The 66,782-nt window shown below is 33.7% G+C and overlaps 5 protein-coding genes across 6 annotated transcripts; 3 read left to right on the top strand and 2 right to left on the bottom strand.

Annotated features, from left to right (window-relative positions):
- The first annotated feature begins 11,273 nt into the window (after nt 1-11,273).
- Nucleotides 11,274-14,789, top strand: LOC129902058 (phospho-2-dehydro-3-deoxyheptonate aldolase 1, chloroplastic). The gene is made up of 5 exons (XM_055977082.1): nt 11,274-11,950; nt 12,386-12,663; nt 12,950-13,226; nt 13,319-13,564; nt 14,338-14,789. The coding sequence occupies exons 1-5, from the start codon at nt 11,384-11,386 to the stop codon at nt 14,593-14,595; spliced, it is 1,626 nt and encodes a 541-aa protein (XP_055833057.1). The 5' UTR covers nt 11,274-11,383; the 3' UTR covers nt 14,596-14,789.
- Nucleotides 14,790-17,929: 3,140 nt separating this feature from the next.
- On the top strand, nt 17,930-30,997 carry LOC129903179 (lysine-specific demethylase JMJ21). Of its 2 annotated transcripts, none has more exons than XM_055978682.1 (16): nt 17,930-18,180; nt 19,138-19,248; nt 19,352-19,407; nt 19,497-19,639; nt 20,982-21,179; nt 21,257-21,456; nt 22,537-22,636; nt 22,742-23,314; nt 24,929-25,051; nt 25,342-25,422; nt 25,508-25,836; nt 25,941-26,198; nt 28,090-28,156; nt 28,275-28,488; nt 29,327-29,489; nt 30,733-30,997. In XM_055978682.1, exons 1-16 carry the CDS (start codon nt 18,029-18,031, stop codon nt 30,869-30,871), a joined length of 2,907 nt encoding a protein of 968 aa, XP_055834657.1. In that variant the 5' UTR covers nt 17,930-18,028; the 3' UTR covers nt 30,872-30,997. The 2 variants fall into 2 exon arrangements, with proteins under 2 accessions (XP_055834657.1, XP_055834658.1); XM_055978683.1 differs by having other exon boundaries at nt 17,932-18,180; nt 25,944-26,198.
- Nucleotides 30,998-31,313: 316 nt separating this feature from the next.
- Nucleotides 31,314-35,057, bottom strand: LOC129903180 (serine/threonine-protein kinase SAPK2-like). Its single transcript, XM_055978684.1, has 9 exons — nt 34,666-35,057; nt 34,500-34,574; nt 33,749-33,850; nt 32,807-32,860; nt 32,631-32,723; nt 32,453-32,545; nt 32,259-32,363; nt 31,994-32,092; nt 31,314-31,810 (listed from the first exon to the last, which is right to left on the bottom strand). The coding sequence occupies exons 1-9, from the start codon at nt 34,786-34,788 to the stop codon at nt 31,544-31,546; spliced, it is 1,011 nt and encodes a 336-aa protein (XP_055834659.1). The 5' UTR covers nt 34,789-35,057; the 3' UTR covers nt 31,314-31,543.
- A 5,762-nt stretch (nt 35,058-40,819) lies between these two features.
- On the top strand, nt 40,820-42,801 carry LOC129902569 (14-3-3-like protein C). The gene is made up of 4 exons (XM_055977886.1): nt 40,820-41,473; nt 42,058-42,180; nt 42,331-42,447; nt 42,553-42,801. The coding sequence occupies exons 1-4, from the start codon at nt 40,988-40,990 to the stop codon at nt 42,604-42,606; spliced, it is 780 nt and encodes a 259-aa protein (XP_055833861.1). The 5' UTR covers nt 40,820-40,987; the 3' UTR covers nt 42,607-42,801.
- Nucleotides 42,802-58,920: 16,119 nt separating this feature from the next.
- Nucleotides 58,921-60,532, bottom strand: LOC129904231 (VQ motif-containing protein 9). Its single transcript, XM_055979771.1, has one exon. It carries the CDS (start codon nt 60,155-60,157, stop codon nt 59,177-59,179), a length of 981 nt encoding a protein of 326 aa, XP_055835746.1. The 5' UTR covers nt 60,158-60,532; the 3' UTR covers nt 58,921-59,176.
- Nucleotides 60,533-66,782: the final 6,250 nt, after the last annotated feature.

Here is a 66,782-nt window from a genome sequence, read left to right as displayed (position 1 = left end):
CCGGTGTCACTACCATTAAAGCTCATTCCCTTCGTTCTCGAGCTGTAGTCATTTTTTTTCTCCACGCCACTTTGTTTTTTACCAGATCTGTCGTCATCATATCCACACTTGTCATTTCCGTTCTTTCTCCAATTGTCTTCTTCCCCTTCTTTTTCAGGCCACCTTCTTCGTTCTCCTTCTTTCACCAGCCATCGCCCCACCACCAACATCACCTCATTTGTTCTCCAAATCTATCATCGTCAATATATTTCTTTCTCCTTAGCCTTTCAAACAATCAATCATAACTTTTAAATTTGTCACCTTAGTTTGTTCGTCGAAAGACACTGCCACTATACATTTCTTTCTCTTCTATATCTCTTCTGCTAAATCAACCCAAACATAAATTGAATTTAAATATAAGAACAAAACAAATCTAAAAAAAAGTAGGAAAAGCTAGGAGATTTAAGTTTTTTTTTTAAAAAAAAAACGAGGTGAAGAAGATGAAGTGGGGAACGCAGGTTGGAGGCGGCAATCATAGTTTAGGATTTTTTTTTATTATTTATTTATAATTATTTTCGGCCCCAAAGCCACATGTCATCTTGTAATTAGTTACTTTGCTATGTCATGGGAGTGTATTATACACTCTTTACATTTTTTATTGATTATCAAAATGTGTCTAATATGAACAATTTTTATATAGTTAAAAGTGTTTACTAGGTATAAGATTGGAATATGCGGACAACTTTAAGGGATGGTCTATGACTTAACCCTAAATTAAAATTTCATCGTCAAATATCTATTTAACATGAAATTTGATCAAATTTTAAAAATATGATCTTTAAATATTTACAAGTTTTCAAAAAACTAGTGCATTGAGAAAAATTTCACTTCCAATTATAAAATATCAAAAATTTCTCTAATAAAATGCATATTCAAACACAAAATTTCAACTTCAAACATTTATAGAGTTGTCCGTTTGCTCTTCTGGATTTGGTGTTACATTCTTGGCAACTTCTTTTGATATTTTTGTTTCTTTTCAATTTAAAACGTATTGCATCAATAAGTGCCTTCCATTTTTCTTCTTTCTTATCGAAGGTTGTTGGCACCATCATTATTTTAGTTGGTGGGTCTTTTTGTAGTTGCATTGTGTACCTAATTCCCCTCGTTTCTTTTATTTGATTCTTAGTGATCTCCATATCACGTGATCATGTTACTCTCCCAAGTCCTAACAATCGTACTTATAGGCGGCTAAGGGTAAAACAGCACAAACAACTATTTTAAGGCTTAGGTTTAATTTATATGACATAATTTAAATGAAAAAATTATTTAAATGCACAATTTATTTATTATATTTTTTAAAATTTTATTGAAAAAATTATAAAAATTCTTACTCTTTTCTATTCTCTGTTAATCACTGCAAGTGATATATCGATCGGATACATTACCTATACACCACTTTATATGATGTATCAAGATGTTAGATACATTACTTTACGTAATGTATGGGTCGGATACATTATTTACGTGATGTATTAGGATGTCAGATACATTACTTTACGTGATGTATCAGTCGGATACATTACTTTACGTGATGTATCAGGATGCCAGATACATTACTTTACGTGATGTATCGGTCGGATACATTACTTTACGTGATGTATCGGTCGGATACATTACTTTACGTGATGTATCGGTTGGATACATCATTTACGTGATAATCAGGACGTCGGATACATCACTTTACATAATGAATTGGTCGGATACACCACTTTACATGATGTATCAGGACGTACATGATGTATTCGGATTCCACTAAAAAGGAAGGAATCTCGGGTAATTTTTAAAAGAGTAGAAATAGAGTGTAATTAGGAAGAATCACTATGGAATTTAGATAAAATTTATAATTTAAATTGACATATGAACTTTAAGAAGGAAGCAAAAAAATCTAAAACTTGTGGATTAAAATATATCATAGCATTTATATATTTCTAAAAGTTTTAGAATTTGCGGTTTTATTATATATTATAATATTTGTGTGATTATGAAAATTTCTCACTAAATATAAAACAAAGGTAAAATTAATTATTTAGAAATTTAAAAATACGTTATTCTTTTTAAAATGAATTAAAAATAAAAGCATACAACAACAATAACATACCCAACGAGATCCCACAAGTGAGGTCTTGTTGGGAGGGTAGAATGTATCGAGACCTTACCACTACCTCGTGGAAGTATAACTTGTTTTTGAAAGACCCTCAGCTTAAATACAACTATTCTAGATATAAAGAAGAAAATATAGTACATCAGAAGAAAATAATGTAAAGTCTACCAGAAGAGAGCAACAACAACAATAATAGTGCAATAATTGAAACACAATTAACAACCTACTAGGATAGATTATTGAAAATAATGATAAATACTGATGGATATCAAAACAACTATAATAATACAATTAGTAAATTGACAAACACCAACCACTTTAAGCAAGATAACACTATATCAAATTCAATCTTTTTTTCTCACCTGATGTCTGGTACTTAGTACTTACACTGAACCTTCGTTCCTGATAGAAAATAACGACTCCTTCAGAAAAACAAACTTATTCAAGTTCTTTTTCCCAAAGAGTTCCACATTATGTGAAGAGCATTTCCTAGTAAAAACAATTCCGTACTCAAAAATCCAACTCATAGCTGAAAATGAAAGAATGTTTACCATTACCTCAGAACTATATATCACAACCCTTTTAATTGATAATTCAGTTCTTCATTCCATTGACTAGGAAAATAAAAGTGGACGGATATGTCATAGAATATACCAGGTCACAAAAGTTTTAAGACAATTTCCTTTTTCCACGGATCTCTTTATTTATTTAAGCACATAAATGTGGTTCAATTCATTTGCAATTCCTGATCTATAATTTTCACTACATGTCAAAAGGCTTTGCTTGTATTGACTTGTGTAGAGGGGCTTTTTTAACACCTTAACAAACAATATAATTCTCATTAGGGTAGCTCCCCCCAACCCCCACCCCACACACCTATTTCTAATAAATATGAGTAGTAATATTAGACTCTACAAATCATCTTTGTAATGTCACTATTTTATGGCGTTCTTGAGTAATGAAAAAATATATTATGCAAATTAAGTTTGAAAACGAGTTAAATTTAGAAATTTGACCAGTTTCTTTTAATATGAAGAAGGATAAGCTATCCCATTAGAAAGAGGACCAAAAAGTGGTAGGTAAAGTTGCCAAAATAAAAGGGATATTTTATTTATTACTATTAATAAAAAGGGAAGAGATATTATAAATAAAGAAAATGGGGTTGGTGGATTTAAGACTCGAGATCCTTTTGTTGTTAGTCAAGAGATTCATAAGTTGGTAAGCTTGATGAAGACATTGTGACATCAACAATTTACCAAAATAACTATGTACAACTCTAAGGAAAAAAAGCAAAACAAACAAAGAATAGTGACATCAACAATTGATCTCAAGAAAAATATTTTTTTTTCTTCAAAAATAAAGAGAGGTTAACGTATGAGGACGGTCAAAATTTTCGACTTCCTATGTCACTTTGGACATTAATATCTTAAGCATAAAATTTAAATATATATTTAGAATTTAAAGGAAAACTATTATAGAATTACAATTTCTTTTAATTAAAAATATCTTACTATAAAAAAGGATTTAGGCAAAGCAAATAATTTAAATAGTGTGACATAAAGTAGAACACTTTGGTGAAAACTAATTCAAAAAAGAAACATGAACAAAAAAGGTGTTGGATTAATTTTGTTTCTTCTTCTTTAGTATAATAAATACCCCGTCAACAAGAAGGAAGAAAAAAGTAAAAAAGAAGAGGAAATATATATAGTACTTAAAAAGGTGTGTAAAATAGAGTTGGCAAATCTAAATTTATATTTATATTGCGTTAGTTAGTGCTTATTCACCTACTAAACTCACAAGTGGCTCTTATGCTTTCTTTTTTAGTAAATTAAACCATAAGCTGCCACTGAAATGTTGATTACTTCTCTTAGCTAAACACATATTAAGGGACGACAACACCCCCACCCCCCTTTAATACAAAGGGTCGGGCACACAAGGTATATATATATATATATATATATATACACACGTACACACACAAACCACACACAAAGGGCAAAGTAGGATAACAACGTGGTTCATCTTAAATTCATTCGATCAAAATACCCATTCTCTCACAAGCTTCCCCCGCCTCCCTTCTGTCTTATGTACTAGAAAGTAGTTAAGTCACAATATTTAATAATTTAAAATATTTCAAAAAATTATAATCAAAGAAAATAGTTTTTGATCTTCAAACAGTAGTAACTAAAACACATAAATTATATGAAAAGAAACATAAATATTTAAATTCGTTTGACTTTTTCATATTTTTAATTTTTTCATGTTTTAAATAGTTTTATTGAAAATTCTAACTCTTGATAGCGTATGCTTTGAATTGGGTTGAGTTGGTGAGCATGGGTAGGTTGGCTCCTTAATTTCCATTTTTTTTCGTCGTTTTCACCCTTTCTTGTTTTTAGCTTCGGTCAAAATTAATTAACGATTTCAAAATTTCAAAAAGACGGCAATTATTGTAGACTTGTAATGCATGCTCTTTTTTTTTTTTTTCTAGTGGTAAATGGTAATTCGAGTTTTAGTGCCCTTGGATAGAAGTTTCATGTTTTTTGTTCTAATAATGCAATTTACCTTCTCGTTTCCTTCCGCTCAGACGTGACTACAGGGTGTAGTAACTAAACTTAATTAGACCCCTTATTTTTTAGAAAACCACTTTCTATCAATTATAGGTTATATTTATTTATTTTTAGTTAATTATCATTAAAAGAAAATAGTTAACTAATTGATCAGAAAGGTCCCTAAACCTATGTTTAGTACCTTGATAGAAAAAATGACTCCTGATTGGTTTGTCTACCATACTCATAAGTCATATATACATTTAACCTTGAACCTTGCTGTCTAGAATTTTTAGCATACTTCTACACTTTTATATTTGTTTTTTGTTTTTTCAAGAGAGTCTTTAACTACATTTCTCTGGAACGCAAAAGTTATCATATATGAATTTGCTATTTTTGTTTCTCCGGGTACCAAATATCTCAAGGAGTATATTGAAGCACCAAACAAATATTCTTAAATCAACTTATTAATTTCTTAAATCATGTTCAATTATTTAAATGTTTAGTATTGTTTTCATCTAAAACTTACTTGTTTAGATATTTACTACTTAATATATATTTTCTTTTTAACAATCTATTAGAATATAAAATATGTCAACTAAAAAATAAAAAGCTTGTTGTTAAATACTAAGAAAAAGAAAAGAATTGAATTTTTGATACAATCGTAAAAAAAAAGCTCTTGACCAACTTAGTGAGACATCCAAAATAGATTCACAAAAAATAGACTATATATATGTATGTAAAAAAGGTAAAAAAAAAATTTGTGATGAAAAAAAAATAGTCAAATGCCCCCTAATCTATTATCGAATTTTTAACTACACACTTATATTTTACGGGGGTCTTATTATCCCCCTGATTTTTTTAAAAACAGAATATATACCACCCTAAAACTAGACAACCACATTCTTAACATGTAGTGATGTACACTCGCTGCCTATCATTTTTTATATTTATTTTTCTCTCTTTGTCTAATTATCTGACCTCTTTTTATGCTTCTATTGAGTCGATGGTCTCTCGAAAACAGCGTCCTACATTGGTAGGAGTAAGGTCTGCGTACACTTTACCCTCTCCAAACCCCACATTGTGGGATTTCACTGGGTTGTTGTTGTTGTCGTCTTTGTCCAATTTTTCATTAATTACAAAGAGATATTTATTCTTACTTTATTTCTTTTTCTCTCTCTTTTGTTTTTTCATTCCCTTCTTCATTTTTATTTTTTCATCACTTTAAACCATCCTTCAAGGTGGAGGAGATGGTTATTACTTTAATAAACGCGTTAAGATGCTTGAAGGATGGTATAAAGTGATGAAAAAAAAATGAAGACGGGAATGAAAAAACAAAAGAGAGAGAAAAAGAAATAAAGTAAGAATAAATATCTCTTTGTAATTAATGAAAAATTGGACAAAGACAACAACAAGAACAACCCAGTGAAATCCCACAACATGGGGTCTGAGGAAGGTAAAGTGTACGCAAACTTTACTCCTATCAAGGTAGGACGACTGTTTTCGAAAGACCCTCGGCTCAAAAAAAGCATAAAAAGAGGTCAGATAATACTAAAAAATTCAAAGCGATTTGGAAAGCAAATAATGGAAGCTTTACAGATAAAATAGAGTAATCAAAGTACAGAAAGTAATAAATAATAACAGAAATCAGAGCACAAGAAATCATAATGTGCTAATGCGCCGACTAATAAGGAAGAATAACGAGACTTGTACTAGCCTTCTACCTTAATGTGGGTTCTCCACACTCTTCTATCTAAGGTCATATCCTCAGTAAGCTGTAACTGTGCCACGTCCTGTCTAATCACCTATCCCCAATATTTCTTCGGCCTACCTCTACCTCTTCTGAAACCATCCACAACCAACCTCTCACACCTCTGCACTAGGGCATCTGTGTGTCTCATCCTCACATGCCCAAACCATCCCAGTCGCATTTCCCGTATCTTATCTTCCACCGAGGCCACTCTCATCTTGTCCCGAATAACCTCATTTCTAATCCTATCGGTCCTGGTGTGCACATACATCCATCTTAACGTTCTCATCTCGGCAACTTTCATCTTTTGAACGTGAGAGATCTTAACTGGCCAACACTCTGCCCCATACAACATAGCCGGTCTAACCACCACTTTGTAGAACTTGCCCTTAAGTTGTGGTGGCACCTTCTTGTCACATAACACTTCGGAAGCGAGCCTCCATTTCATCCACCCTACCCCAATAGATGTGTGACATCATCATCAATCTCCCTGCTACCTTGCATGATAGACCCAAGATACTTGAAACTACTTTTTTTTGGATGACCTGGGCATCGAGCCTAACTTCCACGCCTGAGGTGTCTCACTGAACTTGCACTCTAAGTACTATGTCTTGGTCCTACTCAGCTTAAACTCTTTAGACTCCACAGTATGTCTCCAATCCTCCAGCTTATCGTTAACTCTGCTACGAGTCTTATCGATCAGGACTATGTCGTCCGCGAAAAGCATACACCATGGCACCTTACCTTGAATTTGTCACGTCAATCCATCCATCATCAAGGCAAATAAAAATGGACTAAGAGTTGATCCTTGATGCAACCCCATCACAACTAGGAAGTGCTCTAAGTCCACTTCTACTGTCCTTATCCTGGTTTTGGATCCCTCATACATGTCCTTGATCACCTTAATATACGCCACAGGTACACCTTTAGCCTCCAAACATCTCCATAGTATCTCTCTTGGGACTTTATCGTAAGCCTTTTCTAGGTCGATGAATATCATATGCAAGTCATTCTTCCTCTCCCTATACTGTTCTATCAGTCTCCTCATAAGATGAATGACTTCTGTAGTTGAACGTCTCGGCATAAATCCGAACTGATTCTCTGAGATAGATATGCCTCTTCTCACCCTCATCTCCACCACTCTTTACCACACTTTCATAATACGACTTAGTAGCTTGATACCTCTATAGTTGTTGCAACTCTGGATATCCCTTTTATTTTTGTATAAAGGGATCATTACGCTCGACCTTCATTCGTCAGGCATCGTTACCGTCGTAAAGATGACATTAAATAACCTAGTCAGCCACTCTAGACCTACCGAGCTCGTGCTCTTTCAAAATTCCTCAAGAATCTCATCAGGTCCGATCACTCTTCCCCAGCACATCCTCCGAACAACACTCTTAACCTCCTCAACCTCAATATTCCTACAAGACCCAAAATCGTTACGCCTTCCTGTATGTTCCAAATCTCCCAATACAAAGTCTCTGTCCCCTTCTTCATTCAAGAGTTTATGGAAGTATGACTGTCATCTCTATTTAATGCGAGTCTCATCTACCAATACTTTTCCATGCTCATCCTTAATGCACCTTACTTGATCCACATCGCGTGCCCTTCTCCCCCGCGCCCTTGCTAGCCTGAACAATTTTCTATCCCCGTCTTTTTCTTCTAGTTCAGCATAAAGGCTTTCAAAAGCTACCGTTTTTGCCGTCGAAACTGTCGACTTTGCCTCATTCCTCGCTATTTTATAAAGTTCCCTATTCGTCCACTTCTCCACCTCATCCTTGCTTTTTATCAACTTCGCATACGTCATCTTCTTTGCTTCCACCTTCCCTTACACTTCTACATTCTACCACCATTCCCCTCGATGCCAACTACAACTACCTGTCAAGACTCCTAACACTTCCCTTGCTACAACCCTAATACAACTAGCCGTCCTATCCCACATAATGGTCGCATCCCCACTACTATCCCAGGCCCCCATATCCTTCAATTTCTCTTTCATCTCTAGAGCACTAGCCGTGGTCAAACTCCTCCATCTAATCCTAGGTTGTTCCTCCCCGATCCTCCCCCATCATATGTAAATAAAATTTATAATTCATATAATTACTTTTAAAATCATTTATATCTCATATAACAATTATTCTCTCCAATATAAAATTTATTTTTACTTCATATCAATTCTTAGTTTACCATTTATATTCACCAAATGCATTATTTTTGATCAAATTTATTACTACTTCATTCAAACCAATGTTTAATAATAAAAAAATTACATTATTATATTGAGTGGAGAAGACTAATCACTTTAGTCTTTGACATTAATTACAAAAATATTTTTTTTAGCTACTAACAACTTGAACACTACAACTTATGTACAATTTTATCTTTTTATTGAATTAATTAAGATTTAATCAATAAATGTTGTATTTTTTTAGAATAGCTTTGTGATAATGTATAATCGATTTTATAAATTTTTGCTTATTTGGTAAGATTCTATAAACAATTAGGACAATTTTGATAGTTTTACAACTTATGAGGTTTTTATGTTTATGAGAAAACATACAATATAAAAAATCCAAATCGCATGTCTAAACAAAACTTCAACTTTAACTTCATCTCGTAATTTCATATCGCATGATCAAACGGACCCTTACTCTCCTGTTGAAGCAATTGCGTAATTTCTGCACCCATTAATTTTGTACCATCCAACATTTCAAGTTCAAAATTTTCCTTAGGTTTTTTCTATCAAAATTTTCTTTCCGAGAATATTCGCCTTATTGATTCTTCTCTTAGATTTTTTTTATCTTGGACACTGCAATTTATGCAAAGTACTCCAATTGTTGATACCCCGAGGAAGGCACCAGATCAACTTCTAATTGCAGCGATTGTAGGGCTTTTTTTAAATTTTATTTTTGAATCATCTTTGCTTGGTTTGAGAAATGCTCGTCAGAATCACCTAGTTATCTTTTTGAGTCATCCCAGGATCCTTAACAACTTGCACTTGACTCCCTTTTTTCCCTAAACATCTGCTTCTTACTCAAGAAACTGGTGGAATGTCTTTTCTTTTGCTGCAATATTTACAGTCCTATTTCTCCTCAAACTAGATTGGACTGCATCATTGTACCTTCATACCTTTGACTCAATATCTTGTCTTAAAGTTTCCCTAAGCTGCTTTATCAAAGCAACCTTTTGCTGATTTGGTACATTTTTTTGTCATGTTTTAAATTTTAATGCAGGTATTTTTTTTAAAATCATAGAGTATTATTTATTGGGATGAAATATAGACGAGTGAACAGAATCAAAGAAAGAGGAAAGACAGTTATAGAGAAATCGACTAGAAATAGTAGAAGATTTTTGATCAGAAAAAGACAGTCTCTTTTAAGAAAGGCAACCCAATTTTATTTTTTTTCAATATTTTTTCTAGGGGGGTCTAGAGTATAAAAGGTGGAGAAGAAGGAGATCGAACCTCAAATCGATTTGAACACGTAAATAATTATTATCATATAATTGATATGAAATTTTGTAAATAGCTACGTGAGTGCTTCTCAAGAAGGCAAGAAGAAAATACTCACCTATTAGTACGATGGTATTTTCTTTTGTTAAGTTTGATTTTATTTTAAATGATAATTAGACTTTTAAGTAGGTGTACTTAGACGGGGATTTTAATTAAAAGAGATTTTTGAGTTATCTATTTGAGGATATAGGACACAAGTTTTAAAAATTGGGTAAAAGGGACTCTAGTATAATTAGTGATTAATGAGTTATGCTAATTTAAAAAAGAATATTTTTATACACCCCAAAGTTTTGTTATTTACAAATAGGTCCAACATATAAGAGGGTTGTAAAAAACACCTAAACAACTTAGGGTTGTTTAAATATCTTCTGGTTGTTTGAACTAAACAACTTTTGATTGTTTAAACAACTTCTGGTTGTTTGAACTAAACAACTTAGGGTTGTTTAAATATCTTCTGATTGTTTGAACTAAACAACTTTTGGTTGTTTAAATATTTTTTGGTTGTTTAAATAACTTTTGTTGTTTGAACTAAACAATTTAGGGTTGTTTAAATATCTTCTGGTTGTTTGAACTAAACAACTTTTGGTTGTTTAAATATCTTCTTGGTTGCTTGAACAACTCATGTTTATATAAACATTTACAACATATCCTCTCTTCTGTTCTCATCTCTTTTCATCAATTTTTTAATATAGTTTTCACAATCAAATCGAAGTGAAGAAAAAAATGAGAATGAAACATCCAAAGAAGAAGAAGATGGAAACACAAAAAGTTTAAACATAAAGGGAAAAACAGAGAAGGAAAAAAGTAAAGAAGTTAATGAAGAAGAAGATGAAAGAAAAAAAAAAGAGCGTTAAAAAAATGAAGAAAAGAGAAGAGAGGAGAAGAGGGAAATGAAGAACAGAAGAGAGAAGAGAAGAGGGGAATGAAGAACAGAAGAGAGAAGAGAAGAGGGAAATAGAGAAAAGTTTAAAAAGTGGAGTAAATGAATGAAAATTAGGGTTTTATTAAAAGTTTTTGATTTTTTAATTTTTACCCTAAACTTTTAAATATTCTAATTCAACCCCATCTCTTCATAATTAACATCTAATTAAAAATTTATAATAAAAAAAATTAAAAAAAAATACAAATCCCCTATCTTTCATTTAACTCTCAAAGGTCTCTTTTACCTTATTTTCCCTACTTAGACTTTCTACCAGTTTAAATAGAGTAAAGTGTGTTACCTAAAATACCCTTTACCTAACAATTGTCCACTTGTGCCATTCTCTCCTTCCTCCCTCCAACCACTTCCCCATACACAAAAACCTCCTTATAAAACCCCATTCCATTTCTCCCTCTTCTTCAGGTACCCATCCAGTCATCCCTCACTCTCAATAAAAGGTGCCCAAAAAAGAAAATTACACTCCATAAACATTCACATTTGTGTTTGTCACAAAATGTCAATGGCTCTTTCAAGTTCTACCACTACCAACTCTCTTCTCCCCAACAAATCTTTGGTTCAAAATCAACCCCTTTTATCTTCTCCTCTAAAGAATGCATCTTTCCCCAACAACTCAACCAAAGCCGTTAGATTTGTTCAGCCCATCTCAGCCGTTCATTCCTCTGATTCTTCCAAAAACCCCATTGTTTCCGACAAGCCCTCCAAGTCTTCTCCACCGGCGGCCACCGCCACGTCGGCTCCGGCTGTGACGAAAACTGAATGGGCGGTGGATAGCTGGAAAACCAAGAAGGCCCTTCAGCTACCTGAATACCCAAATCAAGAGGAGCTTAGATCTGTTCTCAAGACGATCGATGAGTTCCCTCCCATCGTGTTTGCTGGTGAGGCTAGGAGCCTTGAAGAACGCATTGGTGAGGCTGCTATGGGAAGGGCGTTTTTGCTACAAGGAGGAGATTGTGCCGAGAGTTTCAAGGAATTCAATGCCAATAATATTAGGGATACTTTCAGAATCCTTCTTCAAATGGGTGCTGTTCTCATGTTTGGCGGTCAGATGCCTGTCATCAAGGTTAAATTTTTTCTTCTCTTCTACCATTTTTGGCTTTTGTATGTCTGTGTGTTTTAATTGTATACCCTATTTAAAATTTTCTATTAGATTCTTGCTTGTTTGTTGATTTTTAGTATTATTGTGCTTGGTATTGTACCTATTCCTGTAAGCTTTAACTTTAGATGTACTTTTTAGGCTATTGGATTGTTACTTAAATTAAGTAGGATTGCTGACATGAATATATATGGTAAGTAGCCTTTTACAATTTTACCGCATATGGATCGAATTTAAAAGCCTGCTGGAAAGGAATCTAATCTTGCATTCTTGGCATCAACTGTTATTATCGTACACTGTTTATAGAATTTACTTATTTTTAGATTTCCATGTTTTAAAGACTATCCATGTTCAAGTATATGCCTGTATTAAGCAAGATCCTTCCTTGGGAATTTGGTATAGGTTGGAAGAATGGCTGGGCAATTTGCAAAGCCGAGATCAGATTCGTTTGAGGAGAAGGATGGTGTAAAGCTGCCAAGTTACAGGGGAGACAACGTGAATGGAGATGCATTTGATGTCAAATCCAGGACTCCTGACCCTCAGAGGCTGATCAGGGCTTATTGCCAATCTGCAGCTACTTTGAATCTATTGAGGGCTTTCGCTACTGGAGGATATGCTGCCATGCAGAGGGTCACACAGTGGAACTTGGATTTCACAGAACATAGTGAGCAGGGTGATAGGTATGCTCCAACTTGTATTACTTTTATTATGCACTCTAAATGTATTTGTCTAGGGAATCACAGATTTTTTCCTATCATTTACAAAATACACCATAAATGCAAAGAAATTTATTATGTGACATATTTTGTAGATTCTAAAGAGCTTAGTACCATAATGGCTATAAAAGGTGCTCTTTTGTGCATGATATTCAGGACTAGCTAATAAGTGATCTCCATTTACTATATAAGATAGTTCTCGTTGAGTGGTTAGTTTTGTGGGTTACTAATGCAACTTTTGACATGGTAGGTACCGTGAACTAGCTAATAGAGTGGATGAGGCCCTTGGTTTCATGTCAGCAGCTGGACTTACAATGGACCACCCTATTATGAAGACCACCGAGTTCTGGACATCTCATGAGTGCTTACTTTTGCCCTATGAGCAGTCACTAACACGGTTGGATTCAACTTCTGGCCTTTACTATGATTGCTCTGCCCATATGCTTTGGGTTGGAGAGAGAACCAGGCAGTTGGATGGAGCCCATGTTGAGTTCTTGAGAGGCATTGCCAACCCTCTTGGTATTAAGGTGACCGCAGTGCTGTACTATAAACCTTTTGTAATTTCTCTTTTTTCTGTTTTTGAATGTTGAATTTGGGTGCTTACGAAACTGTGTTGCAGGTGAGTGACAAGATGGACCCAAATGCGTTGGTCAAGCTCATTGAGATTTTGAACCCTCAAAACAAAGCTGGGAGGATTACAATAATTACCAGAATGGGAGCAGAAAACATGAGGGTTAAGCTTCCTCATCTTATCAGGGCAGTCCGAAGAGCAGGACAAATTGTCACTTGGGTATCTGATCCTATGCACGGAAATACCATCAAAGCTCCTTGCGGCCTAAAAACTCGACCTTTTGATTCCATCAGGGTAAGTATTCGTGCCAGTTTCAGAAATACCTTAATTTGTTATATCCTAATATCAATTTTCGTAAGTTCAACATGATAAGCATAATTAACAAAGTGACTCATACTGCATAGTTCATCTACACTGATCAATAATTGCACCCAATAAAGCGGTGCCCTTCATAATTCATTTAAAGGGTCACACAGAAAATCAAAGTATAAGTTCTAGTATGTTATATTCATTTCACTTGGGGGTTGCTCAATGGGTCCATTCCCTTGAACTACTCTCATCATTTGATAAGTTGAATGATATGGATCTTCCAACCATAGATGGAATGCTAGACTAGGACTAAAAGCTAACAACAACAACATAACCTTTGTAATTCCACATGTGGGGTCTAGACTAAAAATTTTGTAATTCCACATGTGGGTCTAGACTAAAAATTAGGAGTCATTTAATAAGGTTTTTTCATTGTGATACAAAATGGACCAGTGGACCGTCAATGATGAGAACATGGGTAGCTGATAGGAAGTAGTGTAGTTGTTTCTTGGCAAGATCATGACCAAGAAAAGTGAGCATGGTGGGTTGGTAGGAATGGATAATGTATGCAACTACTTTAGTAGGTTTGGTAGTTGTGTGTCTCTTTCGTGCCCCAATTTTTCTTTTAAATGAAAAGCTCTTTCATTGCTATGTCCCCACAAAAAATTGATTGGAAGTTTGAGGTCCGATGTTACAGTGTTGAATACGGTACATCATAAAACAAAGCACATATCTCACATGAGTCTTTCTTGCAACAGGCTGAAGTAAGAGCATTCTTTGATGTTCATGAGCAAGAAGGAAGCCACCCAGGAGGAGTTCACCTGGAGATGACAGGCCAAAACGTCACAGAATGCATTGGTGGATCAAGAACTGTGACCTTTGATGATCTGAGCTCACGTTACCACACCCACTGTGATCCCAGGCTCAACGCATCTCAATCCCTTGAGCTCTCATTCATTATCGCAGAACGTTTGAGGAAAAGGAGGCTCGGATCACAAAGCCTGTTAGGTCAATAGATATTTGGACATGTTCAAATGCTACCTTTTTTTAAATTTACTTCTTTACTTATATTATGAATGGTTGTATGAAAAAATATATTTTCTTAAATCCAATTTGGAGGATGTGTTATGTTTGCCGTACGTGCATACTGAAATTGTTTTAATGTAACGAGTTTGGTGAGACTAAGCAATAAAGCAAGGGAGTTACTCTATATATGTTTTAAATTTATTTTTATTTGACAGCAATATGTTCAAAGGCAACGAGATGTTTCTGTCATAATTATCCAGTTTTTCTAAGTGACATTTTTTCTATTTTTGTTGGTAGGTTTGGTAGATCAAATAAGAATATGCCTTTCAAGTATATTGGATTCGGCCACCTACCACTTTATCAAACATGTTTTATATTGATATACTAATATATAGTAGGTATTAACCTATTTTCTATGTTAAACCGTAGATTTTTTCCACATATTCCTTACATGTTTACCATCTTTGCAACATTCCTGTAAGTTATTTGGAATAATAATGTTTATTACAATTATATGCGAACACGTTGAGGAGTTAATGCTACTATTAGAATACCTATTCAATTCGACATTAACGCAAAAAGTTCATTAATTTAAGCGTAAGATCTCTTATATCAAATACAAAACAATATTAGGAAAATTTTAGTTTCAACACAAACAAAAGTACTACTGCTAAGGTTGTCTTTTTCTTTATTTTCCGAGTATAATCAGACATTAGTATTTAGACAATTTTTAGGGAAAAGGAAAAAGAAATCTTACAAATATCAAGTGGTCATTGTCAAAAACACTATGTTCGTCTTTTCCCATTTCCACTCAATAGTATACTTTATCTTTTTCTCCTCCTCAAAGATTTAAGATACAAAATGATCAAGGAATGGTTTTATCGGACCCAATTTTACTGTTTCCTATATATGTAATTTTTTCCCTGTTTATTTTTACTTGTTCGGTATTTAAAAAATAGATTTTTATTATTTTTAATATATCAAGAAAAATAATTATATATATTTTTTTATTCTCAACATTAATAATTTATTTTTTAAATTATTTCTAAAGACCGAAAATTATATATTAATTACTATAACTATTATGATAGAATATTTATATTAATCATTATTTTTTAAGAAGCGTACAAAATTCAACATAGATAGACAAGTAAAAATTAACGGAAGAAATACAAAACAACATTTATAAGCGGATACACAAACACATCCCCGAATCTCTATATATTTAAGCATTAAAAACACATGAGACACCTACACCCCCACACATGGAATAAATATCTATGCGTACCATCTAGAGGTACAACAATAATGTCACATGGTTTTCTCAACAAATTAAATTTTGAAAAATTCAAATTATTTATTTTCTTAATATTTGAGAAAATAACTTATTATGTAATATATGTTTAAAGTGATTTCAAATAGAAGGGTAATACTCAAGGGCGGACCTAGAGGTAACTCAAGGGGTTCGCTTGAAACCTTTTGGCAAGAACTTATATTGTATATATAAGGTATTTTAATTTTTTTTTATGTCTATATATTAATTTTGAACCTCTTGAATAGAAGAGTAGAGGTTGGCTTAGTTATTGAGGAGTTCAAAACTAACATTAAGGTTTCAAATTCAAATCTTAAGTACTATATTTTTTTTCCGAAAATCCTTAATGAAAATTCTAGATCCGCCACTAATAATATTGAATCACCTTTTAACTTATTGTAAATAAATATGTCAAATGTTATACATTGTTTAAGGAGTAATTTCCCTAAATAGTCACCCAATGTTTGAAAAATTGTCTAGAAATATCACTTTTGTTTCTTTTAGGACTATTCATATTTTCTCCAAAATATACTTGAAACAATAAAGACATCCTTTTCTCTCCTAATGAGATGACATGTCACGTTATTCATTTTTTAACAATTTTTTTAATTCTTTTAAACCATTCATATTTATAACTAAATCAAAATTTATTATTATTCTGTATTGTTAAAAAAAGAACTTTTATTGTTATTAAAATGTCATATCATATTTTTAACTTCATTTACTTTTAATAATTTTACTTTTATTTATTTATTATATTAAAAATAAAGTTGCATCTGTATTTATCTATTTTATCATATCAACAGAATGATAAAAATGATTTTTATTTTTTCTTTTAGTATTAAAAAGGAATAAAATTCTTTTTTATTATTCTCTTGATATAATAAAATAGATAAATACAAATGCAACTTTATTTTTAATATAATAAATAAATAAAAGTAAATTTATTAAAAGTATGATATCACATTTTGATAACAATAAAATTCTTTTTTTTAATAATATGGAAAAGTAATAAATTTTTATTAGTTATAAAATATGAATGATTTAAAATAGTTAAAAACTATTGTTTAAAAAGGGAATAATGTGACATGTCATCATATTAGAAGAGAGAAAAATATTTTTATTATTTTAAATATATTTTGCGAAAAAAATAAAAGTAATATTTTTATGTAATTTTTCAAACATGGAGTGACTGTTCAGAGAAATTACTCATTGTAAGATGCATAAGTTAAAAGAGAAGAAGATATACTTAAGTTGGTGTCTTGGTGACATGAATATCTATAAGAATTTAATTAATTATATACATTGACAAATTATAATGTAAGAAACTTTTACATTACCAAATATATTTTAATTTTTTTGTCCTTAATTATAAATAATAACATATTGTCAATGCATTGAATTCGTAATTGTTATTTCATTTGGTCAAATTTTGTCCAAAAGCTTTATGCGTTGGAATTCAGCAGCATCAGAAACTAGAGACAACTAATTAGGCAATTTATTTTTACTTTTATAAGGCATATCAAGTAAGATTTTAGTAAATATTTCAAAAATATAATGCTCAAAAGTAAAAATAAAATAAAATTGTTTTTATTATTTTTCAAGTGAAAAAAATTTCCTTGAGCTTATTGTTAATATTTTTCAAGAAGATAAAAAATACTTCAGTCTCAATTTATATAATTCACTTTCTCTTTTAATTAATTAAAAAAAAGACAAAATTTTAAATTTAATAATAAATTAACTTTAAAATATTAATTTTATTATCAATAAATTAATTTATAATCATACAAACATTTATAACTTATTCAAATTATAAATTTTAACATTTTCTTTCTTTTTTTACGTGTCAAATCAAATTCTATCAGAGAGGCCAATTAAATTCGTGATAATTGAATAACACAACAATTTTGGTGTAATGTGACACGTTTTTGCCACGCCTAAGAAATCGAGAAAAGGGATAAAAATAGTAAAAAAGGAAAAAGGAATAATCTAACGCGCTCGGTGTGTTGCTTAAGTTTTACGCGGCAGATTTAACAAACTATTGTATTGAATTCTTGAAATCTTCTTCTCAATTTAAACATTTGAAGAAAAAGAATAATCCCCAATTGCAAATGCGACCAGTCTCATCGCCGATGGAAGTTGGACAATTTGATCGGAGGCCGGCGGCTCTCGGAGACCTCCGCATTCTTCCCGACGAAATTCTGTGCTCCATACTCACTTATCTCACTCCTCGCGATGTTGCTCGCCTTTCCTGTGTTAGCAGGTTCTTTCAATTATCCAACTGATTTTACTGTCAAAAAATTAGTCTTGTGTATACAGCGTAGCGCAATAACTTTTGGATTGGAGCTGAAGTTCTGCTAATTATATGTAGATAGGGATGAGTGTTCAATTTTGAATTTATTCAAGCTTTAATTCATTCGATTGCATGATTTGTTGCTTCTTCTAAAGTATCGATTTGCGTTTAATTTTATCTGATTCTTGTGAATTAGTGGAATGTAGATCTTGTGTGCGCCTGATGCATTTCTCTTTCTCATACAAAATCAGTTCAGTAGAGAATTTTGGTTATAGCATTAGGGACTTTCTTAATTTAACTAATAGATGAAAAAATGACAGGTATTTTTTCCTTGTTCTTACATAGATGTGTTCAATTTTTGTTTGATTTCTATGAATTAGTAGAATATGCATCTCGTGTTGTTTTAGGGCAGCTTAGGCTTCTCGATGTTTCTGTGTACGCGTATTTCTTTTTCTAGCACAAAATCAGTTCAATAGGGATTGTTGGTAACAAACAGTGGGAGATTTTCAAACTATAATTAATAGATGTTAAATGTCTGATTATGCCGTTTCTTTCTTCTCGTTTTCAGTTATTATTGGTCTATGAACTGATAGATGCAGATAGTTTTCTTATTTCTTGTTGTGTGATCAAATTACCGTGGATTTACTTGTAAGCATGTTTGTCGAAATATGATTTAATACTTAGAATACCTGCTTATCAAAGTTGCGGGTGATAATGACAAAGTCAATACTTCTAATGGCTGTGCCACTTATACCTGTTAATCACTCTTAGTGTCAGTAGGCCAAGCTTATCAATTGGATATGATTTCCTGAGATACAGCTCCTTATCCAAAGTGCTGTCAGTGTCTTCCATTTTTCTGAGTAAGCTTAAGGAAAAACTCAGTGCCACTTTTTCCCGTACCTTCTTTAAATACTTACTGTTTTGCAGTGTGATGTATATATTATGCAACGAGGAGCCCCTATGGATGAGCTTATGCATTGATATTACTGATCGTCAGCTTCAGTATAAAGGCTCCTGGAAAAGAACAGCCCTGGATCAGTATGGTTATACATAGTATTTTCTTCTGCAATGTAGTTACCCTTCATTGACTAGATTCAAGTTGTTTGACAGTCAGTTCATTGTATTTTCCCCATTGATGTAGATTGAATGTGACTTTCGAAAATAATGAATCCTGCCAGAAACCGCTACACTTCAATGGTAATATATGTTGCTATTGGTTTGTTGAATATTCTTCAACTCCGCAATGCTACTGTACATAATATGCTAATGGGAGCTCAACTTTGCAGGATTCAACTCTTTATTCCTTTATCGTAGATTATACCGGTGCTATACATCATTGAATGGATTTTATTACGATACCGGAAATGTGGAAAGAGCAAAGAACCTTTCTATAGAAGAGTTTCGTGATAAGTATGATGGACAGAAACCGGTATGGTGTTTGCAACTTATAAATGCTTTAACGCACATGGAATGGTTGTTAGATTATTGATGATTTGTTAGATTGTCTTTGTATTCGCTATCTTTTACACAATAACAACATACCCAGTGAAATTCCACTAGTGGAGTCTGGGGAGAGTAGGATGTACGTAGACCTTACCACTACCTCATGGAGATAGAGAGGCTGTTTCCGAAAGACCCTCGGCTCAAAAGTCACAGTCCCAAGTAAGAGAGAAAAACAATATATATAGCATAATGTCAATAAAACGAAAAGCGATGCAAATTTTACAAGACAAGAACATTAACAATATCAAAGTAATGTGATAAACAAAGGCACTAACAATACAACTATAAGGCACACCTAGACCTACGACCACCCTAAACCGACACACGGCAAGACACCATTCTATTCCTACTAGCCTTCTATCCTAATCCACGACCGCCACTCCTTTCTATCTAAGGTCATGTCCTCGGTGATATGGAGTATTCACTGTCTTTTATTTAATAAAATCTGTGATAAAATTATGTTTTAGTGTGCATCATTTCAAGTGATTTTACCTCCTTCCCTTTGAACATACTGCCTTTCTCAAATCATGTCATATATTCTCTTCTCTAAGTTGCCCCACAATTGTGTCTACTTTGCTTAAAGGGACACCTTTACTCTATTATCTTTAGCTCTGATTGAATCTCTTAGTATCAGAAATCAATGTAGTAACCACTTGAAAACTGACTAAAATGGTCAAGTTCTGGCAAAGTTAGTTTTATCTCACTTTTGGACCCATTGCTACTTAACTACTTTAACATTTCAAGTACTCCTTAATAGTTGTTCCCAAGTCAAAGCAGGAGACTTGAATAGATGAAGTTAGAATCTACTGTCTTGTAATTATTAGTTTACATGTGTACCAGAAAACAAATCACTTACTGATTCTTGCTTATCAAAAGAAAATTATATAGTGATTCTTGCTGCTGCTTCTTGTTGTTTTTCCTCTTCTTCTTTATTTTTGCTGTTTTTCCCTTCCTTTTCTTTCTTATATACATTGAGTTCATCAACTTATCCCGAGGATTCATATAGCTATATGCCAACTAGTTTAGGATTGAGGGTTAGTTGATTGATTGATATACACTGGATCTTTCTCTTTAAGTCTACTTGATTGCATTTCTATCATTTGACCAATGTTGTTCGTGTGTCATTCTTGAAAAAGGGGCAAAAGAAATTGGCTTAATTTGTCTGAACCTTTTTTATGTACTGATAGCTCATGTGCATGGTTTTCCTTATAGACAGTCATATGAATATGTTATGATCTTCACCAAGCTTATTGCTTACACTATAACAGGTTTTAATTGGTGGATTGGCCGACACTTGGCCTGCAAGGACTACATGGACAACAGAGGAGCTTTTAAAAAATTATGGAGATACAGCATTTAAATTATCTCAAAGAAGTCGTCACAAAATTAGGATGAAACTGAAGAACTATGTGTCATATATGAAAGTTCAGCATGACGAGGATCCTCTTTACATTTTTGATGAGAAGGTTCCTTTACAATCCTGCTGTTCTCTCTGTACAGTCTCCGACAACAGACTGTTCTAACTTGAATTACTTTTTCTCAGTTTGGGGAAGCTGCCCCAGAGTTGTTGAAGGAGTACAATGTTCCAAATATGTTCAAAGAGGACTTCTTTGATGTGCTGGACATGGATCAGCGGCCTCCCTTCAGATGGCTCATTGTGGGACCAGAGAGGTCTGGTGCCTCTTGGCATGTTGATCCATCCCTAACTAGTGCTTGGAATACACTTCTATGTGGCCGTAAAAGGTATGTTACGAGAACCAGTCTATCACTTGCCAGTCATCTTGTCTCAGGATCTTGCTGAATGCTTCACTTTAGGCATGCTTTGTTTGATAATTTGACCAATCAAACTCGTACTCATTACTGCCTGTTGATCAACTCCCTGATCGATCAATGAAGTTGTGGTAGAAAGCAATGGAAGTACTGATGGTTTGCTCAGTTGTGGGTGGAGATAATTGGGTTGATCAGAAAACAGCTGCCAGAGTGTTGAAGAAAAGAAGTCAAAGATAGAACGGAAAAACCTAAATAAGAATTTCATTTAGAAAACATACTTTTGAACGACGCTTTCTTAAGTCTCTCTTCCGATCTGTGTCTATAAGCAGATTATACTTTCTGCATTTTATAGTAGGTTCATGGGTATATGCAAAAGGGGCAGGCTTTGCAAAAAATTGAAGTTATGTCAGCCTTTCACTTTTTCCCTCAAAGTTATTTCATGAAAAGTGCACTTGAATATATATATATATATATATATATATATATATATATATGTATGTATGTATGTATGTATGTAAGTATGTATGTATATATGTATATGTATGTATGTATATATATATTATATATATATGTATGTATGTATATATATATATATATTATATATATATGTATGTATGTATATTTTATATGATAGCTTGGAGCGGGAATGAGCTAAAAAGAAACTCACCAAAGAAGTGGATGGTGACAAACTATAGATTTTGCTCGCTGCTGGGAGTTTCTTGCTTATAGAACTGGATTGATGTTGTTTGCTCAAAGTTCTCCAATGTTAAGACATGGTGCTAAGTTGTCTAGTCTTGAGTTGTGACTCTCTTTTGTCTCCTCCCACCTACAAGTGGAAAGAAAAGAAGGAAAAAAATTGAAGGCATTTAAATTTCAGAAGTAGACTTGAGCTTGTTTATAGCATGTAGTAAATATTATTAGGAGCTTTTGAAATATTTTGGTGTATTCTTATTTTACACTGTCCAAGAATTTTTCTTCTGCTGTAGTGGATTAATCACCATTGTGATACTTGTTGGGAGACAAAAAAAGGCCCTTAGTCATTTTATTTTGCAGGTGGGCGTTATATCCCCCTGGAAGAGTACCTTTAGGAGTAACAGTGCATGTAAATGAAGAAGATGGTGATGTCAATATTGACAGTCCATCATCTTTGCAGGTATTAACAATTTTGAGATACAAATAATTTACTTCTACGTTGCCTAATATTGTGATTGGTTTTCATTTATTTGAGCAATGTGTTATTTCTGTCATGTTCATCCAGTGGTGGCTGGACTTCTATCCTCTTCTTACTGAGGAAGACAAACCAATCGAGTGCACTCAACTGCCTGGGGACACGATATTTGTCCCAAGTGGATGGTGGCATTGTGTGCTAAATTTAGAGACTACTGTTGCTGTGACACAGAATTTTGTGAACTCCAAGAACTTTGAATTTGTGTGTCTGGATATGGCTCCTGGTTATAGACATAAAGGAGTATGCCGTGCTGGGCTTCTTGCTTTAGATGACATCATTATTGAGGATGTCAGGAAAAATATGTTTTCCTTAGAAAGTGGTTTGAGCTGCTCTGATCTGTCAAGGAAAGACAAGAGGATTAGAGTTGACCAACCGAAAGGTTCAGAATATGGAAGTACAATAGATGGTGTCTCTAAATGCATAGATTTCACAGAGGTGGAATTTTCTTATGACATAAATTTCTTAGCTATGTTTTTGGATAAAGAGCAAGATCACTACACTTCGTTATGGAGCTCAAGCAACTCTATCGGGCAGCGAGAAATGAGAATGTGGCTATCAAAGCTTTGGGTTGAAAAACCAGAGACTAGAGACCTTATATGGAAGGTATTTATATATTCACTTCTCTTCTTATTTATGATTAGTGTTTTTTTCTCTTTTTTTTTGATCAATCAAACTTTTTGTCTCAACTAATGCCTCTAATTGCATGAAAAGAAAATCCTGGAAATGTCGACTGACCTTTTGGGCCAGTCTATGTGACTGTTCTAAGTATACCATAAGCTTTCTTTCTGTTATTTGTATCAGCCATCATATGATGTAGATGTGACTGTTCTAAGTATACCATAAGCTTTCCTTCTGATATTTGTATCAACCATCATATGATGTAGATGTGACTGTTCTAAGTATACCATAAGCTTTCCTTCTGATATTTGTATCAACCATCATATGATGTAGATGTGACTGTTCAAAGTATACCATAAGCTTTCCTTCTGGGGCAGTCGATGTGACTGTTCTAAGTATACCATAAGCTTTCCTTCTGTTATTTGTATCAACCATCATATGATGTAGATGTGACTGTTCTAAGTATACAATGCTTTCCTTCTGGGGCAGTCGATGTGACTGTTCTAAGTATACCATAAGCTTTCCTTCTGTTATTTGTATCAACCATCTTATGATGTAGAGCGGGATAGGGATAACAAAAATTATAGTAAAACGATAAAGAATTTAGGGGGTGTTTGGATTGGCTTTTTAAGTGGCTAAAAGCTAAAAGCCATAAGATGGGGACACCCAACTTTTGGCTTTTATTTTTTTAGCCTAGAAAAAGTGCTTAAAAGCACTTTTGGTGTTTTCCAAAACTAAAAAAGAGCTTAAAAGCCAAAAGTCACTTAAAATAAGCCAATCCAAACGCCCACTTAGAATAGACCCAACTAGAAAACAATTATTAGAACATTCAGTATCAAATAAACACTCTATTATGCAAACAAGAAGAACCTAAACTATAGAAATACTTCAAGTGGAAGAATTTTACTTGGAAAACCCCTTGCAAGTTCAGATCACCTACAACCATCATCTCTAAATAGAAATATCATGTTCAAAGTTAGCTACCTAAAAATGGAAAGTTAGGGACTATTTATACTAGGTCTCTTATTAGTATTATAAAAACCTAAAGAGTCCCTAGACATAAGGGTAGAACGGAATTTGGATAAAATTGCAGAAATTGGCCAAATGCAGAATTGAGCTTCCAGGACGTTGACATTGGTCTGGGAACCGCGATCGTGGCCTTCATGATGCTGCCTTCTTTGCGATTGGGCCTTCACTGTAGCAAAAATCTGCAGCTTCTATGTTTTTGGCCTTCTAATTGCTTTGGTGCTTGGCTCCCTTCCTTCAAATATCCACTTGAGCATACTTTAGACCTCGAGGCCATGCTTCCTCTAAATCCTCCAAGCTCATGGTGGATGGAAGAATGCTCCAAAATCCTTGGTGGCTACCTTGATCTGCATCATATGAGACATTCCAGCTGATGAATTTATATATGCCTAAGTAGCTACATAGCAGGAACCTTGACCTTTTCAGCTGCACGGCTTATCACACGTAGTCTGAGGTTATAAATGTTCTGCATAATGAGGTGTTAAATCAATAATTGGTCATCTCTCGTCAGGGTCACCTTTGTGTAATTTAAGTTTCTGTTATTGCTTATGACCGTAGAATCACTTCTGCTAGGGAGCCTGTCTGGCGCTGAATGCTGATAGATGGTACGCACGCGCGACAGAAATTTGTACCTTCCATGGGTTGCCGTTGCTAACAGATGATGAGAGGCTTCCAGTTGGAACAGGCAGCAATCCGGTAAGTCTTTGTGCTTAGTGGATCTTCTACTGATGTGGTTATTTCATTAGTGTCACTTTTTTTTTATCTAGACTGAAGTTGAAGGAAACTTTTAGTTATTATTGGCGCCTGACCCCATTACCTTTGTGATAGTGTTGAGGTTTTTATACATCAATACTCAAGTAGGCTTTTCTCATCTCAACGAGTTAATACTGAAGTTGAGATGCTTAAGAAAGAGTGGAAGATCAATTTTTTTCTTACAAAGATGTTTTGTCATCATTAACCTAACTAGTGGTAATACCTGTGTACAGGTTTATCTAGCTGGGGACAATGTTATAAAAATACTTGTTGAAGAAGGATTAGAAGCTTGTCTTCATTCTTTGGGCACTGAGGTATATCTGTACTTCTGGCAGTTATTTTTCCAGCTGATATATTTCTTTGTTATTTATTCATTCAGTTTGGTTTGATCTTTTGCAGCTCGAGTTTTACAGTTCACTCCAGAAAATGAACTCCCCTTTGAGGAATCACATTCCTAATGTTTTATCCAGTGGGATTCTCTATGTTGAAAATGGATTGTGTAAGGTTCAGTGTTGGGATGGCAAAGGAATTCCAGAGGTGATTGTTAATTTTAGACCCCTTGTGGAACATGAGCAAGCTGATTATCCATTTGGTTTATGGAGTAAAAGGCAGTTTGATTATAGAAAAGCCGGGATGTCAGTAGCCGAAGTAGTAAGCTCTGGCAGTGGCACAACAATATGGCCATATGTCATAACACAGAGATGCAAAGGGAAAATATATGCTCAAATGTAAGTGAATCGATTTCTATAATTGCCTGTATCATTTATATGAAGTACTTGCAGTTGTTTTTTGATGTACTGCTCCTCTTTTTCATTTAGTTTGTGTTTGCTAGCAGAAGAGATTCCATCTCATGGGAAGACACTCTAAATCTGGCCTCGTTCCTGGGAGAACAAATGCGCAACCTTCATCTTGTGCCGTGCCCAGCTTTGAATGATCCAACATTGTTGGAAACCCAGCAGAAAGCAGTACCCAATGCTAATGGGAATCTCGAGGATGACGAGGACAAGATTTGTGTCCCTGCAGAGTGGAATTTATTCCTGAAAACTCTGAACAGGAAAAAGAAAGATGTTTGTGACCGCTTGACTAAATGGTAAACAGAACACCAGAATACTTTGTTGATCATAAAGCAGTATTCTAAAGTCTCAGTATTATGTAGCAAATGTTCTCCTTATGACCTTGCTTCTGCTCGGATGGCTTTGTGCCTTTGACTGTGATGCTTGAGACCATGTGTTTCATTTATTCCTCTAGACTAGACTAGATACTAAAGCCATAGATAATAGAACCGTGGGTCTAACTCCCTGTCTATTCTTTTAGGGGTCGTTTGGTATGCTGGACAAGCATAGATAGTCCTGGGATAAGTTATACTAGAATTAGTCATTAGCACCAGGATAAGTCATCCCTGCCACGTGGCATCTCAGCAGCTCGCAGCTCAATTGGTTGACTATTTGTGCTGATGAGGGTTCTAATTCCCACCTTGTAATCCCCTTCCCCGACCCCCATTTTAAAAAAAAAATAGTTATCCCTACCAGAGGGTGGAATAATAGTACCAGGACTAGTTATCCCGGGATAAAACAATGAAAATGACAAAAATTACCCCTGAGGTACCTCAAACCCTTTTTCTACTAAATAAGGTGGAGCGCATTTTTGTAAACAAACAATTTCTTTCTTAGAAATTATGTCATGCATGTTATTTTTAATATAATAAACCGAACAGTCAATAAGAAATAATACCGACATAACTAATCTCAGTATAACTTGTCTTCAAACCAAAAGACTCATTAGAGAATTTCTTGGGTTGATTAGTGTTACATCAATGTAAATGCTATGCCAGGGTTATATGACTTTTGGGGGGTTCTTAGTTGGCTCTTCATTTGGTGTCAGATCAGCCTACATGTTATTCTGTGACCAAGTTTAAAGATTGAAAGCAAAATCATTGATCTTGGGTACCTAGGCTCTCAGTTTACATGGCGAGGGCAAAAGTCTCCAATTCTTTAGCCTTAAATCGGGTTATTCAGGAATAACAGGTTGTTCCAGCTCGATACTGTCAAGAATTCTTGACTATTGCATGGGAATAGGTTCATCTTCGAAGTATTTTTCCTTTTCAATATTTTTCTATTGGAGCTTCCCTCATTCCTTTTATCGAACATAATGATGCTAATCGAGCTTTAATGAGTTCTAATATGCAACGTGAAGCAGAGCCTTTCTTTGGACTATTGGTTCCCTACCACTGCTTACCATTAGTCTCTTTAAAATGGTTGCTTGAGATCCTTTTTTATTTCAGTTAATGTTCAAAGTATTGAAAAAGTCAATTTTCTTTCTTGTTTGACTAATTTTGATTGAAATATAGTAAGTTTCAACTCTATTAATAATACACACATATGTATACATACACAAAAATATAATTCAACTCTTCCCTTAATAGTTGTGGTAAAATAATTTATAAAGAAGAACTTAATTTGAAATTCCATGAGATACCGAAATTTGGACAAAGAAAGTACTTTGTAAAGTCATTTCTTGAATTGAGAAGATAAAATCCTTAACGACTTCTTTACTACTTATATATTGCATAAATAAGATGGTTGAGGAGACATATTACCTTAGCTTAACTTTCCTATACACTACATGAAGGACAAGATATATTCAGTTCTTGTTTAGAATTGGGAAAGAATTATACTAGACAAACACTTCTTATTGATCTCTGTGTTGGATTTTGTGCTGCTTGTCTTCTACTGGATTAATGTTTAACTCTCTTGTTAAGCTCATCAAAATTTTTCTTTGTTCCTTATTTGAACAAATTCTATTCAGACAGTTCTTTTGCCTGTTAATGTGTATGTGTTGGGTACTGCTGTATTACTCTATTGCAGTGTGGGGTACCTATACATGAGTTTTTTCCTGTGCATTTACATATGCTGGCACAAGCACCGTAGATTTGAGCTGCTAATGCATAGTTGTATCTAAGACTTTTCTGTTTCAATCTGTAGGGGTGATCCAATTCCTAGAGAGCTGATTGAGAAAGTCGAGGAATACATCCCTGACGACCTCCAAAAGGTTCTTATATTTAAAGATGAAGTTGATTTTTTCCTTCCTGCTAGTGACAATGGAACTTATGTTCACTCTCTGATGAGAATGCATTTCTCTGATTCTTGTATGTGATCTCCTATTTAAGGTTGACATGGGAGTCGGATCTTGTACCTGGATACACTCCGATGTAATGGATGACAATATCCACATGGAACCATGTTTCCTTACTTCTCGCTCTGGAGAGACTACTGATGATCCCAAGTTAATTGACAATGTTTCTGCAATTGGATCTAATTTGAGTGAGCCTATACGTGCATGGAGACCTACTCATATACTTGATTTTAGTGGTCTATCTGTTGGTGAGTTATTGAGCAACTATTAATTTGCTTTTTGGGGCTTGGTCTGCTGGTAGTTTTGTATTTCTTTCCATGATGGATGAACCATGTTCTTATATTGACTGTATTAATCTTCTATTACTTGTCCCTAAATGATTTATGATTAGTAAAAGTTAAGATATGTCTAGGGTAGGAACTGTTTATTATTGTTCATGTCAAATGAATCTGTTTAAGTTTATGGTGCATATTAGATGGATATCAATGATTATTTAGCACAAAAAGAAATAACTAAGAAAAGAAAATGGAAATAAATATGGAACTGAATTGGATCTTAGAGTTTGGCACCAGTTTAAGAGGCAGACTTTGCCTATTTAAACAAATAAATAAATAAACAAAAAGAACAAAAAGAAAAGCTTCAGTCATATTCGTAGGTACTTCAAATGTACTGCTTAGTAAGGATAATTTGTGAACTATTTTCTTGTATGTTTTGGCACACCAATTCTAATGTGCAATTGAATACTGCCTTCCTTGAATTGTGCAGATTAGCTTTACTTATTTTAACGTGAGAGCTAATCAACAAATCCTAAGGACTAGTGGGTCTATTTTTTTAAAAAAGGTTTTACCTTATTTTGGGGTGGTTCTCTGAATTTTGACAAGAGAAGCTTTTTGGTGCATATTTAACTGGCAGTCTCCTGTGAAAATACTACACCCGCCATCACTTAACATTGATCAGTCTCGAGTTAGCACAGTAGTCCTTGCATCACTAAAAACTTCATATGTGGAAGGTTGTAAAATGCTGATTCCTTGCATTTTATTTTTAAACATTTGAGTTTCTGTGATTAGTAACCAGTTCTTTTCTCAGGGGATCCGATTTCTGACTTAATCCCAATACACCTGGATATATTTAGAGGAGATCCACATTTACTGAAGCAGTTTCTGGATAGCTATAAACTTCCATTTGTTAAAACAGGAGTGAATGCATCAGCTAAAACCAATGGATTTCAGAGACTTTCTTACCGAGTCATGTGAGTACATATGTTCTCATGTCATATTTCTTCTATATTGTTGTCATTGTTTTTCATGAAATAATTGGAGACATTTTTCTTCTTCAAAGTTAAATTGCACTACCAGAGCTTATACAATATCCGACCATATGAAGATAGTAAGACGTGTTTTGATAACATAGAAACTCATGCCTTAGAATCCATAACCCTTGGCCTTCACCAAACCAATGCATGATTTGTCATTTTCAGAATTGTTGATTCTCCACCAATATCATATTCTCAATCAGACCCCTCAAATCACTTTCAAAGTCATTATATACGCCGCATTACTGTTTAACAAGCTGAATGCACTAGGAGATTGTACTTGAGATCATTCAGTGGAGGGTTTAGTCTATTATTAGAACTAGAGACCGGATGTTCTCTGTGGTAGCCAACATGAGCTTTTTGGATGAGGATAGAATTGATTGGAGCTTCATCCTCCTTGACTCCTTACAAGCGTTGTTTGACTTGTTTCTATCTAGAGGTGTCAAATGGGCAGATTGAGTTGAAATTGGAGAGATTAAAATGGGTTGAAATCAAATTTACTTTGGGCTCAAATGGGCTAAAAATTGGGTTGGGTCATGACTCGCCCAATTTGACACGTTTAATCTCAATAATTTTGACATATTGTTTTTTTACCTTTTTTATAACCACAATTTGAATTTCAACTCAAGAAAATATAAAAAAAAAGTTACAAATGGATAGATAAATCCTAAAAGATATAAAATAGATAGTAATTCATACCTTCAATATGGGAAACATATATTACACCAATGCAAATAAAGAGTCTTAAAACGGGTTAAAATTGAAGATTCTTTTAAAATGGGTTAAGGCTTTAAGATCAAACAATTCCATCGAATTGAGTATGATTGTATTCGTGATAGCATCTACTATTTGTTACTTGACCAGCTATCAATAGGAGAAGCACATACAACAGGACGTTAATCAGTAAGATTAATGAAGTAACAATTAATGCAAAAAACAGCCAATTGGAAAGCAAGAGTCATGCTTTTAATGCTCCAAGTTACCAACAAATGAACTATAATACCACTTGATCCCTCTATCAGTCAAAAATTATTAATTGTGATAAAATATGTCATAGAGGATTTTACTTTTATCATGAATCCATGCTTTTCTATGTGACTTATTACTACTCCCCTTTCGCACTTTATTCGTACATGGAGTGGTGGTTTAAACTCACTTTGAATGACTTATATCTGTACAGGTGCTACTGTATTTTGCATGACGAAAATGTTCTGGGAGCTATTTTCAGTACTTGGAAAAAACTAAAGATGGCAAAATCATGGGAAGAAGTCGAGGAAGCTGTATGGGGAGATCTTAATAATTATACAGGCTCCTGTTAAACTTTCTTTTGTTCCTTTTAATTTTTGTCTTTCAGTTTTGTTGATGAATGTTGAATAAGTCCCAATCGCGTGTACACTAACATTTGTTTGAGGTAATTTATTGATATTTTTTTTCCTTTTTCCTACCGATCATTTCTTCAGGACTTTGACAAAATTTATTTTCCATAAACTTAAAACAATGATTGTGGAGTCAGGTACACTGGTGGAAAGACCATTGTTTTCCTGAGTTATTTTCTTCTACCAGTTTGAACATCGCCCTTATCGGAAAAGATTGAAATGTAGTGCAAGACGTAATATAAGAGTAGATGCAGATATTGAGTTCATGTCTTTTCTTTATCTATAAATGGAATATTGTTTGTATAACAACAAACGTTATCTTGATATGTGCATTAGACACGATGAACGTTATATATGATAAAACATCACCCGCTAAAACTCTACATTGCGTAAAAAAAATAAACGATCTAATTGCAGACATCTAAACAAAACTTTTATCTTGTGGTACAAATGTGTTTCTAAAGGCCAGATTTCCACTACGCCAAGATTTCAAAAGTAGTAAATCAAAAGAAAGAAAGAAAAACTAGTATCAGCAAATTATAGGGTGAACTCTCGAGTGTCTACAGATTGCTCTCTTCTTTCACCCTTTTGGTAATTACAGCATTGTGTAACACATCACAGTAGACCAGCAAAATCACCACTAGTTTCAATTATATCTTCAATATCAGTTTCATCCAATTCATCAAGTTCCATAGTGCCCCCATAAGAATATGTTCCACCCTGCAAAGGAACTCTAGCCTCTTGTATTATTGCCAAAACTTCTTCCATGCTCTGGGAAGGGTTATTTACATCAACGCATTGGTAACTTCCTCCTTCCATCAGTTCTACTGGCAAGTTCTTTAAAAACCAAGGATGTATTTTTATTTCTGGAATGGTTATTCTCTGCAAAACAATAATCAGCATGCATTTATGGTTTTGGCACACTCACAAAATAACATGAAACAAGAAACATGAAAGCAATTTTACGGAAAGCCTCTAGTGGGAATGATGACCATTTCACTTGGACACAATACATGAACTATTCTATGGTCTACATCTTTAGCAGAATACCATATGATTTATTACCTTTTCAGGGTCTGCCACAAAAATCCTGGTTAAGAGATGGCGGCATTCAAGGGAAATTCGGACTTGCTCGGGAATTGAGTAGCGGGCGCTGAGTATTTTCTGTCAAGGAAACTAACCAATCATAATGCTGCAGTAAATTTCTCAATGCTCACACTTGCATAAACAAGCAAATTGATAAACAAAAATCAGAGTTAAGCAGGCTTCTTTTATTTTCTTTTTTTCCTTTTTCATCAACTAGAAATCAGATAATGTTGTCATCACTCACAGAAATAGTCTTTGTAAAGTTTTTTGGATCACTTGAATCTTGAAATGGATAAGCTCCAACCAGCATTACATATAAGGTGACTCCACAGGACCAAACATCTGCAAGCTATAGTTTCAAGAATTAACAGGAGGAGAAATGAGTGTATACGACAAATATTATGATAATTTCAGCAAGGAAGAAGAAAGATGCAGCACCTTTCCATCATATTCTTTCCTTGTTAGGACCTCTGGTGCTACATAAGCAGGTGTCCCCACAGTGGACTTAGGTTGAGAATGAAAGATGGATGACTGAAAACAAAGGTAGCAATTTTATACGTACTTATATCTTGAATGGATGTAAAAATTTATAAGACCTCAAGAAAAGATTAGTAACCTTGGAGTACCCAAAATCACATATTTTGACACGTGGTGCAGCACTTCCGTCAAGTAACGTGTTTTCCAATTTGAGATCTCTATGACAGATTTGCTGCAACGGAAGACCAAAGATATACTAAGTGCCAAAAGGAGAACTGAATGAAGTTCACAGCAAGAGAAGTATTGATGTTGTACCATGAAATGGCAGTAGCTAACCCCTGATATCAGTTGTTGAAAGAAGAACCTTGCCTGAGTAAAAAATAAACAGAGTCAAGCCACTGAGATGATTTTAAACTAGAAAAGAGTCTTGTCTGCTCGGAAGAGCTGACATAAACACAAGGAGATAGTCAACTGATAACATATTTAAAGGGACACTTCTCATAGCATATCATTCTGTGCTTTCAACTTATAAGATGGCATTCTTGGAAATTAAGAGTTTAGTTTCACACATCAATGGAGGTGTGTGAGGTTGGCTATAACAGGAGTAGGAGGTAGAAGTAGGCCGAAGAAGAACTAGGGGGAAGGTGATTAGACAGGATATGACACAATTTCAGCTGACTGAGGACATGACCCTACATAGGAAGACATGGAGGTCGAGGAATAGGGTAGAAGGATAGTAGGTTAGTCGAGTGTTGTCATACTTCTAGTAGTATGATTTAGGTATCACGTAGTTTTTTCTTTCTTTCTTTCTCTCCAATGTGTGTTAATATTTTGTGCATTGTTATTTTGTTGTCTCTTTTTCTCTCTTACTTTCCTACTTTTTTGAGCTGAGGGTCTATCAGAAATAACCTCTCTTCCGTACAAAGGTAGAGGTAAGGTCTACGTATATCCTATCCTATCCTCTCCACACCCCACTTATGGAATTACACTGGTGTGTTGTTGTAATTTCACTCATCAACGGAGCCCATGACATGGTAGACTATTACCCAGTGGACTTCCCACATCAAAGGACTATATGAATGCCATGGTAGACTACCACTTTATCATGAATGTAAACGGCATACTACCCAACCCAACCAAGAAAAGAGGCAACAAAGATCTGACTATCATAAGCACGAGTTATAAAATCAAATGAAAAGTACACAGCTTGTTTGTTCCAAGTCTAATTGCGGGATCTGGTGTAAGTATCATTCTTACCTCATCTTCATTAAATCTTCCAGCGTTACAGATCCTCGCAAAGAGCTCTCCTCCCGCAGCATACTCCATTACTATTGCTAGATGAGTAGGTGTAAGCAAGACCTGGAAGTATTAAGTCCATTCATTTAAAAAGCAAACTATAAACAAAATTGACAAGTCTGCATGCCACTTAGCTACTATTTTGAACAGCCGATGTAATTCCATTAATTGTAAATTGGCTACCATCAACAATGCCAAACACAAAATAATATGCAAATCATCAAATTATGGCTACTATCCAGAAAAGTTAATTGCTTTCAATCTATAAGATGCCGCAGATTGCATTTAATTGCGAGAACAGAGTCCTTCAAAAAGAAATCATAACATCACATAGTTGTTATAAACCAAACAGTAGAGCCCAACCCAAAAGACTAGTTAGATAGGTGAGGAACCCATTTAGCCTATAAACTCATTAGCATTTCTCTTTTTATCCGATGATGGACAATTAACACATAACAGGAAGTATCTTGTTACTGTCATTAACAAACCAGATCTTATTAGATCCATTACCACTTTTAATCATATCATAAGGTGAAGCTATCTCCATTCCTCAAGAATTTATTTTTTTTAAAAAGAGATCTTTAATTTAATGAGAGTTCCTTACAATCCTGGATGACAGCAATAATCAGAATCCCCATAGGAATCAAAGCAGATTATAGAATAAAGAAAAAAAAAGAAGATTCTTTCTATTAGGAAGAAGCAGAGCATATACCTCTTTAAATCTTACTATATTTGGATGTTTCAATGATCTGTGATTCATAATTTCCCTTTGCACAAGTTCATCTATCTGCAAACAACCTCAAAACACAAACAAACAAATAAATAAAATACCCTAGATGGATTAAAGGCTTCAAATTTAAGGTGATAAAAGGGGAAACCTTTGGGCCTCTTTCAATAAACTTAACAGCAAAGAGTTCTTTGGTCTTCTTGTCACTAACAAGCTTTGCTACTCCAAAATTACCAGAACCCAACTCCTTCACTATCTCATAACGCTCCATCATCAAGAAACAAAAGGGGTTTCAGAAAGAATCAAACTTTTTCTTCTCCAGTACTGTTATAAACTGAGATTGACTTACAGAATTGACTAAGAGCAAAAGTGGTTCAAAATATTCAGAGGTTTACTAACTGAGAGTTTATTGGACACATATTCTTGGCAGGTACTAGGTTGTTCAACTATTGTCGTCACTAATTAGCTCTGTGGGTAGGAAGAATTTTTACTTTTATCTTTAATTGGTGAATTTCAAATTTCAGTAAGTGTTTTATTTTCAATATGAATTTTATGACAGGAATCTAAAATTGTAGTCTAGGAAAAGAAAAAAAAAAGAGAAGAAAGTCTGGTCACGTCTGTAAGATTTGCAGAAAAGTTGCCACTAGTTGTGATTATATTGGTGGATAAATTGATTGGAGCTCTTCATGTTGGTCCCGGTCCTTTGAATTTGGGCTCTTTGATGAAACTACAAGACAATTTTAGACCGTATAACGACATAGGACCTTTTAATTACTATTTTTATATGTACTTTTAAATAATTGCTCAACATAATATTTTAAAATGAAAATAGGTATGCTTAAATTTAGATTCCAATTTTGGTACATCTAAATCTTTCTTCAAGGAAAAATCAAAAATAGCTAAAATAAAAAATATAATCAGGTAAAATAACAATAGTTTGCTTAGTTATTATTCATAGTTACATGTTTGAAGGAAATAGGCGAGCGAGATAGGGAAAGGGAGGAGAGAGGAGAGCCAGCGAGAGGGCAGAGATAGGAGAGAGGTGATTTGTATTTGTATATCTGTTGGATAATTGTATATATGTAACTAGTATGTATATGTATTAATGACTATATTTGTATATCTACTGAACAATTGTATATATGTAAGTAGTATGTGTATGTATCAATGAATACAATTATAGTTTCTATCCGAATGCAATTTGTGTCAATGAATAAATTGTATCGGCGAATATAATTATATCAAGTTCAACATTTGTATTTGGATAATTGATTGTTATCATTTGTATCAATGTTGTATCAAGCATATTAACGAATACAATTTGTTTACAAGTACAATTTTATCAGTGAATACAATTATATCAAGTTCAACATTTGTGTTTATATAATTGATTATTAACATTTGTATCAATGTTGTATCAATGAATACATGTGTATTTGTATTTTGTATCACTAAAAATGATATGTATAGTTGACACTTATCATTTGTATTTGTATAATTGATTGTTATCGTCTGTATTTGTATACTTGATTGTTATCATTTGTATTTGTACTGAGATAGAGGAGACGAAGAAAAGCGCGTGAGAGAGAGGGAGCAGGGAGAGAAGAGATGACAGAGAAAGAGGAGAGAGTCAAGCAAGAGTACACAGAGAGAGGAGAGAGAAAATAGCTACAAAATTATAACTATAGCTATAAATTGTAATTCTTTTTGACTATAGGTGTGTATTGTAAATACACATTACATGTTTACCTAATTACAACCCCCCCCCCCCCATTTTCTCCCCTTCAATCTCTCTCTCTCTCTCATTCTCACGTACTGCACATCTCCAGCAAAATTGCTTCATTTAAATAGAAGATTTCAATTCGAAATGGTGATTATCTGGTGTTATTTACCACTCCTCGTCCTAATTGTAGTAGAGAAATGATTTTTGCGTTGTTATCCTAGTTTGAGTGGTGATTTATATGGATACTTATGGTATTTTCTGATGGTGGTTTAGCGGTAAAAATTATTGTATATCAGGTATATGTGAGGTCTGTGTCATTGTATGTCACTTGTATGACTGTACATGCAATAAAGTATACATGACATACAAATGATACATCGCTGTATCTCATGTTTATGTGCTTCAACTGTTAACAATTGTTTTCCGGTATAACTCTGGCAATTTTTTTGGCGGAGCGGCGATAAACGATCGGATGGGATTGGATGGGAATAGTGGCAGCTAGGATTTTGATATAAATAACGAGAAATTATTTAAAATTCCTAATTTAATGGGATGTGCTGAAAGTTATATACATAGATTAACTGATTTCATACATTTTGCAAGCTTAATGTTGCTATGCTTTGTAAAGTTAATACTATCTCTATAGTTAATTAATATTGCTATTTATAAAATTTGGATCATTAATATTAGATGTTACTACTATTTCTATGAGGAAAATTTACAGAGATATGTTATATTAAAAAAATATTTATCATATAGCAATAACATTTACATTTATAATATAATTTTAATACATATTATAAAAAAATAATTCGATTCGTTTTCCTATTAGGTGGATACCAAAATCAATATGCCCATTCTTTCCTAGGCACCTTGTCCAAAGAAAAGATTAGGAAGTTCTATTGGTAGACGACACTTTATATATAGCTTTATACTCTCTTTTTTCTTTTTTAAAGGGCTGGGACTGGGAATGCATCGAAAGTTCCTTAAAATTATTAAATTCATTTAGACAATTAAGTACAATTGGACTCCTGAATATATAGTACAATATTTTTTGTTAAATACTTTCAACTTAAATTTTTTAAAATCAATGTACTAAAATCTTGTATTCACTTTCAACTTAACAATTCGATACACTAAATAGTATCTCATATTATACAAAATTTTAGATTCTGTTCCACTTAATCCCATGGCCACATATCTTTCCGGCTAAGAAAAGTTTATTCGATCCCTGAAAAATTTATTTTTTATGATTACATCGACAATAAATCCAGAAAGTGGATCTATAAATCCATTTTTTATAAAAAATCAAAAACGAAGAATTTCATGACTTTATTGACCTGACCAGAAAAGGCTCAGTACCGGATATTAGCCATCTCCTTTCCCTTAGATTCCAAAAATACTTGTGCATTTGCTTGCCTTGCCGTTTTCATACGTTTTTCAGTGGGAGCCTGAAGATGAGACCTGGGAGAGGAAAGCACATAATCTAATGTTTTGAAAAAAAAATAAAAAAATTTCTCATATCGAATTCGAAGTGGGGCCTGAATGAAAGACCCAAGCCTACATGAACAATCACAAAGAAAGTCTTACAAATTCAGTTTTTCAAAGCTAATGACGTGAAAGAAGTGCTTAATAGAACAAATAAATGAAATTTGATGGGCTCGTGCATGTAGGCTTGGATCTTCTTAACGTGAGTCATTTGACGACTCAGACTGTAATATGTTTTTCCTCCGATGACGACTTTACCAGCATCATTCTCCCCGGGGGCTGATTAATTAGGTTAAGGAAACTCTGAAATTTTTATAGAATCAAATTCGAAAATCATTTCTTAGATTCTGTTGAATTGTCTACCCTGCAAATGAGGAGATCCGATGTCAAGTGCAGAAATTACTGTCAAAGGGACAGAAGTTGCCAAATCGATTGAAAGAATTAAAAGAAATACTGAAAAATGAGCTTCACAACCCAAGTATTGAAGTTCCAGAGCACACTCTACTTTTACTTCCTCGTTCTTCTAAACTTCCCAAAAAAGAAAAAAAGCGCTCAAAATCGGCTTTTTTTTTTTTAGTTCCACTGAGAAACAACCTACCTCGATAGAAACTTAGAATTGAGCAAAAATGTAAGAACCGCGTGGAGTGGACCACGGTCACAACTCACAAACAAACTTGCACCGTCCATGCCCATAACCCACTTCATTCGCCTAAAATGGCGGGGACCTTTCCATCTGACCCCACTCCACTTTTTTCTAATATAAATATGAAAAGTAAATAACTATATACTACGTGGGTGCATTATATGCATCACATCAATATATTACTATATGACTATCACTAACTGATAGTCTAATACTATATAATATATTAAAATAGTAGTGCATAACATGGGTTCTTATAAATGTGATTTTCGAACTATCTTGCTCGTACTTTAATTAATTTTATAAAATATCTATATTTTTTATCAACATAATATAAAGTAATTTTATCCATCAAAATTTAAACAAATAGAAAAAGATCACCTAATATATAAGATGTATTTTTTTATAATTGTGATGTTTGAATTCATTTAAATCAACTTACAAATATTTTAATTAATTTCATGTGATATTTGCTATATCTCTCGTTAACACAATATAAAATAATTTTATCAATTAATATTTAAATATATGAAAAGAAATCACTGGAGGAGTGATGCCACCCAAACTTAAAATAAAGTTTTATAGAGTAGTGGTTAGACCGTCCTTGTTGTATAGGGTGGAGTGCTTGCCAGTCAAGAACTCTCATGTTCAGAAGATGCATATTGCGGAGATGAGGATGTTGAGATGAATATGTGAGCATACTAGGAGCGACAAGATTGGAAATGATGTTATTCGGGAGAAGGTAGGAGTGGCCTCCGTGGCGGACAAGATGAGGAAAGCGAGGTTGAGATGGTTTGGACATGTGCAAAGGAGGGGCATTGACGCCCTAGTGTGAAGGTACGAGAGGCTAGTTGTAAGGGATCACCGGAGGGGTAGAGGTAGGTCGGAAAAATATTTGAGAGAGGTGATTAGACAAGATTTGGCGCAACTCCATATTATCGATGGCATGATCCTAAATAGAAAGGAGTGGAGGACGCATACTAGGGTAGGAATCTAGTAGAGGTGAAGGTTATTGGAGGTTTAGCTTGTTATATTGTGTATCAAACTTCTATTATCACACTATTTTGTGATAGTTATTGTTTCTTCCTTGTAGACTTTACATTTGCTTTGCTTATTAACTGTCATACTTTCTTCATTGTTTCTCCTTCTTTTTTACTTGGATTTGAGGCACTTGAATCAAGGGTATGTTGTTGTTGTTGAAAAGAAATCACCTAATACATGAATGTGTTTGTTAATACTCTATCATTTAACATAAATTCATGCACGAGTAGGCACGTTTCAGGGCCACTAACATTCCCCATTTCTTTCTTCATTCCCTTTGATTTCTTTAGTATAACTCTAGGCCTGTAAAGTTGATGGCACATGAATATAATATGAACATTTGTTATGAATAATGTAAAATAGTTAATAATCATTAAGGGTGAAGACTCGTGCAGCGGTGCAGGTGCAGGCAATAACTTGGCTAATTAGAAACAAAAGTTTTATTCCATGCCCTCAATATTCCTGCTGAATAAATTAGAATTTCGTCGAAACTTCACTATTACTGTTCTATAAAGTTAGTAGTACCTATTTTTTTTTTTCAATTCAATCGAAACATTCGAACTTTAGAATCAGATTTCTAGGATAACTTTTGGAACGTACAAAACGAATAGGAATTTCGAATTGAAAGACTTGAATGGATAACCACTTAGAAATTAAAGTAAGTGTTTCGCCGTATTTAGATTCCAATTTTATTTATTTTGGTGGAATTTATGAAGTTGACGTTAAAATTTGATTTGTGATTGATTATACTTCTTGTAAATAATATCTCGAATTACATTCATTTTATAAGTTTTTCTTTTTAAATTTAAAATACAATTTCAAGTTGAACTGAAATTTCTCGACCAAACACAAATTTTCAAATACTGTGAAATTATTTGAAATAAATAAATAAATTTTAATAGACAAACGGCTGGGGTAGTTAAAAGCAAGGTATAATATACTAATGCACAGGAAGACACTTTAACTATCCAAATCTTGAATGAATAGACACATTCGTTCTACATGACAATTTTGTGTCCTATGTGGCGTCCTAATTGTATTGTGCCACGTAGGGCATGCGTGTCTACTTGTTCAATTTTATACAAGTTTATGTGCCTACTTGTGCACACCCAAAGTTAGAGGGTATAAATGTAAAATGAGACCAAATTAAATGGCATATTTATGTATTATGCCTAAAAGCAACACACAATTTATTTATTTTTAATAAATAAAAAAAAGTAGTTAAAAGCAACAAAAGCAGAATGTTACAAATGGTGGTAAAAACAATGGGCCAGACGTGATAATCAATGTAAGCCCAGTATGGCCCAAGTACAGCTGGCCGAAGCCCAGTCAGCCTCACTTACCCCTTTACATACAGCTCAAATCCCTGCTGTCAATCACTTTACCTAATCAACGGTCTAGATTCACTCTTGAAATAAAAGAAAAAACAAAATCCTAAAATCTCTCCACTCCTCTCAATTCAAAAAAAGCCCTCTTTCTCTCAATTTTAAATTCAATTCAGAAAATCGAAAAACTTCCTCATTTCATTCAGATCTCAAAAAAAATATTTCCGAGCACACAGAGGAAAAAAATCTAAACATGGCGGTGGCACCGACGGCGCGTGAGGAGAACGTGTACATGGCAAAGCTGACGGAGCAGGCCGAGAGGTATGAAGAGATGGTGGAATTCATGGAGAAAGTTTCCAACTCCCTCGGCTCTGAAGAACTAACCGTGGAGGAGAGAAACCTTCTCTCCGTCGCGTATAAGAATGTGATCGGAGCGCGTAGGGCATCGTGGCGCATCATTTCATCGATCGAGCAAAAGGAAGAGTCTAGAGGAAATGAAGAACACGTTAACTCTATCCGCGAGTACAGATCTAAGATTGAGAACGAGCTCTCAAAGATCTGTGATGGCATTCTCAAGTTGCTTGATTCTAAGCTTATTCCTTCGGCAACATCTGGTGATTCTAAGGTTTTTTACCTGAAAATGAAAGGAGATTACCACCGCTATTTGGCTGAGTTCAAGACTGGTGCTGAACGTAAGGAGGCTGCTGAGAGTACTCTCACTGCCTACAAAGCTGCTCAGGTTTGTTTTTTAATTTGCTTTATTGAGATAATGTTTGATCTGTTTATCGATTTGATTAGATTTTACGAATCTGCTTGCTGCAGATTTGAGCGTTTTGATTTGTATGTGTCTTAACAGATCTTCTATTTATGGCATTATAATTATTTTCCTGCAAGATCAGATTTTTTTCTTCTTATTTATCAATATATTTGGATTTAATTTGTGAGGGAAGAACACAATATAATGAAATGCTCCTCCGCAGTGAGTAATTGACCTTTTGCTGATTTACAACTGTAGGGTACTTGTGTGGAAATAGATAAACTTTCAGCTCTTTATATTTTTTTCTGGAAGTATATGTTAATTGATGTTGTTTGGGATATGTGGTTATGCATTTTCTCCTCCTGTAGACTGGGTTATAAGTTTAAGTATGTTTCGGGCACTGAAAACTGCTGATATTTGTTTGTTTGTGGTAGCTATAGTCATTCAATATATTGAAAGGTCATTCTGGCATGATGTTATTTAATTAGCCATGATTTCTTGGTTATGGTATGAACAAGCTTGTTTTGTTTATGTTCAGTTTTCCTCATTTTCTACAATGCTTGTAGGATATTGCATCTGCTGAACTTGCCCCAACACATCCCATCCGACTTGGACTGGCTCTTAACTTCTCTGTGTTTTATTATGAGATCTTGAACTCTCCCGACCGTGCTTGCAATCTCGCCAAACAGGTAAGACTTTATCTCCGTATAGATCATGTGCTTTTAATTTCCTGGTTATCTTAGATTTGACGAGACTTTTTGTTACCTCAGCAATCTATGCATCTCAGCTGCGAAAACGAAGTGTCTTCCTTTTGATATCATGTTCTTCCTATGAAACAGGCCTTTGATGAAGCAATTGCTGAGTTGGACACATTGGGAGAGGAGTCTTACAAGGATAGCACTTTGATCATGCAACTTCTTCGAGACAATCTTACTCTCTGGACTTCCGATATGCAGGTAATAATCATGGTCTTACAAATATTTTTCTATCATGTTTGTTTTTTGACAAGGGGTTTTGCAGTATTAATGTCACTCATGATTCTATTTATTTTTGCTTTGCAGGATGATGGGGCTGATGAAATCAAGGAAGATCCCAAACCTGAAGAAAAAAATTGAGTGGAATTGAAACCCTGTAATTTGCTTTTCACTTCTCCCGTGTTGTTTTTATTGGGAGAAGCTGATTATCATAATTTGTTTGCTAGTATTATGGTTTTCCATTAAGAGGTTCTCTTCTTATTGGCAACAACAAACAACTTTTATATTGATGTTTCAAAAGTTCCATCTTTAATTTAATGTGGTTCTTAAGGTTAAGAGGTTCTCTTCTTTTTTTCAGTGTAGTTCCATCTTTGATGTTTTCTGTTAAGAGGTTCTCTTATTGGTAACTAAAGCTTTTTGAATGGTCACATATCAAATACAACAGAAGTGAAATGCAACAATCTGTATTTGGTAGTAATAAACCTTTATTTATATCGTCTCATCCTTTTTTCAGAAGTAGTTTGCAGTGAAATCAACTTCAAGAGGTAGCTTCTGACAGTCGATTCAAATAATATATATGAGTGTATCAATTCAAGCAACAAAATCACTATCAAGAAAAATTCCCAAGAATTATTGGTTGAGTCGTGATTAGGGGTGAAATGTCACTTCATCCAAACCTAACTATCTTCGTTAGGGTCACAGTTGACCTGAGTTAACTACTAGGCACATAGTCCATATAAATATCAACTAGCATATAATGCTAGGGATTGCTCGTCATCATCGCTGCGCTTTGGAGTTCCAAAGAGGTGAATACTAAAAGTTCATAGGTAGCAAACGCCCTCAAAACTATTGTGGAATTTCATTGGACCACATTAGGATAGGCTTCCATAATGGTTCTATTCCCTCCTCCCCTCTTTTTTTTTTTTTTGGAGGGGGGGGGGGGTGCAAAAAGCAACAAACCAACTTAAATCTTGATTGTTTGAGTTGTGTGATGAAGTTTGGTAGAGGTGGATAATTAATTTGTTGGTGCAATTGTTCATTGTTTGAGTTCCATTTGAGGCTTGGGGTGGTTAATTTGAGTTTGGGGATAGGGACGATGTCATTGGATAGGCGTGGAAGAAGACGATGTTGTTGCCGGCGAAACAATTAAGGACAAATCTAGATCATTTCACGTAGTTCAAAAAGCATATTGACCATTTCTCTTGGTAAAAATAAGCCCATGTGTTGAATAGCTTATACCCTTGTGAGCACACATATTTGAGGCGTTTGGTCAAGAAATTGAGAGTATTTGAAGAAAAAAAAATAGTTTTTGTTATCCAGAGTGAAAAAATGTTATTTGAAAATTTTATGATCAAATGAAGTTGTTTGGCCATTAATATAAATTAGAGTTGTTTTTAAATTTTTGAGAATAATTTTAAGTGAAAAATATAAAAATAATTTTTTAGTATTTTTTAAATTTCTGAATGAATTTTAAAATTTTATGGCCAAACGTATTTTCGATGAAGAGATTTTAATCAATCAAACAGGGCCAAAAGAGTAGTTGTCATGATGATTAAGTTTTATCTAACATGCAGTCATGCAGAATTATATTAGGCCCGATTTCCAAGTTAGAAACGGATCATTTTCTCTCTTAGGGGTCGTTTGGTGAGATGAGCAAGAAGAATTAATTTTGGGATAATTTTTAAGTGGTTTTTAATCCCTTGTTTAGTTACAAAGGTTGGGATAACTTATTCATGATTAACAATTAGTACTGTGATAAGTTATGGGGATGGAATAAAGGGCAGCCCGGTGCACTAAGGCTCTCGCTATGCGCAGGGTCCGGGGAAGGGCCTGACCACAAGGGTCTATTGTACGCAGCCTTACCTTGCATTTCTAACAGAGGCTGTTTCCAAGGCTTGAACCCGTGACCTCCTGGTCACATGGCAGCAACTTTACCAGTTATGGGGATGGAATACTAATCCCAAATGTAAAATAACAAAAATACTCCCTTGAACTCTCTTTTATACACCACTTTTACATTCATATATATACATATTTATATAATTTTTAAATACATTTATAATAATATTCATAACTTTGATTAATTATTGTTTTTATGATAATATATCTCTCTATTAAAAAACTACATTTTATAAATACAATTTCTATTTATGAATATATTATAAGTTGAATTTATTTGTCTAATTCTTATGTTTATTTATATTTTGATTTCTCTTAAAATGTTTACTCCACTACTAAATTACATATTTTTAATTAAATAGTTTATTACTAACTTAAAAAATATATTTTATATATCAATTAAAATGTAGATAACTTTAAAATGTAGATAATTTTAATAACAAAATTTCTTTTACTTTAATAAACTTAAAATGAAAAATTTATTTTTAAGCTAAACAAGATGGGAGTTTTATTTTAAAGCTAAATAAGAGGAAAGTTTTATATTTAAGTTAAATAGGATGAAAATTTTATTTAAAGCTAAATAAGATGAAAGCTTTATTTTTAAGTTAAATAAGATGAAAGTTTAATTTTAAAAACACGTGGTACAATCATGAAAATGCATAAATAAAAATATTTAAATTAAATAAGATGAAAATTTTATTTTTAAGAATGAATAACTAAAGCTTGCAAAGAAAACGTAAATTTGATGTATAACCAAAATTAGATTTTTTAGAGCTTGCAATTTTTTAGATATTTTATAATGTATAACCAAAATTAGATTTTTTAAAACCATTTCAATCATATCGGTTTCTCTTCGGTATTGGTACGGTTCAATTAATTTTCATTTTTTTTTATTTTTAAAGTATCACCTCAAAATATACTACTATTAAAATATTTCTTTTGCAAGTATGTTCGAAACACTTCAATTCTTCACTAAGAAGTCAAGAATGTAAAACGATGTTGCCGTATTTTTTGATCTTAAACATTTAATAGGAGTGCTTGCATAGATTTTATCGTATTATTTGATGGAGTGTCTATTATAGTATCTTTTAATTTTAAATCTAATAAATTAAAGGATAATTAAAGAGTAAAGACCCAAAATCGTTCAGTCACCAGAGGCCTAGGACCTAGGTTATATTTATATTTGAAAAATATTATAAAATATATTTATGTAATAAATTTAACACATTGTTAATATATAAATATATTTACATACGGTTATTCGGTTCGATTCGGAATTTTTTTTGATTTTTTTTATAAATTAAAAAGACCATCCCAATTGTTCAGAATGGTTCTACACTTAAATAAACGTCCACAGTTTTATTAAAAAAATAATATAAATCGATTCGATATGGTTAGATTCGATCGATTTTTCATATTTTTTTGACCCCTTTATTTATTACTTTAAAAAAACAGCGCAACAGGAGGGGCAAAATGAAACAAAATCACATACAACAACAAACAAAATCTAATTTCCAATTTCATTCAACTTATTTTTTGAAAAATATTGGACCGGTAATGAAAATCCACAATTAAACCACGTATACTATTACTTCCCGGGGAAGAATAAAATGACGAATCAATAAAGAGTGTGGTAGAGTGATAAATACTCTTTTATATTTAATTAGAGATTTCGAATTGAGTCTCCAATATAGAATCGCTTTTGATAGAAAGCGTTTTACTTCCACGATAATGTTGATATAAGTTTTGAAAAGGAGACAAAGAACAAAGTGAAAAACTTTGTTCCACATCGAAAAAAGAAGAATGGCCAATTCGTTTCTCCTTATATAAGGAGCTTAACTCCTTGATTTATATCACAATCAAAAATTCAATTTCTTCTATATTAAAGTAGAGATTTAGAGAATTTTCTCTTGGAGATCTCTTGGGTGTAATATTTTAGGAATTGGGTGTGTGGGAAAAAATATTGTGTATTGTATTGTGGAACCTTCTACTTAACCCTTTATCAACTAAATCCTTAAAATCAATCAAAGGAAGATTTTTAAACCCCTCCTATCATGTGTGTAGCCCACTTGCCCTTAAATAGATGACATGTCAAATCCATGTCACATAAATTAATAACACGTCATTATTATCTTTATTAACTATTTTCAAAAATTATTAATCAAAATATTAAATAATAGGTAAAAAAATAATTCCTTAAAGTAAAATTCATACTTCTCTCAACTTCTTCCACCTTCCGCTCAACTTTCCTCCACCTTCCCCGACCCACAATCACTGTCAGCACCATCCTTACAACCACCATCACCATCACCTCCACCTTTAAGTCTTCTTTTCTTCCATTTAAATTTATCTTCATACAAAAGAAAAAGGACTTTAGAATGAAAGTTTTGAAGAAAAAAAACTTGAATCTTGAAATTATAAGATCTAAATTGTCACCTTCCTATGTTTCCATTTCTTTTTCTTTCTTCCTAAGTCTTTCGTGTTTGAAAATTTTACTCTTTAATGATGGTATTTGGTGGACTAAAATGACAAAAAAATGGATAAAAAAGGGGAATGGGCCTGCTGATGGGGTGTGAGTTGGTAAAAAAAGGGGTTGGGGCGGGGATAAGGTGGGGGGTGGCTGGAAAACGGGGGTTGGTGTTGGGATGGGTTGGGGGATGGCCGAAAAGAAGGTTGGGGCAGAAATGGCGGAAGAAGGTGGGATGGGGGTAAGGGGAAGAAGAAACTTTTTTTTAATCTTTTTTTTTTTTTTACTTTTTTTAAATTTATTATTTTATAATTTTCATATTTTTATAATTTAAATGTGCTCATTCACTTGCCTTTACACACGTGTATTCACCCATCTTTGTCAACTCAATATAACCACATAAGTTTGGTCAATGGTCAGAGGGTATGATATATTGTATATTACTGAGTTTAAAAGTCTAGTTGGTAAATGGTTAAGTAGACGGATTCATAATACAACCTCGGACAAGTACATGGATCCATTAGACTATTTCGCCATTCCTATTTACCCTTTTGGATCACTTCATTTGGAAATATATGTTCACCATAAGGATAGTATTATTTGACTGATGAATTTCGTAACTAATTGTAATTAGATAAATTATAGAGGAAAAAGGGGGGAAATAAAATCACACATCTATTTAAGGGTTTATATTACAGATTATAAATGGATTTTGTGCAAATACTATTTATAAATTATTAATTACGGGCTTTAACAGATTGTTATAATCTAATTATTTACATTAATTATTTTAATATATTAAATTTTTCCAGTTTTAATAAAAAAGAGAAAGTAAAAAAGGGCGCATTAATTATGTATAGTGATATTACTACAATCAAGGAATTATTTTTTCTTTTTCAACTGACACATGCTCCCCCCCACGTCTCTAATGTATAACAACCTCTGTCAATTTCTTTCTAATTCTTCTTTCTTCATTTTGTTTCACTGATAGTCAAAGAATCTGTTAAACCATTTTTTTTTTCACAAAAATTCCACTGCGATGAAGAAACTAGACAAAGCCCAGTAAAAAGGAAAAAAATCATGGCAAAGGGGCAAAAAGGAAAGGACAAGATCGTGGAATCCTCTTCAGATGAATATTCAGACTCGATTTTCGATTTTGTTTGTTGAAAACAACCCAAAATGCCAAAGTCAGTTCTCAGGGGTAAGCCCTCAAAACCCTCCAAAAAAAAAGACTTAGTTCAAGTCTCAAAGGAGATTCAAAAATTCCTAGGCCAAAAAAGGTCAAGACTATTGTAAAGGTATTATTTAAAAAATTACTTTTTTTATAGATTTCGTTAATTTTTGAATGAATACCATGTTATCAAAGTTAATTTGAAAGTACTATGAATTTGATATAATCTAATTTTTTTAGTTGAAACTTATGTAATGCCATAAAAATAGTATTTTATTTGAATATATATGTGTTAAATGCGTATCGAACGGTTTGATTTTAGAATGATTTTTGTAGTGCTAAAATCTGATATGCACTATGTTATATGTATTTATAACATAACATTAAAATGGTATGAAATTGATATGCATCTGCAAATAGTATTTTTCGAATTTAATTTGAAAGTAATATGAATTTGATATAACATAATTTTTAGATTAAACTTAAGTAAAGCCATAAAAATAAATTTTTATTTGAATATACATGTGTTAAATGAGCATAAAATAGATTTGGTGTTGGTATGAATTTTGCAGTGCTAAAATCTAGTATGCACTGTGTTATGTGTATATATAAAATGACATTAAAATTGTATGAAACTGATTTGCATTTGCATCATTTATTTGTGTTGAATCATTGGGCATGATTGTGAAGTCAGTGAAAATGAAGATAAATGATAGTGCAATTAGTGAAAGTCAGATAATAGGGACTGTTGCCAGCATATTTGGTGGACCACGATTATCAAGATAGAAGGCCTCCGACACCATCAATTTTTCTATGTCAAGGCTAAGACGATCAGTTTCCAAATGAAAGATGTTCGCAACTGTTACTTTTGTTTTTTTAGTTTTACTAGTCCTTTTCATCTTTTGGTGGTATGTTTTTGATATAAACAAACAATCAACTGTCAAATTTCTCTTTCTTGGATTAATACCTTTTCTTTAATTCGTATTATAATTTTGATGTTAAACAATCAGCTGTTACGTATGTTTTTCAGTTATATGTCAATGATTACTTGAATATTTAAATTTCTCTTCAAGATATTTAATTATCCATCAAAATATTACTATGACACCTAAATTTTATAAAATCAATTCAAATTGTTACTAGAATTCATTTTTCATACAATATGACATATCAGCTATATTATATGCTACAATAATTAAAGTTTTATTAGATTTTAGTTTTCCTACAAATTTCATACAATATTTTGATACAGTTCTTATATAGGATACCTTATTTTATTAGAAATCATTTTTCATATAATATTATAGATCAATTATATTATAGGACACAATATTCAATTTTTTTATTAGAATTCAGTTTTCATACAATATTTCAGTACAGTTCTTTTGTAGGATACCTTATTCATTCATTATTTCATTTAAGTGTCTTGTTATGTTAACCCTAAGACTTTGTCAACTTATATGCCAATGTGATACATATAATAGATATTTTATTAGAATTCATTTTTCATTTAGGTTTTGTAAAACATTATAGATCAGTTATATATTATAGGATACAAAAGTTAATATCAAAAGACCAAGTCATGACAACACGCTCTCCAAAAGCCCTAAAATCATGCCCCTTCTCTGAAACCTAACTAGACCATGGCCGCTTTGGCCGCCGGCCAACCATCACCGGCGGCTACTCTGCCGATTACGAAACTTCTACACTTCCCTCTCCTCACTCAAACACCTCACGATACTCTACCAGCTCTTTCATCCACTGCTTCTTCCCCAAACTATGCTCAGACACTTATGCATGGAACCTCTCCTAAAGCCAAAAGTCATCCCATACCAATGAAGGAGGTATCGTACCTTGAGGGTACTCCAGTGGTGCGCTGGACAACTTCAGAAGTGTCAAGAATGGAGCAGATGGAAAATCTACAAAATGCTATAGTGGGTAAGTTTTCTTATGGATGGCCGGAGTTGCAAGAGTTGAGAACAATCATCCCTCAACAGTGTGGAGTGAAGGGAAAGTGTGATATCGGCCTATTGAGAGATAGACACTTACTGATAAGATTTTCTCTAATGGAGGATTTCATCAATATGTCCTCGAAGGGTGCCTATTGGTTGAAATCTAAGAATGGTTCTACATATCAAATGAGGCCATTAATTTATATTTCTACCTTTAAGGTTGAGGAAGAAACATCAGTAGCCATGGCCTGGATCTCTTTCCCGAATCTACTCCCCACATATTTTGTGAAAGAATCGTTATTTACTTTGGCATCTGCAGTTGGGAAACCTCTTTGTTTGGATATGGCTACCATAAATAAAACTAGAACTAACTGCGCAAGGGTAAAGGTTCAAGTTGATTTGCTATCTGATCTACCGAAGAGTGTGCTAATGGAAATTAAAGATGAGAAGACAAAGGAGATCAGGGTGGAAAAGGTGAGAATACAATATGACCACTTGCCAAAATATTGCACACAATGTATGTTACAAGGACATACAATTGATGACTGTCGAGTACTGCATCCTGACCTGGTGGCAAACATAAATGAAGATGCAAAGAAAGAGGTGAAGGAGCATGAGAAGGGATATGTATCAAAAAGTAGAAGACACCAGGGACGGACATATCCCTGCCAAATATATGTTCCTAAAGTTCTATCAAGTGGGAAGGTTGTTACTTATCTTGGAAAAAATGAAAAAGGAAAAAACAACAATAAGAGACCTGGTGAGATTGGTATTGCAGTTTCGATCCGTAATAATTTTGATGAGTTAGGAAAAATCTTGGAAGAAGAAACTGATAACAATGTAGATGTCAAGGGAGCAGATGACAAGGCCAAGGAGGAAACAGTGCAGATACATGTGAATGAAAGTGAGAGTGAGGTGACTGATGAAGGTCTCTGTGCTATTAATGAAACAGATCCTAACAAGAAGGAAATTGAAGCAACTTATCTGCCTAAGAATTTTAAAGACACAAGTGCAACTTTACAACAAGTAAATGAAGAGAGTGTCAGCGCTACTCAGGAGGATATACTTTCTGAGTATGGCCATGACTCAGGATTTAATATGGAGCAGACAGAAATGGTCCCAGATGGTGATAATTCATATGAGCAGATGGAAAATGATAATGGTATGCAGGGTACAGAATCAAGTGGGTATGAAATGCAGATTGAAGCTGACATTTTGACAACAGCCAAGAAGGAATTGGAGGTCGAGGATCACATAGACCAGACTCCAAATCTTGCACCTTTGGATCACATCCAGGAATTCTATCCTAATGATACAATGAAGGAGGGAGAATTGAACATTTCAATTAATGACAGTGGGATAGGTTCATTTCCTCCTCAAAGGGAAGTGATTATAGAGTTAGCAGTGGCACAAGTGGAAATGGACAACTCTCAGTCATCAATTCATCAAAGAAAACAATCTCCTTTGAAGGAACTTCATGATGTAATATCTCATAACATCCCTGTGAGAACTGAGGTGCAAAATGTAGAGGGCAAGAACAAATTCTCTAAAAGTGAAGAAGAGATTTCTGTGGAGCAGGTTTTAAGCAATGTGGTCAAAGAAGCTGATCTTTCACCAAGATCCAAGCAACAAAGCTATAAGAAAGGAAAGAAACAAGTAAACACAGAAACTATTCATATAAGAGTGGTACCAAGGAGAGGTTGTAAGCCTATTTTTAAATGATGATGAAGACACTGTTTTGGAATATCAGATCAGTGAATACACAAAAAGCTTTTCACAGAGTTCAAATGTTACACAGACATCATAAATTTGCCATTATAGCTTTAATGGAGCCTTTCCAACATTATAGGCATATTCAAGCATTCAGGAGAAGATTAGGCATGACATATGCCCACTACAACAACAATGGTAAAATATGGTTTTTTGTAAGTGAAAATATAGATGTGGAGATACTACAGGATCAGGAACAACAACTTACTATAAAGCTGTTTTTCCAAAAAATGGATAAATCACTTATGGTAACCATGGTCTATGCAAAGTGTGATCACCTTGATAGAATCAGTTTATGGGATAGTCTGTACAGTTTGGCTGATCACATGGAACTACCTTGGTTGGTAGGTGGAGATTTTAATATCATTATGAATGAAGATGAGAAGATTGGTGGATTGCCTGTTTTCTCAAATGAATATGAGGATTTTGCATTTTGTATCAATTCATGTGAGCTGCTTGAAATAAATTATAAGGGAAGCTTGTTTACTTGGTGGAATGGGAGGACAGGTAGTGACTGTATCTTCAAAAGGCTGGATAGGATGATTGCAAACTCAAAATTACAAGATTGGTTTGCACATATGGAGGTGCAACATTTATCCAGAACTGGCTCAGACCATGCTCCTTTAATACTTACTTGTGGTAAACTTTCACAACACATAAGGAAGCCTTTCAGATTTCTAAAATTCTGGACAGAACATGACACCTTTTTGGATGCTGTTAAACAAGCATGGATCACAGATTTTGAAGGAAATGATTTTATCAGTTTCAAGCTGAAATTGAAAAATGTGAAATGTGTTTTAACTCTTTGGAGTAGGGCCACTTTTGGTGATATCTTTAAATAAATAACAGTAAGAGAAGAGGTGGTTAGAATTAAGGAGCAATGTTTTGAAGAGGATCCTACCCCTGAGAATAGGATGGTACTGCAACAAGCACAAGCAACATTAAAAAAATACCTTCATTATGAGGAAGAATTCTGGAGGCAAAAGTCACACATGACTAGTTTTGCAGAGGGTGACAGAAACACAAGATACTTTCATAGTATTGTGAATGGTAGGAGGAAAAGATTTCAGATCAGAAGAATTTAAAATCAACAAGGAGATTGGGTAGAAGGGGAGTCACTTTTAGCAGAAGAAGCTTGCATATTTTATCAACAACAATTTTCACAAGAGGCTACCACTTTTGATTCTCATTTGCTACAACATGTTCCTAGTATGGTGGATCAGGGTACTAATGAACAACTGGTGAGCATACCAACTTTAGAGGAGGTGAAGAGGGCTGTGTTTGCATTATCTGCAGATAGTACTGCTGGTCCAGATGGGATGAGTGGTACCTTTTATCAGGTGTGTTGTGACATTGTTGGTATTGATGTACACAAAATGGTGAAAGCCTTTTTTGTTGGCAAAACTCTGCCTAAGTCAGTCACACATACCAATCTTGTACTAATACCAAAGAAGAACAACATTGAAACTTTTGCTGATATGAGACCAATCAGTCTCAGCAATTTCATCAATAAGGTCATTTCTAGAGTGGTTCAGGATAAGCTGGAATACATTCTACCTTCTATAATATCTCCTAACCAGTCTGGATTTGTTAAAGGCAGAAGTATCATTGAAAATGTCCTCCTAACTCAAGAAGTAGTGGCTGACATTAGACTAAGAGGAAAACCAGCAAATGTGAAACTCAAGCTTGACATGGCCAAAGCATATGACAGAGTGTCATGGAGTTATTTAATCAGAGTCTTAAGGAAGATGGGATTTGCAGAAATATTCATAGACATGATTTGGAGATTGATAGCAAATAACTGGTACTCAGTACTCCTTAATGGTCAAGCACATGGTTTCTTCCATTCAACCAGGGGGGTGAAACAGGGAGACCCTCTCTCTCCTGCTTTATTCATCTTATCTAATGAAGTTCTATCTAGATCATTAAACTCATTATTTGAGAATAATGAATTTAGAAGTTATGGAATGCCCAAATGGAGGGAAAATCTGAATCATCTGGCATATGCAGATGACACAATATTTTTTTCTGCTGCTAATGATACTTCTTTAAAATTAATTATGCAGGTGCTACAAGAATATGAGCATTTTTCAGGCCAACTTATAAATAAAGACAAGAGCTCCTTCTATGTACACAGTAAGGTGTCTAATGGACTGATACAACAGGTGGAGAATATTACTGGCTTCAAAAGAGGTACTTTTCCTTTCAAATACTTGGGATGCCCTATCACACATTCAAGAAAAAGGAAAGCTGACTACAATGATCTGATCAAGAAAATTAAGAATAGGCTGCAGAATTGGAAAGGAAGATTATTATCATTTGGAGGAAAAGTTATACTGATCAATAATGTATTAATGAGTATACCAATACATCTACTATCAGTCATCAAACCTCCAAAATGTGTAATCACTGATATGCACAAAATCTTTGCAAGATTCTTCTGGAATAATAGTGAGGAAGGCAAAAGAAGGCACTGGTCATCCTGGATGCATCTGTGTAAGCCAAAAGAAGAAGGAGAAATAGAATTTAGATCTTTGTTTGATATCTCTAAAGCACTATGTGCAAAATTGTGGTGGAAATTCAGGACAACAAATACACTATGGGCAAATTACTTGTGGATCAAATATTGTAAAAGACACAACCCTCAAACTGTGCAGTGGAAGGGGGGCTCTCAAGTATGGAAGGCTATGATAGAGGCTAGAGATAACATAGAGCATGAAATATGGTGGGAACCAAGGAGTGGAACTGCAAATATATGGTTTAACAACTGGACAAAACTAGGGGCTCTATACTACATCATCCCAGAAGACTTTGTAATAGATGAGGGTATTCAAGATGTAAAACAAATAATGTTGCAGGGTGGTTGGAATATGGAAAAATTGCCTCAATTGTTTCCTATTGATATTGTGGATCATATACTAGAAGACTTGCACTTTCATGAACCAAATGAGGAGTGGGATAAGCCAAGATGGATGATGACAGCATCAGGTAAATTCAGTTTAGGTACTGCTTGGGAGTTACTGAGGAGCAAAGAAACCAAATCAGATATCTATAAAAATATATGGATACCAAGGGTACTATTTAAGATCTCTTTCTTTGTATGGAGGTTGTGGAAATACAAAATACCAGTTGGAGAGGTTGTAAGAAGGATTGGGATCACTACAGAGGCAACATGTTATTGCTGTGATAACAAATAATATGAAACTGTGGACCACCTTTTTGTTACAGGAAGTTTTGCAACAAAAGTTTGGAACTATGTTAAAAATGCTGCAGGGATCACAACACATTTTCAACAACTGAAGCAACTACTTCAAATCTGGTGGAACACAGAGCATCCCTCAAAGTTCAGCACCATTTTTAAAGCTATTCCAGTGGTTACCATGTGGCAGATATGAAAGTGGAGGAACACAATTCTACATGGAGGGAAGATGTCCATCAACAAGGTGATATATGAGATAAACATGATCATATATCATATGACCAGAATGAGGTTCCCATGGCAGCAAAACTTACCAAGATGCCTACCTCAAATTCTTCAAACATTTGAAGCATACATGCCCAGAATTGTAAGCAAGATAGTGAAATGGGACTTTCCTAAACAAGGATGGTATAAATGTAACACTGATGGAGCTTCAAAGGGAAATTCTGGACCAAGTTCTCTGGCATTTTGTATTAGGAATGCAGCAGGTGATCTCCAGTATGCAGCAACAAGAAGGATACCAGATGGTTCGAGCTTGATAGCAGAAGCAAGGGCAATACATGAAGGTCTTCTATACTGTGTTACACACACAATGCTGTCAGTGGTGTTGGAAACAGACTCATTGACTATGAAAATGATCTTAACTGGGCAGTGGGAGGCTCCATGGAGTATATCAATGATCATAAATGACATCTCAAGGCATAAGAGGGATAAGGAAGTGGGGGTGGAGCATGTTTTGAGAGAAGGAAATGAACTGGCTGATTTTTTAACTAACTATGCTTTTGATTTTGCAGGTGATCATCAATTTGACAACTTTACTTCACTTCCTGTAAAAGCAAAGAAAATTTTAAATACAGAAAAATTACACATACCATACATGAGGATTAGACCAGCCAAAGATTATCACATACCTGGTGATTAGCAACAAGGTGAAGAACAGCACCAACAGCCAAATAGCTCTGGCTAGTAGATATACCTGTAAGCTGAGACAATGAAAATATTCAATGCAAGATGTTCGTAGTTACATCTCAAGGAATACGGAGGATTTCTACTCCATCCTGAAAGCCTGAATAAATATTCTTTTTGACTTTGAACCATAGCACCTGGTGAGAGATTGTAGGTGTCTGAAATGGCAAAAAGCCAAGGCCAGAGGATCCGCAGCAGAGTACGCTCCATTCGACATTAGATGTAATTCATCACCTTGTTTAACTTTCAAATTAGGATAGTTGTTCTTGCCTTTCCTTTCTTTTAACTTATGTACTTTTATATTATAATTTTAATATACTACCAAAAAAAATTTCTTTGGTAGTTAAAAAAAAAAAAGAGTAAATATTAACATATTTATTGCATAATATTTTTAAAAAAATAAAAAATAAAAAAAAATTATAGGATACAATATTTAAAGTTTTATTAGAATTCATTTTCATACAATGTAATTTTTTGTTATGTTATCATTGAGTATTTTTTAACTCGTATGCTAGTGTGATACCAACAATAGAATTTTTGAAATTTACATATTATTATACTTAGATTTTAAATTATTTAAGTCCATCAGTTAATAAATAATACAATACAAATGAGACTAACCAGATTTCATACACAAAATAAAGTTAACATGACATATTGTTATAAATTCATCACCAACCGAGCACCAAAAACATACAAAGAATTGTTTGTCAAATTGAAAAAAATCTAAATTTAATAATTCTTAGCTAACTTTCAGGAACATAATTTTCACACGTCTTTCTGTTATGACCCTCTGTTATGACCCTCTCGATGACATATCTCTAGGTGAAATTTTTTCATCACAAACAAACTTTTTTAATGAAAAGGAAAACCAAATCACTGAATAACCTACCTGAACAATCCCATCTTTTACTATGTTGAACAAGTATTGATAAAAATCTTTCACTTTCCATGATAAATCCAATAAAATTTCTTTCAAAATGATGAAAAGTCATTGAATGAAGGGGAGAGAGAAACGTTGGAGACAAACATTCAAATAAAATTTTCAGTTTTGAAAAATATATCTTACCAGATTTTCAACTAATTGAGAAAATAAAGGAATTTAATTTCAACATCAATTATTAGAGTCCTAATTGAATGTTAATTCTTTATTACCATTTTCGTTTCCTTATTACGTTTTTATTTATTTTAATTTTTAATACTTTAATTAATGCATGTAACAACTCGAAATTTCTTATATTAAATATGACATTTAAAAAAATTTCACATTATAGAAGTTATCAATTGTATTATTAATAGTTTTTATTAAAACATCATGGTATTGGTATGTATGATTTAAGATAATACATTGTCTAATTCATTATAAAAATGGTAATTTTGTGCCAAATTTATAAGTATTTTTTTAGTTATCAAAACTTACGAGTTCAAATCATGTTTCATGCTTATTTTTAGAAAAAGAGAAATATATTACCAAAAATTATAACTAACTGATTTTTTAAAACTTCAATCCAAATTGATTTCTCATACATATTTGAAAATCATTAGGTAGATGCTCGCGAAAAGAAGTGTGGTCCAACACCAATTGTATCTCAATCTAGTTAAAATTAACGATGCAATATTATCTAACTCACTCTGAACACAACTGAGCTCATGAAACTTGTTCCATAAAAAAAATGTCATTTGGATTTGGTTGCTCTGCGTAAAGCAGATAAATTGATTCATGGGAGTCATAACCTTGAGTGGGAATAGACCATCTGGAATGTCTCCAACCACACATAAAAAGCTATAAAAACAACCAGTCAAAGAAGGTTCAAAATTAATAGAGCAGAAACTAGGAACACACTGGTCCACATATTCTACTCTTTTCATAAAACCATCAACCAAAAGAATTATTCCAATCTCTCCACATCAGTCTCCTACTTTATCTTTTCAATTAAACAACTTTAAAAACAACGTTCATGCTACAGACATTTTAATGATGATTAATAAACCTCACCATTCCCCTTCAAATCACAAACTAGGGATGGGTTCCCATAATAAAAAAAAATCACAACGCATACATATAGTATCAATTATATACTGGTGGCGAACCTGAATACGACTGGCAGAGAGTTTCAGGAGTCCGTGATCATAAAGTATAATCTTTGCTAGGAGTAAAAAAAAAATGAACTAAACAAAGGAGAAGTCAGTTAGCCGATTCAGTCTAATTATATGTTTGTATGATTACTATCAATTTCAAACTCTTATGTCAGGAAATAAAAACCTGCAGTGTGTTGAGGAACAGTAACATGAACCAATAAACACAATTCAGAAACCAAGCAGAGATTATCTATGTGAATGACCTCGCTAACCACCATTTCACAGCAACCACATCCAATGTCAATAACAAAAAGGGTCTATGCCATGAAACTATGCTAGTGATGAACTCACAAACGCTAGAAATAAGGCCTCAAATCCTGCCCGACTTTTTAGTCGTTCCTTGAAAAGGCATGCCATGTTGCCTGTAGCAACATATGATGCTAAGGCCTAGGAATATGAAAGTATCTGAGTGCAATACCTAAATAAAGAGAAACTAAAAGTACCCTAGTTAAGGCAAATCAAAACAAAATAGAACCGGTACAGAAGCAAATGTATATAATCTTAATTTGAACTTGTTACTCTATCAAAGACCCCTCCTGTTATCCTCCCCCTTAAGTGAAAAAATTATCTCAACTTTAGGTGTCTTCGTATTGTTGAGCCTTGGATAAAAGAGGTGTTCAAATCAGTATGCACACACCACAAGTATATGATCTCTTCAACTAGCATAGGTAATGAGCACAAAATTCACCAAATGTCCATTTACAAATTTACCTTGGCAATGGAAAGAAATACATTTACAACACAAGCTGGCCAAACATCAGTACATTTGATAGAAACCATTGGCAAGTATATACATTCTAAATCAATGGAACCTAAAGATAGAATTAAGTGGCAGACCACAAAGAATCAGTATTTTACTATTTTCTCCACGAAGATGATAAGAAGAGCTGGATGAACAAACAAAAAATTCTCTCTTCATTGTCTTTTAACATTCATGTACAGAACAAACCCCTAATTAGCCATTTAATAGCTACATCATATTTGGGCATAAAAGACTCTACTCTTCAATATAATCCAATAATTCCCCCAAAATGTACATGTACAAATTATAAACTATATTCCTATTATAAAAAAAACAAAAAAAAATAGATTTTTAGGGCTCCTAAAAGACTTACCTTTTTTTCTTTTTAATGTTTCTATGAAATTCCTCAAATGCCCTTCCACTTTGGGCTTGCCACTGGAAGTGTCGGCGACAGAGGGAGCTGCTGAAACCCTAGTTGACGGGACGGTGAAAGCAGCAGACCGGGAGACAGCAAACCGTACGGCGACCTTGGCGACGGCAAACACCCAAACGGCAGCGGCGATGACGGAAAAGCCGGAAATGGTGGTAAAACAAAGGAAGACGTTATCGATGGCGGAGGAATGTTCTGTTGATGCGGCAGGGGAAGCGGCTGAGGAGGAGGAAATGGCGGCTGCTGCTGCGGCGCACCAAAGTTGTTCCATCGCGGAGCTAGTGGTGATAGACCAGTGGAGAATCGCTTCGTATCGGCATCAGTCGAACCAGAGGCGATTGAGTTCTGTAGAAACCTCATGTAAGCGGAGATCGGCGATTCTGCCGATGCATGCACCGCCGGAAACGGTGGGAGAGGAGATAACGGTTGTGGCTGAACAGGCCGTTGACCGCCAACAAATCCACCGCCGCCGCTTCCGATACCTCCACCAGCAACAGCGTTATTAGAAACATTAGAAGCATTCACAAACGGAGGTGGGCGGCTGCTAATCTGAGCAAGCGGCGGAGGACGGATCCTCTGCAACCGTGAACTAGCAGCCTTAGGTTGCTGTATAGGCGGAGGAGTCGAAATCCTTTCATGAGCAGGAGAACCCGTAAGCTTCTGAACAACATCCCTAAAATCACTCTTGTTAATATTATACACCGGCGGCTGTTGCTGTGGCTGCAAATTTTGCGGCCCGGCAGGAGGAGGTGGTGGAAGAGGCGGTGGCGCGTGTTGGGTCTGCGCCTGCGGCGGATTCTGGTTGTCAAAAAAAGCAGGTTTCCTAATGGGTTTAGAGATCTTATGAGAGATTTTGTTGAGATGCTTCAAATACATATCTCTATTACCACTGCTACTACTACTTGCAGAAGTAGCAGTAGAATCACCCTCACCAGAAGAATTACAGCTTTTATCCATTAAACAATCGAGCAAACCAAACCAAACTACTCTTTCTCTCTCTAGAACTGGGTTTATTAGTATCTATTACAGGACTCCAAACAAATTAAAATTATACTATATGCCTTTATTTTTATATATTAGCAAAAAAGTAGTAATGAAGTTTACATAGATTCAAACTTGATACAGTAAGTAAAGAAAGTGAAGAAAAAGATGGAACATGTCTGGAACGGGGATATTTGGTTTGCTTTAACTATTGGGAAATGGGGATTTAGCTAAAAAGAAGAGAAGGGAGGGTTTGTAAATGAAAGGCTTTTAATTAAAGAGGAGAAATAGGGGCGTGGTGGGGAAGGAGTGTTGATGATGATGATTGTGACGAGGAAAGATGCGTGTGATATCAGTTTGCTAAGATAAGAATGGGCTTTATGTGACTGATTACGTTTCTACTTTTGTCTTCTTCTATATTTACACATTTCAATATGATGGAATTTTCTAACAATATTACTTCAATTCCATGAATTACCTAACGGGGTCCACATTAGTGACGCTTTGATTAATTATAAGTATTAAGTAGCTACCAAACGTTATGGATGATTTGGACAAAGACATATATATATATTATAAAGTTTATTTCTTTTAGAAACTCAGGTGATATAAATATATGTCATTATATTCGAATTAAACTGGACATCTAATTTGTTTTCAAATCAAACTTTTCTTTGTTTACCGACGAGAGGGGGGAGAAAGAACGGATCGACAGTTCTGTATATGTATAATAGAAATCATAGGGAATTTGAATTATTTACACAACTAGATTAGTTTTTTTTCAAAAAAAACTGCAGCCAACTTCTTTTAATCATTAGAAAAAGACCTTAAAATTATAATTAACATATTATAAGTTATAACTAATTAAATTATAGTATGATTAGCAATGTTTTAAGGGGGAGTACGAGGCGAGATGTTTTATTTAACACGAATGAGGCGTAAGTCTTAAGACATAGAGTATATTAATATATAAATTTACTTTTAAAAAAATATATTGATAGTTTAAAATAATTAAAAACATGGTTAAAGAACTCATAGAAACCAAACTTCTAACATGATTTTACAAGTATAATTAATACAATGATATAAAAGATATTATGAGCTGAAAATCAACTCTAACATCTTAACTTTCAAACAATAAAAGAATCACAATTTCTTAACATATATTACTATCATATTATGCAATTTTCTTCCTTTTTTAAATTAATAAACTTTATTAGTATTATAACCATCATGAATAAAAACAAAATTATTTTTAAATAGTGAAATAAAAAATATAATAATTTTGAGATATATGAAAAAAATATGAAGACAATGATCAATGAATCTGTAAATTTTGATTATGTATTTTGAAAAGAAATATTGAGTGATATTCACCCTCACGATTATCTCAACAATACTACAATTTGTGATTTGATTTATTCTCAAATTTCTTATTTCTATAAACGAAAAAGTATATTTTATTAAATATTATTTATTTATTAAAAAATTATGAAGATCAACAATGAGAATTTAACACATAATTTGTGTAAGATTTATTTGGCAAATTCTGAGCGTTAGAACATACAGATGGGCGCTGAGCATAAGCCTCAAAGAACCAAGTTCACACGTGATTTAGAGATTCTCACAACGTTTTACCATTGCTCCTCTCCAATGCGAGTTCTGAAGTGAATTCCAAAATTACCTTTTAAAACACTGATGACAATCATAATTTTTTTTTTTACATATATGAATAACTTAAATCATCCATTAAAAATTATTAAATGCGATCAATTTTCACCATCTGACCGGTCTTATTTTTCTCTGAGTTTTTTTATCAAAATCATCCTTAAATTATATTCCAAGTTTAGACTATATCCTTAAAATATTATTCTTAATAAAAAACATCTTCCGAGTATTTAAAATTTAACAATTTTCATTATTTTTCTAAAATTTTTCAGAAAACTAACAGATCCTAAAAAAATTAAGTCACCTATTTGTATTTATTATTCTAAAATACGCCAAAAATATTATTGTGAACTTTTTGGGCAATTGAGTTTAGCATTATGCAAAATCTTTTAATTCACAATTTTTTTCATTTATTTTTCATGTGATTTAATATTAAAAAATTACTTGTTGAAATATGTTTCTTCTCAACTGAATCTGCTTAAGCGGTGTTTGTAGGAGACTTCCACTTCTAATAATGGAGAATGAATTTGTAGGAGACTTCTACTTCTAATAATGGAGAATGAAACTCAAATGCGAGACATAATCAGAACTTTGATTAAAAACTCGAATGCGAGACATAAATAGAATTTTGCTCACTTTAATATCATATTGCACCTAAAAATCATTGATCTAACTACAATTTGACTTTAAAAAGGTGAAGATAATTAAGCTCCAGCTTCTTTCCGTTGGTAAAAGAGAAGAAGAGTAGATCATGTATCCTCACACCTTCCTAACATTTTTTGTTTCAGCAAACAATGGTGTCTACGATTTTTAATATTTTTTTAGAAGCTTTTTATAGAAGGTAACGAATTATGCAGAAAAACTTTTTGTTCACATGAATTACACATGTTTTGGTAGGATCCCTTAATTTTTTGACAATATCTAATTGGATGATGAAAATTGTTAACTTTCAAATACTTGAAGGATGTTTTCTGTCAAAAAATAAATTTTAAGAATATAATTTAAATTTAGGATATAATTTAAAAATGTTTTTGACCAAAAACTCTATTTTTCTCATTCGGTATTATTGATTTATGGTACAATTTGGTTGGGCTTTAAAGAGCAAAATAAAGTTAATACTTTACTTAATTCCGAGGCAATAAATGGTTTTCCATTATTTTTAGATTAGCCGTTAGAAATTAATTTTATTCTTGCTTTATGAACTACTATATATTCCCTCCGTCATATTTAATTTTCATATTTAATTTTAACTGTTGTTTCAACCTCTTTTTTTTCGTCCATTAAAAATAAAAGTAGATGATTTTCTCTTAAATATTATGCATATTTCTTTATGTTAAGGGTATAGTTTGGTCTTGAATTTATAAAATAACATTTATTTTGGGACAACTTTCTTTTTTTTTTGGGAAAAAGGGACTGTTAATTGAGTAGTAACTAAGTAATAATGACCCTTAGAATTGGATTTGTTTCCAAGACGACATGTAATTACTGCAACCTAATTAATTAGATTACTTTCATTTGCATTGTTTAATTTTGATTAGATTCACTATTTTTACATTAAAGCAATCTTTGATTATCGAGTCAAATTTAATTTGGACTATTTACAAAATATTATAGAAACTGCAATAAAACATAAAAGTATATGGTGTTCAAAGGATATTCATTTCAAAATTAATTCTGTATCTTTTATCATGAGAAAAAAATATTCTGGTTTAATATTATTCAGATTATATTTTAACAAGCTTTGAAAAACACATTGTTAGATGAACTTCCAAGACATGTCAATCTATTGTTTAGTACAACGTAGAATGTATTTTCAAAAAATATTTATGTGATAAAATTGAATTTCAGTGTTTGATCTTCTTAAAATGTTAGAATTCTTTTTTCATCAATACATATTTAAACAGGAAATAAATTGGTGTAATTCGTAACTATTCAATTAAATTACTTGCTTCGATTAACACGTAAATTATAATTAAAAAATCACTATTTTTTCATTGAAAAATATTTAATGGTTATTCTCACAGTTATCTTGATTGAATCAAGTTTCTCACTATTTTAATAAAAAAATATTTTTCATCATGTATTTTCTTGAGCTGATACGATAAAAAAAATTTAAAAAATTATATTTTATAACATAGAATTCCTACTGATTCAAGCTGAGGAGAACTTTTGTTTCTGGCAGTGATTTTTTGTCTTACATTTCATGTCTTATTCCCCATTAACTATAGGAATTGCGGTGGAGTCTTTTCCAAATACTATACCATAATAGAATCAATCCTTCATTATAAAAATGTAACAGTACTTTCAATATAATGTAACTTATTAAATTTTTCCCAATTAAGTATAGTTTTTTAAAAAAACTAGTCAAGATTCAATAATAGAAGTATAGTACTCGTAATAATAATGTGAGCTACCTTCTTCTTCCTTTTTCCCCTCAACACAAATACCAATATTATATTAAACAAGTTAAATGTTAATTTTCGTAAAATTTGAATGAGATTCTTTTTTTTCCTCAAATGGTGTATCAATATTGGTATATATTAAAACCTTGATAAATTTCAATTTACACATCTTTGTGGATTTAAACTAATCTGAACTTGAAATTCTGTAATTGTTTAATATAATGTATAGAATCATTTGTTTTGCGGATCATTTACTACTTCACAGGCACACAACTTTTGTAGGGTGACCAATATACCAGGGTGGTGGGAATTTAAAAGCGCTAGCATATTTTTTCTTTAGCTTTGAGTATTGCTTTTGAATTTGTGTCCTCGATATTTCTTTTGAAACTATAATGATGAAGTGAGTTTTTTTTGTTGGGGATTTTGTTAACCATAGTTGGTAGTGGCAAGCAACATGGTTAAGAAGTTGTTAGAATTAGTTATGAATTAGTTACAACTTGTTAGATGAAGTTAGAAAGTTTGTTAGTAACTGAATTAGTTACTAAGTATATTTGTACATATACTCAATACATCACTTTGTACAAATAGGATAGTATATAAGGGTGTAAGACCCCACTGATGAAAATATATACAATTCATTTTATAAATTTTCTTTCTCTCTCTATACTCTTCTCCTTCTTCTCTCTACTCTTCATCTCTTCATCTTCTCTTCTCTGATCTGTGGTCACTGTGGGCTTCATCCTCGTTGCCTTCCTTGCTTCCATTTGTTGTTTGTAAAGACTCCATTGATGGAGTCATCATGGTATCAGAGCCTACAAGAACTGTAGGCCAGAAGAAGAAAGCATGAAGCTCTCATTCAACCTAGAAGAGACAGTCAACCTACGATCCAGTCGCTAAACCATCAGCAAAGATGTACACAGCTGAAGAAACCTCTGGATCACTGGAAACTGGTAATATGAACCTTGAGACGCCTCATGCAACCACTGGACCATCCAGCTATGAAGCTCCAGTCATAGGTCACAACCATCCTCTGTATCTCCACCCCAATGACACTCCAGGTAGCTCTCTAATCTCGCTTCAACTTACTGGCTCCGAGAACTATGCAGTGTGGAGCAGATCTATGCGCATTGGCCTCCTAGGTAAGGGCAAAATTGGGTTTGTTGACGGAAAGTTCAAAAAAACTCAATTTACACCTGAGTTGTTTGACATCTGGGAAAGGTGTAACGCTGTGGTACTGTCCTGGATAATGAATGCTGTCACACCTAGCTTGTTGAGTAGTATTGTCTATTCTGGTGATGCACATAAGGTATGGAGTGATCTGAAGGAGAGATTCGACAAAATAAATGGAGCACATGTGTTTCAATTGCACAAAGAAATTCACAGCTTGACTCAAGGAACTATGACAGTCACTGAGTACTACACTCAACTTAGGGGATTGTGGAATGAGTTTGATTCCATCATGCCATGCCCAGGGTGCTCATGTGCTGAATCAAAAAAGTTCCAAGAGCATTTTGAATATCAGAGACTACTTGAGTTTCTTATGGGACTCAATGAGTCATACTCGGGTGCTAGAGGTCAAATATTGATGCAGTCTCCAATTCCAAACTTGAACAAAGCCTACTCTCTAATAGTAGATCATGAGAGCCAAAGAAACTTAACAAGTACAGGTCGTGAAAATGTTATGTCCAGAGTTGTAGAAAGTACTGCCTTATTCTCTAAGAAAGGAGGAGGAGTCAGCTTTGGTCAGCATCCAGGAGGTGATGACAACTCAGGAAGAGGACACTATGATAATCAATACAAACCATCAAAGTTCCAGGGCCAAAAGCTTCCAATTGTGTGTGAGGTGTGTGGCTACAGAGGGCACTCTAAGGAACAATGTTTTAAAGTGAAAGGATATCCAGTTGGATGGAAGTCAAAGAAGAAAAGAGAACAGTCCAACTCAAACTCATATGCTAATCAAGTTGAAGTCACAAGCTCACAGTCCAATATTGATGCACCTACAGCATTCTTTACACAGGATCAGTATCATCAGATCCTCCAACTGCTAGCAAAGGGAAGTGAAAATGGAGGGGACCACTCAGCTAAGGCAGCTACTGCAGGTAGTGCTTTATCTGCTTTAGTGTCTAAATATGTAGATAAAAGGTGGATTATTGATACAGGTGCCACAAATCATATGACCTCCCAGTTTGAGTTACTACATACTTCTAACACAACACTATCTTCTGAGAGAAGACAAGTACTCTTACCCACTGGAAAGGTTACATCAGTCTCACATATTGGAAGTACTCGAATTCTTGATAATCAAAGTATTAGCAATGTTCTGTTTGTCCCAGACTTCAAGTGCAATCTCCTTTCTATCTCACAACTCACCAAAGAACTCAAGTGTATGGCAGCATTCTTTCCTGACTTCTGTGTTTTTCAGGATCTCTTCAGTGGTCAGGTCAAGGGGATTGGTAAAGAGGATCAAGGACTCTACATTCTGCAGGAAGGTGATCTAAAGGCAGCAGTCAAGCATGCAGTCCCTGTGGTCT

Source organism: Solanum dulcamara, chromosome 9 (genome assembly GCF_947179165.1).
Source record: "Solanum dulcamara chromosome 9, daSolDulc1.2, whole genome shotgun sequence".
NCBI lineage: Eukaryota > Viridiplantae > Streptophyta > Magnoliopsida > Solanales > Solanaceae > Solanum > Solanum dulcamara.
The sequence above is the reverse complement of the archived record's forward strand: the minus strand, read 5'-3'. Positions and strand labels throughout refer to the sequence as shown.

Bases quoted from the DNA above. Each gene is read 5' to 3' on its own strand.
- LOC129902058 (XM_055977082.1), top strand. From the start codon at position 11,384: ATGTCAATGGCTCTTTCAAGTTCTACCACTACCAACTCTCTTCTCCCC. The intron at 13,227-13,318 runs GTGACCGCAGTG...ACTGTGTTGCAG, and splicing joins CCAACCCTCTTGGTATTAAG to GTGAGTGACAAGATGGACCC. The intron at 13,565-14,337 runs GTAAGTATTCGT...TTCTTGCAACAG, and splicing joins GACCTTTTGATTCCATCAGG to GCTGAAGTAAGAGCATTCTT.
- LOC129903179 (XM_055978682.1), top strand. From the start codon at position 18,029: ATGCGACCAGTCTCATCGCCGATGGAAGTTGGACAATTTGATCGGAGG. The intron at 19,408-19,496 runs GTAATATATGTT...TCAACTTTGCAG, and splicing joins GAAACCGCTACACTTCAATG to GATTCAACTCTTTATTCCTT. The intron at 21,180-21,256 runs GTTCCTTTACAA...ACTTTTTCTCAG, and splicing joins TTTACATTTTTGATGAGAAG to TTTGGGGAAGCTGCCCCAGA.
- LOC129903180 (XM_055978684.1), bottom strand. From the start codon at position 34,788: ATGATGGAGCGTTATGAGATAGTGAAGGAGTTGGGTTCTGGTAATTTT. The intron at 33,851-34,499 runs GTATATGCTCTG...TAATACTTCCAG, and splicing joins ATATAGTAAGATTTAAAGAG to GTCTTGCTTACACCTACTCA. The intron at 32,093-32,258 runs GTGAGTGATGAC...TTTCCTTGACAG, and splicing joins ACTTTACAAAGACTATTTCT to AAAATACTCAGCGCCCGCTA.
- LOC129902569 (XM_055977886.1), top strand. From the start codon at position 40,988: ATGGCGGTGGCACCGACGGCGCGTGAGGAGAACGTGTACATGGCAAAG. The intron at 41,474-42,057 runs GTTTGTTTTTTA...CAATGCTTGTAG, and splicing joins CTGCCTACAAAGCTGCTCAG to GATATTGCATCTGCTGAACT. The intron at 42,448-42,552 runs GTAATAATCATG...TTTGCTTTGCAG, and splicing joins TCTGGACTTCCGATATGCAG to GATGATGGGGCTGATGAAAT.
- LOC129904231 (XM_055979771.1), bottom strand. From the start codon at position 60,157: ATGGATAAAAGCTGTAATTCTTCTGGTGAGGGTGATTCTACTGCTACT.